At 33.5% G+C, this 72,089-nt stretch overlaps 6 protein-coding genes, 1 non-coding gene and 1 pseudogene across 12 annotated transcripts; 6 read left to right on the top strand and 2 right to left on the bottom strand.

Annotated features, from left to right (window-relative positions):
- The first annotated feature begins 17,459 nt into the window (after window positions 1-17,459).
- On the top strand, window positions 17,460-19,210 carry LOC115954297 (annotated as a pseudogene).
- A 4,705-nt stretch (window positions 19,211-23,915) lies between these two features.
- On the top strand, window positions 23,916-27,841 carry LOC115954296 (U1 small nuclear ribonucleoprotein C-like). The gene is made up of 6 exons (XM_031072214.1): window positions 23,916-24,094; window positions 25,000-25,070; window positions 26,214-26,255; window positions 26,325-26,592; window positions 27,253-27,525; window positions 27,832-27,841. Exons 2-5 carry the CDS (start codon window positions 25,020-25,022, stop codon window positions 27,510-27,512), a joined length of 621 nt encoding a protein of 206 aa, XP_030928074.1. The 5' UTR covers window positions 23,916-24,094; window positions 25,000-25,019; the 3' UTR covers window positions 27,513-27,525; window positions 27,832-27,841.
- A 1,266-nt stretch (window positions 27,842-29,107) lies between these two features.
- Window positions 29,108-31,060, bottom strand: LOC115954295 (F-box/kelch-repeat protein At1g57790-like). The gene is made up of 2 exons (XM_031072213.1): window positions 30,979-31,060; window positions 29,108-30,139 (listed from the first exon to the last, which is right to left on the bottom strand). Exon 2 carries the CDS (start codon window positions 30,031-30,033, stop codon window positions 29,122-29,124), a length of 912 nt encoding a protein of 303 aa, XP_030928073.1. The 5' UTR covers window positions 30,034-30,139; window positions 30,979-31,060; the 3' UTR covers window positions 29,108-29,121.
- A 6,566-nt stretch (window positions 31,061-37,626) lies between these two features.
- On the bottom strand, window positions 37,627-39,846 carry LOC115954294 (F-box protein At3g56470-like). The gene is made up of 2 exons (XM_031072212.1): window positions 39,774-39,846; window positions 37,627-38,709 (listed from the first exon to the last, which is right to left on the bottom strand). Exon 2 carries the CDS (start codon window positions 38,700-38,702, stop codon window positions 37,749-37,751), a length of 954 nt encoding a protein of 317 aa, XP_030928072.1. The 5' UTR covers window positions 38,703-38,709; window positions 39,774-39,846; the 3' UTR covers window positions 37,627-37,748.
- A 457-nt stretch (window positions 39,847-40,303) lies between these two features.
- Window positions 40,304-40,375, top strand: TRNAP-UGG. Its single transcript has one exon. It is a non-coding gene; the product is annotated as a tRNA-Pro (tRNA).
- A 138-nt stretch (window positions 40,376-40,513) lies between these two features.
- LOC115954293 lies at window positions 40,514-46,272 on the top strand. Of its 4 annotated transcripts, none has more exons than XM_031072210.1 (8): window positions 40,514-40,821; window positions 41,046-41,408; window positions 41,601-44,146; window positions 44,392-44,661; window positions 44,821-44,901; window positions 45,107-45,218; window positions 45,302-45,368; window positions 45,906-46,272. In XM_031072210.1, the coding sequence occupies exons 1-8, from the start codon at window positions 40,746-40,748 to the stop codon at window positions 45,940-45,942; spliced, it is 3,552 nt and encodes a 1,183-aa protein (XP_030928070.1). In that variant the 5' UTR covers window positions 40,514-40,745; the 3' UTR covers window positions 45,943-46,272. The 4 variants fall into 4 exon arrangements, 3 of the variants coding, with proteins under 3 accessions (XP_030928070.1, XP_030928071.1, XP_030928069.1); XM_031072211.1 differs by having other exon boundaries at window positions 41,043-41,408; window positions 41,610-44,146; XM_031072209.1 differs by having other exon boundaries at window positions 41,043-41,408.
- A 1,577-nt stretch (window positions 46,273-47,849) lies between these two features.
- On the top strand, window positions 47,850-50,645 carry LOC115954292 (secoisolariciresinol dehydrogenase-like). 2 transcript variants are annotated; one of them, XM_031072207.1, is made up of 3 exons: window positions 47,850-47,975; window positions 48,365-48,436; window positions 49,737-50,645. In XM_031072207.1, the coding sequence occupies exons 1-3, from the start codon at window positions 47,956-47,958 to the stop codon at window positions 50,539-50,541; spliced, it is 897 nt and encodes a 298-aa protein (XP_030928067.1). In that variant the 5' UTR covers window positions 47,850-47,955; the 3' UTR covers window positions 50,542-50,645. The 2 variants fall into 2 exon arrangements, with proteins under 2 accessions (XP_030928067.1, XP_030928068.1); XM_031072208.1 differs by having other exon boundaries at window positions 47,852-47,963.
- Window positions 50,646-56,474: 5,829 nt separating this feature from the next.
- Window positions 56,475-58,416, top strand: LOC115954291 (protein SOMBRERO-like). 2 transcript variants are annotated; one of them, XM_031072205.1, is made up of 2 exons: window positions 56,475-56,879; window positions 57,381-58,416. In XM_031072205.1, the coding sequence occupies exons 1-2, from the start codon at window positions 56,763-56,765 to the stop codon at window positions 58,179-58,181; spliced, it is 918 nt and encodes a 305-aa protein (XP_030928065.1). In that variant the 5' UTR covers window positions 56,475-56,762; the 3' UTR covers window positions 58,182-58,416. The 2 variants fall into 2 exon arrangements, with proteins under 2 accessions (XP_030928065.1, XP_030928066.1); XM_031072206.1 differs by lacking the exon at window positions 56,475-56,879 and adding an exon at window positions 56,960-57,026.
- Window positions 58,417-72,089: the final 13,673 nt, after the last annotated feature.

Here is a 72,089-nt window from a genome sequence, read left to right as displayed (position 1 = left end):
TAACCTTTATTGTAAAAATATTATGAAAATAGCACTAAAATGATCATATTTCTCGTTTATTTCAATTGGGTTTAAACAAAATTTAGAGTTGGAATGTTCAAAATTTTATTTTAGGAGTCAAAAAAAAAAAATTAAAACTTTATATATAATTTTTTTTTTTGGCTAGGCTAGGGGGTTCATTTGAACCCCCTGGGCTGGTTGTAGAGTCGCCCCTGAGTAAATATAAATTATTTTACAATCTATTGCAATAACAAACATGAAATTGCAACAAATATATTATTACAATAATCTAATACCAATTATTTTACAATTTATTATAATGAAAAAAATATGAAACAATTATCTATTACAATGAATATATTGTTGCAATAACTTGACCAAAATTATTTTTGTCAATTATTTGCAATCTATTGCAATAAAATTCGTGAAATTATAGTCTATTGATACAAAATATTTAAAGTAGTAAATTGTTTATTGCAATAGCAAATATAGTATTACATCAAAATTATCATTAAAATATTTAAAGTTTATTGCAACGAGATTTTTTTAACACAAACCTATTACCTCAAATTTTATTGCAACACTTTACATAAATTATTGCAATGACTTTGATGTTATTACAATAATTTTTTTGTTGTAATAAACATTTTTGTTGTAGTGTTAAACCATATTTCATATTAGGTCTCAGTGTAAGAAAATACTTGTACATCTCTAGAGTTTTGATAAAACTATACAAGTAGTAAAGAATAGCTTCACGGTTTGAATAGTCTTTATATAAAAACAACATTGTAGTTAGTTTTATTGAGAAAAAATTTTGTGCTTAATTCTTCTTTATTTCCCTTACAAAAGAATATTTTACATATTTTTATTTTAATTTAAATATCACTATCATATTGTGGGCCGTGGCAGGTTTTGCTAGATTGAGTATTAACTTCCCAAACTCAAATGAGAGAAGACTTGATGAACTCTGATTAACTAGGATATGATTATTAATTTTTGTAATTTGACTTGTTAACAAATCGCATATTGTAAAAATCCAGTTGCATAATATATAACACATGTTTTCGATTAAATTTATGCATTTTTAATAGCACTAGGAAAAAAAAAAAAAAAAACAAAAACAAACAAACAAACAAACATTGCCTTAATTTAATTTTAAATTTTTTTAGTATTGGATTGAAGGGAACAAGTGTTCTTATCTCAAAATGCTTTTAAATTTACATGAGTGAATAAACTTACTTCATACATATATATTTTCACTTCTTCAAGAAAATAGAAATGTTAAGATTGCAATAATTGATAGTGGTATAGATAGTAAATTTGATGCTTTCTTGTGTGATGAAAGAAAAATCAAAGAGTTCCATGATTGCAAGGATAAACTAAAGTTCCAAGACACGTAATTTCCCAATTGATTTTCTCTCTTGAGGAAATTATTATCATATTAATTATAATCATGTGTTAATGTGGCCTTATTTGTAAAGCTGAATATTTTTGTAAAAATGCACATTTTGACAAGCCTAGATCAACCTTACCCAAAGCTGTAGACGTTGTAGGTCGTGAAACCCAACCTACTGTAGTGGCAGCAGGGCAGGGAGAAGAATTGAAACAAAGCCCTGGGATACCTTTTCATTAACTGTGTAGCTCAAAATGCAGAAATTTATTCATATAAAATTGTATGGAGAAAGGAAGGAGGTGGAATTCATATAATTGGATGACATTGTTGATGCATTTTTGAAAGCAATAGAGGATAGGGTAGATGTAATTTCTGTATCCTTGCTATTAAGCCCAAGAAAGCTCCATATTATCTCAATGGAATTGTCGTTGGATCCTTTCTTGCTATGCAGCATAATATTTTAACTGTAGCTACTGCTGGCAATCATGATCCTGGTATTAAATTAGTTCAAAATGTTGCACCGTGGATTTTGACAGTTGGTGCTTCTTCTTCATCTAAATGTTTTAGAAACTACTATGCAAAAAGACGCATGTTTTAGAACTACTATGCAAGTAGACGCATTGACATTCTCGGTAATTATCTTTATGAGTTTGTTTACTTGCTTAATAGAATTAATATCTCTGATAATTTTATTTGTATACTATACAAGCTGAGTTCTCATACAATGTGCGGTTCAATTTATTATTAGTTTCTCCAATATTTCAATAAATTTTTATAAGAATCTTGTAGCTTAACTATTTGGCACTTATAGTATTAAAAGTTTTCAATAGAGAGATTCAGAATTCAAATCCCCCACCCCAACTACCGATGCATAAAAAAATATTTCAATAAACCTTGTAAAAAATTGTAATCTTTAGTTATTTTATAGCCAAAATCGAAAGACACTAAGAGTAGTGTAGTGATTTGATCATATTGTATATATGTGTTTACAACTTGAAAATTGCATGAAATAGTGGACCCCTCTTCAATGCCTCCCTTTTAATTTTTGAAAATAGTTATTTTTTTTAATGATAAATAATAAGTTAAACTCTAGGTTAAAAGCGCTAGTATAGTGTTACAAAACTGCCATTAAAGGCTATACTTGAAAAATATAAAAATTTTGCAGTTTAAAACTGCTAGTATAGGTTCAACTTATTGTGTTAGTTTTTAGTTTTTAAAAAGCATCAATATAGGGTTCCAAACTACTAGTATAAGATATTCCAACAGTTTCTAAAAAAGCGCCAGAACTGCCGGGACCTATACTAGTATTTTTCAAACTGCCGATGTAAGTCACCTAGGGCTATTGTACCAAGGAAGCATGGGTGTGCCATTTTGGTTGGTGCACTTGCGTTGGACTCGGCGGGACGCGGTTGCACGCGCGTCTCTTAATTAAATTTTTTTTCCTGACGTGGTTTGATTCAATTTGAAATGGTTCGAAATAGGACCCGATATGGTCTAAAATAATTATTAAAAGAAACCATTAATTTCAAACTTATCTTTAATTTAGTTTTAGTTTCAAACTTTCGATATCATATTCTAATTTATGAACATCATGTATTGGTTATGTATTCGCTTTATTATCTACTATTGCTTTGAAATTGATATATGTTTATCATTATATGAGAAAAAAATGCTTAACAATATATAGAAAATATAAATAAACAAATATTTAATAATTAATGAATAAACAAATCTCACTGTATTCGTGTCCTATTTTTTCAAAACTAGCCGTGTTGCTGCATTACATCCACACCCACACCCACACCCAAATCCGCACCCATGCTTTTTAGATAATCACACTCACTGGCCATCACTAAAGAGTGCTGACATTAAAAGCATTGGAATAACTCATTTGGGTTTATACCGATGGTTTTTAAAGCTATAGCGGCATTTTAAAAACGCGGTTATAGGTCCAATATTTTGTAGTGATCCTATACTTCCCAGTCACAAATACTTCCACAACAATTCAAAGTGGTTTTGAGGGTTGATCTGAGCGTTGGATTCCCGAAGTTGTTACTGTATGGTTAGAATAGATAGGCAAAGAGGGTGATATGCATTGCATTGTAAGGAACCCAGTCGTCATCTATATATAAAATAATAGGTGAAGCAGAGAGAAACTCAAATTGCAATTCCAAATTAGATCTTTAATTTTATGCCACGTGTCCAAATTATAATTTCAAATTTGAACTCCAATTATGTGACGTGTCTTTCCTCAATCCGTCTAAAATTAAGTGGGATCAAATTATGTTGTGCTCTTTTTTTTTTTTTGGGTGAATAAAACATTCTGCTTTTTACATCCGCGTATTTTCAGGTTCACCTCCCCTTCTACAATAATCAAAACCCAAAATCCTTCATCTCCTTCAATATACAGCTCCCCTTTTCTTCAATTAATGCTATGGAATTTCAAAAGAATATCTCGGTGTCCATGATGCATGTATTTCTATATCTTATATAGGTAGAGGTTCTCCATCCATTCCGATTGTGATTTTCTTCACAATTTTAAAGGTGCTGCTCTGCAAAATGAAAGGTTTGATTACTCCTATTCCTTCGTTTTTGTGAATAAGCAAATGAAAACACCCAAAAAAAGAAAAAAAGAAAAAACTAAATATCAGGAAATGTACATAAATTTAAAGGAAAAAAATCATATTCCCAAATAGAGAAAAAGATATATGAAAAAGGAAGAAAATATACCTGAGTCTTGAGACTAAGTAGCTGATCCGTCAGCATGAGAAGCCTCAACCGATGGTGAACAGTGAGGCGAAGCCGTGAGTGTGGTGATGAGGCGGAGCCACCTCTTCAAGCTTGCCCTCTGTCCAGTGGCGGAGCCACCTTTAAGCTTGCCCTCCCAAAAAAAAACTTCAAGCTTAATGTAATTTTAGCAACTTACCTAATTTGTAGATTCTGCACCACCATATAGTTGCAGACAACACCTCTAAATCTCCAGCATCCTTTTTTTTTTTTTTTTTTTTGAAGAGAAATCTCCAGCATCCTAACTCTTCTACCTTTTTTCTTCCAATTCTTCTTTCTTTATTTCTTCATCAGTTCTTCCGTCATTTTTATGAAGCACAGAGAGTGACTTTTTGATTTTACCAAACATCATTTATCAATTACCCATCCTACCTCCACCACGTGTATGGTTGTAAGTTGAAACTAGAAGTCTCAAAATTTAGAGTCCCTAAGTGGTCAGGTAATGGTATGGGCCATAAAAAGTAAACAGTAATTAATAATATATATATATATATATATATATATATATATAAACAACAAGCTTAACTTTATAACAACTAGACGGTTGTGAATCAAGTAGAATTTTTTATAACTTTAATTTTTTATTTATTTCCTTTAGTCATGTCTTATGTTTGTGGCAGTGTTTAGCCTGCCTCTTGTCCTATAGCCTAGGTGGATAGTGGCTCATGACCCTATTCTTATACTTTTGTACTCTTGCCACTTTTTAATATATCAATTCTCCCTTCTTCAGTCAAAAAAAAGGTAGAATTTTTGGTAGAATCATCAGGTAGAATTTCACATCTTTATTTTGTGTGCATTTTTTTTTTTTTACATGCGTTTCACGCCAATATTTTTACTGTTCATTTACTATTGCAATTACTGTTTATAAATACGCAATATTTGACTGATAAAGGGTCTTTAAACAGATTATTGTCTTAACAAAGGTCATCTATGTTTTTACAATTCATGTCCTTATTTTGTGTGATTTTTTCCCTCCAGATTGTCGTAAAATTGGAAAACTTTATTGCGAACGAACTGAGGCTTTTTAGCTACTACTTATTTTCTTATCAAAGGTCAGCTCTTTTTTATTGTTTATGTTATTATTATTGGTCAATTATTTGATAGGTTGTTCATATTCTATTTATTAGAGATATAAATCTAGATTAAATATGTGTTGTAGTGTAAAGTCTAAGGTCCCCGTTTGATAGAGTAGTTTAAAAACATATTTTCAATTTTTATATAACAATACATATATTTTCACATATTTTTTCACCAAGGTTCATCTTTCTATGTAAAATATATATACTGCTAAGTTTTGTTAATTGAGCCTTTTAAACATGAATAAACTTATGATTAATAATATATCCATTCCCGTGCGGTAGCATGGGGCTACATACTAGTTATTATAAAGCTGAACATTCCAGACTTGATGTTTTTGAAATTAGACACCTAGATAACTGAGAATAATAAACAAATTAAATTGCATTACATAATTTCCAAAAAAAAAAAAAGAAAAAGCCTAAATTGAACCATCATCCTAACCTAACCTTAATAACCCTAACAGATCAAACAATTAAGCACCTCCCAAACTCATAAATTTTCAAAACCATAATTCGTCACATATACTCAATGTGGGGCCCAATAATTCACGGACCAAGCCCATTTGTCCTTAGAGAGTCCAAAGGCCCGAGCCGAGGAGAACTATGGCCCAAGCTCTACAATGCAGAGCACCAAACATTTTTGTGGTGCAGCCGAGAACAACTCAGTCCTCGGCAGATCCAAAACCTCACCAAAAGAAAAAGGATAAAACCGGTATAGGGCCAAGTTTAAAAGAGAATCAAAGAATATCCGGGAAAGCTGCTCTCACTGCCATTCAATGAGCTGCCCCTGACAGAGCCGTACTCTTTAGCTTTATCGAACCATCCCCAACAATTCCGGGATTGGACTGATGGGACAAATGTCAGTTTTTGTAAAGATCGACCCTACACGTGGACGAAGGACAGCGAATGCAAGCTAGTATAAAAGAAGAAAGTAAGTAAATCTGAAGGGGAGTCCCATCCCACCTCCGAAAAAGAAAGACGACATAGGGGAGAACCTCTCAACAACACCGGACCTGACTGAAGAAAGTCCGTCGTTGGGTAACCGGGATAAAGCCTCAATGGTCCTCGGATCAACTTCGAGGAGTCCCATCCCATAGGGTGCGACGCCTTAGGGCTTAAATGTTCAAGCCCAACTCCTTTTTTCTACAATGAACTCCTCTAAAAACCATGACCGGGCATCGCCCCTTGACCAGCGGCTAGCTTTTCAAGCCCACTCTCTACAAATCATATTGTGAGGGATCTTTCGTGTGTGAGCCCAAAAATGTTAATGGGCCGCAAAGGAATCGTGTCCCTACACTCAAAATAATAATAATAATAATAATAATAAGTTCACCTCCATTGCACCTGATTGTCCCTCTTTCTCTCTCTATTTTCTCTCAGAGAAGAATAATGCTACATTTATAATTCACAAACTATTTTACCATATTTTTACAAATTGTTGATGTGTCCAAATTTTTATTAGTTTTCATCTAGACCCACCATTAACATCATTTTCATTTACCAATAATCATTCACCACATCAGCAATTTGTAAAAATTTTTGTAATAAAGTTTGTATCTCTAGAGAAATTAACATCTGCATGTGTTGCTCAATCTAACGGTCAAATATGGCAATTTATTTAATACCCTAGACCCATCCAAGTTAATTTAATTCAATTTGCTCTCTTTTCAAAGCCAACAACACTTTTAGTTTCATTGTTTTTAAGGAGTTTTGAGGTTGTCATGTTTCACAAAGATCACACTAGCTTACGAGTATGTCTAAAACACCAACCAGACACCAATCCAGTTTTGAAGAAATACCATATATATACTAAATAAACTTCTAACAAAGAACCCCTACATGCTCGGCATAGAAATATATATTAAAAAAAAGGCATAATTGGGTCTATTAGTTTTATAGATTTTGGTTTGCTGTACTTGTTGCAACCTTTTGATACTCTTGCGACATTAAATTCTTGATCTAGAAAGAAAAATTGTTATAAATTTAAGGACAGGTTTGACACCTCTAAAAAATTATTAAAAAAAAAAAAACCCATTTATAAGAAACAAAATTTTAAGTTTTTAACCCAAATATTGAAAGTCACTTTTATCTAGATTGTATTCGTCAGCGTAATCGTCATACTTTGGGTAGACATCTATATAATAGTCTTCATCTTCATCCAAAACTTCAGGGTTGTCTTCATTAGCATCTTCAACAAAATCTTGAACTACCCCAGAACATTCATCTTCTTCATCATCATCATCGTCATCATAATATCCATCTTCAACTTTTATTATGCAAAACTCATCCTTATCTCGTATTTAGGGGTGTGCAGCCAACTCACTGACCCGTCAAAACCGACCCGTTGGGTTGGGTTAGGTTATAAAATTTTTTTTTGATAGTGGGTCGGGTTGGGTTCAGGTCATAAAATTTTAAACCTGCCAAACCCGACCCGACCCACCCATATATTTAATATATATGATATAATTAATAATTTTTTTAAATAACCAGCTCTTCCTCCTATCCTATATAATAGCCAATATTAATGTATATTAGTTTGGGATAAAACTCTTTTTCGTTCCTACATTTTCACAAAATTCTCACTTTGGTCCCTAACCTTTTTTTTTTTTTCACCGCTTTTAGTCCATAAAATCAAAAAAGCAATCTCGTTTTTGTCCCTACTGTCAGTGCCCTAACAGCAAAATCCTAGGTGGTAGACAGAATAGCCTATTAGCTGACGTGGCGCTGATGTAGCATTGATGTGGCGATTAAAATATTATTAAAAAATATTATTTGGCATTTTTATATGCCACGACAGCATTTTAATTTTTTTTTTAAAGCCACGTCAGAAAATTTAAACTAAAATAAAAAAAATTAAAAAACAAAACTTAAATCTAATTAAATAACGTTTTAAAAAAAAAACTAATTAAAAAACAAACACAAACACAAAAATAAGCTGGGGCTTCCCAAATCTCAGATCAAATCAAATTCTCTTCTCCTCTCTCTCTCTTTACACTCTTACCCTCAGTAAATCCCCAAATTCACAACCCTAAACCCCTAAACCAAAACAAACAAAGAAGAAGAAGAAGAATGTTGAGCAGCACTGTAGCAACAGCAATCAAAACCAAAACCAAAGATCCTCTACAACAATGCCACACCATCCTCCACTCCCTCGCCTACCTCCCACGCACTGCCCAGCGTTGCCTTCGCCCTTACCAACTCATCCTTTGCCTTGGCTCCGTCGACTCCACCCTCAGTCTCCGCCTCCTCCACGTGGATGCCTCGAGAGCAGAAGAGATCGCCAATACGGTTATGGCTCTCTTCCTTGGGTTGTTGAGAAGGACTCATCTGCTCTCACGGCATGCTCTCTTCGCCGCGGGTTGGTTTGGGTCCGTTCAGCCGCTTTGTAGAGGAATGCGACGGTGCCGTGGCTTGGTTTTGGGGATTATTGGTAGATCTGCTTCGGCTAGGTCTTTGGCTACGAGAAGCTTAGCCTTCAAGATCAGCGTGCTCTATTTTGATGTTCACGGGTTTTTTTTTTTTTTTTTCAAATTTCCTATTATTCACTTCTCTTTTTCACTGTGATTTGTCTATGATTTTTGTGAGAGTTGGATTTGAGCACATTGTTGCTTATTTTTTTGGATTTCATGATTAGCATTTGAGTACTGAAGTGATGTGTGGGTATGAGTGAGTACATTTTGTTCAAGAGGATGTGGAGTTTTTTGATTTTATGGGTTTTTTGTGTGTTTGTTTCCTAAGAAAATTTCTGGGTTTATGGGTTTGCTAGAGATTGGGTTAGTTACTATGTTTATGGGTTTGTTTCTTGGATTTATTTTTTGTTTTTTTGGATTTGATGGAGATTGGGTTTGGTTGCTTCTTGGATTTGGGAAGAACATGAAGAAAATTTCCTGTTAGTATTTAATTTAATTTTTTCTTCTTGTTTTTGTTTGTGTTCTTCTGATATGGGTTTGAGTTCTTGGTTGCTGGGTTTGGTCTATGAAGAACACGAAGAACAAGTTGAAGAACAGGAAGAACAAGTTGAAGAATATGAATATTAAGAAAATAAAATTTTAATTAATTAGATTTAAGGTTTTTCTTTAAATTTAATTTAAAAAAAAATTCTGACATGGCTTAAAAAAAAAAAAATTAAAATGCTGACGTAGCATATAAAAATGCCAAATAATATTTTTTAATAATATTTTAATCGCCACATTAGTGCTAAATCAGTGCCACATCAGCTAATAGGCTATTCCATCTGCCACCTAAGATTTTGCCGTTAGGGCGTTGACGGTAGGGACAAAAACGAGATTGTTTTTTTGATTTTAGGGATTAAAAGCGGTGAAAAAAAAAGTTAGGGACCAAAGTGAGAATTGTGTGAAAATGTAAGGACGAAAAAAGGTTTTATCCCTATTAGTTTATATATTAATGTATAACTGAGTTGGAATATTAGTTCATATAATAATGTATATTTTGTTTATCAATTCAGATGGCAGGTGTGATATATATATATATATATATATATATTTTGCTCAATTTAATAATAATAATAATAAAAGAAATTGTTAAACCCATGGGTTCAACCTGATCCATGTGGATTGGGTTAGACTTATGTGATGGGTTAGGTTGAATTTTTTTTAACTCACAATGATAGGTTGGGTCAAAAAATCCCCTTAACCCAACCCATGCACACCCCTACTCGTATCTTACAAAGGACATACAGCTCTTCTGCAATTAATCCAAGCAACATCCAGTCAAAACAATATTATCACCATTATATTGGAAACAATCAAAATCTCAAGAATATATATATATATATATATATATATATATATACCCTAAGTAACATTTTTATTAAAAGTTGTACCGTTGACAAATAAAACCCACTTTAAAGCATAGCTATTATCCCGAGACAACAAAAAAAGAAGAAGAAGTTAGATTTATGAATTTGAATTATAAAAAACTTACAAAAGCCAAAGAATACTCCAACACGACTCTACCTTGTTGAATGAGAATATTAGGGAAGTGGTGAACTCACTTCATAATGTATCAACCGAATTATAGGAACTATTCAGCAAAAAAAAAAAAAACCGAATTATGGGAACTGTACAGCCCTCATTTTGTGGACTAACAATTGGTCGTTTTAGATCACTGAAATCTTGAGCAATCTTAACTAGATCAAGCCCACTATTTGCAAGATGATTTATAAGCTTAGGACAGGAGGTGCTAGAAGATGCATAATGCCTACCAACCTCTGGAGAAACAAATTAAATCAATATATCAAATAGGATGAAATAGAGTAGGACACAAAAATACACTATTAAAAAAATTTGAGTGACTCAAACTTATTATGGCACACACTACTACCAACCTTTTGGATCCAAAGGTTCTATGTATAGATAAAGCTGGAGCTTGTTGCATGTTCAAATCATGTCTGAAAGTAAAACATAAAGAAAAATGAAAATGAAAACAAAAACAAACAAACAATAAAAAGATTGTAGCTTCATTGAATTATTATTATTTGAAGAGGATTAGCTTTACATGCATGGATGACGCATAATATGAAACATTTAGTTTCCTTTGATATGATTCTGACACATCTGTCGCAATTGCTTCCTATTAATTAAGTCACATTTAAAAAAAAATCATCATATTAACATCGCGAAACATCCAGGCCAAATTATGTACAAAAGTAGGCAATCAAATTCAAAATAACATCAAAGAATTCAAATCAAAACCACAAAAAAAAAAAAAAAAAAAAACTAGAACAGAAGAATTAATATCACATAGATATGCTTAGTTGTAGTGGATTATAATAAACAAATTTACATGACATGATTTCAAAAAAAAAAAAAAAAAAAAAAAAACTAGAATAGAAAAATTATATAGTATGCACAAGGGGTGCTAAACCCCAGCATGGGAAAGCATAGGGCAAAAGAAGAGAACAACAAAAGAATAAAAACTAACGGATTTCAACACTTTTTTTTGAAGATGCAACACAACTAAACTCATCAGAAGATTCAAGACTTCATGTTTTTGAAACTAGACATGTCTAAAACAAGTTTACATCACATGATTCAAAAAAAAAAAAAAAAAAAGGCCTAAAACAGAACAATTATACTAACACTAACCCTAACCCTAACAGATCAGACAATTAATCACCTTTTAAAGTCATACAATTTTTATAACCCTAACTCAACAAAAATACCATAAGAATAGAACCAAACCAGCGTAATTTACTTTGCCCTGAATAAATTGATTTAAAAAAGAAGAAAGAATTATTTTATCTCCATTCCCCAATCTCTAAGAAGAACCAAACAGCTTGTCCAAAACAAAGATGTAGGTTTAGATCTGTTCGGACTAAGCACTGGATGAGAGTTGAGCTTGTGTTAACCATGGTTTGGGACAACAATGGACCTACCTTTTCACATCGTTTAGACTCACTTGGGGGCCCATAAAGAAAGCCTTTATTCTTCCTCATAAACCCAATTCGGCTTCGTATCCCCTATTACATATCTTCCTCACGTAACTGTGATTGATTCCCATTATTAGCAGCCCACCACCAGCACCACCACCGCCCTTCAGCCTTCCATTTCAGCATCTCCACCCACCCACTTGGGTCCCCATCTAACAATTCCATTTTCAAGATTCATATAGTAATTATTTTAATAATAAATTGCACATTACACAAGGTTTTTTTTTTTTTTTTTTTTTTTTGACTCTTAAATTTTCAAATTTTGATTTTAATTTGGACACTCTTTTTTTTTTTTCAACATGTTAAGATGGCATGGCTTAGTTGGGATAAAATTTGTACCCCAAAGGAGGAGGGTGGCTTAGGCTTTCGTGAAATAAGGATGGAGGCTTCGAACCAATACGTCATCTTTGGTTTATAGAGTTTTAAAGGCTAGATACTTTCCGGATAGTGATTTTCTTGGGGCAACACTGAGGTCTCGTCCATCCTATACATGAAGGAGCATTTTGGCGGCACAGAATATTGTTCGAAAAGGGTGTAAATGGCAAGTGGGTAATGGAGCTTCAATTGATATTTGGGTAGATAAATGGCTCAATGGGCCAGCCACATTCAGTGTGCTTACTAGACCGAATACCTTACTAGATCAATCCTCAGTTAGCCTACTCATTGACCCAATGACTGGTGGATGGCATGATGAACTAGTGAGACAGGTTTTTCTTCTGGTCGATGTTCATTCCATCCTGAGCATCCCTTTAAGTGTTCGCATGCCACGGGACAAGGTAGTATGGGCTTTCACCTCAAAGGGAACTTTACAATTCGTAAAGCGTACAAAATTGCAATGGCTAATTCTATGGCAACACGCATGGAGGGAACTTCGAATGGTGAGGATCACATAACATTTTGGAGGAGAATTTGGAGCTTAAATGTATCGAATAAAATTAAGTCCTTTGCCTGGAAGGTGTGCTGAAATATTATTCCCACAAAGGTGAAATTGTGTCATAGGCAAGTTATTGATGAAGATATGTGTGAAGCATGTGGGTTGGGTAAAGAAACTAGTGGGCATATTTTTTGGGAGTGTGATGCAGCTTGTGAAGTATGGGTCCAATCTGGCATTATCTTCAAAACACAAGGAGTTAGGTACAGTGAATTTGTTGATTTGGTTTGGTATCTCATTTTTATCCAGCATGTGGGGAATGACTTTTTAGAGATGTTATTTATGATTGCATGGAGTATGTGGCATAATCGAAATGCAGCTCGACATGGGAGCCCATGACAATTTGTGAATCTAGTAGTGTAGAGAGCTCGGGTGTTGCTAGATGAATTTCAAACAGCAAACCACTCTATATCCCAGCCAAAGGAAGACGTGCAGGAAATTTAGGTAGCTCCGATTGCACCTAGCTACAAGGTGAATGTGGATGGGGTGGTTTTTAGTCAATCTTGCCAAGTTGGGGTGGGTGTTGTGATTTGAGTATATGAAGGAGAGGTAATAGTAGCTTTAAGTAAACAAATTCACCAGCTGCTAGGACCTTTGGAGATCGAAGCAAAAGCTATGGAGGTTGGGGTTTCATTTGCTTGGGAGGTGGGTATAAGGGAAGTGATCTTTGAATGTGACTCCAAGATTGTATCTGATGCTCTTTTGGGGTTATGTACACCACCTATGACATGATTCTTACAAAAATGAGAATGCACAACTATTCTTTATGTTCAGCATCAGGTGACAAACTTTTAATGCACATTACACAGTGAGAACTGAAAATCACTAGACCAAATGATGGAAATCCCAACATAGGAGTTGAACCACAAGAATTTCTCAGCTTGCTTCATTTGTCTATTGTGACAGACTTCAAAAAAAGCGTCCCTCAAAAAAGAGATTTGGGTACCTTTTAGGGCACCTCTCTTTTTGGGTAAGTGGTATGGAGTCGCCTTTTTTTTTTTTTTAATAAAAAATAAGAAAAACTAAATACATACAAATACATGACTGAATTGTTCTCTTCATTGATTGAATAAAAGAAATTACATATCTTGGAAAACTGAAAAGTTACATAGCTTTGGGTCCTAGTTACAATCTACCAAAAATACATGGCTTTTGTCCTAGTTACATTCTACCAAAAAAAAAAAAAAAAAAGTAAAGACAAGATTAGATCTACTTAGCCAAAAACCTAAATCTGGAGGCTAGGTTACGAAATGGGAAGGTGTTAGGCACCCATTCCGCCCAGACAAAGTAAGTCTGGTCTTCTAGACTCTTGTGACCAATGTACCTTTTATACATGTCATGTATGATATGTTGAACATGTGATACAAAAATTAAATCACATAAATTTATTTATGAATGAAGTCTCTTCTTTTGTTTTTTTTTAAAAGTCAAATCTGTTTGGTTGCTAAAAAAAAAAAGGTTTTGATTTGTCAAAATACTAGATTTGTTTTGTAGTATTTAAAAAGATGGTATTTAATGACAAAAATTCAGATTTGTTTTGTAGTATTTTTTTAAAAAAATGATTTTTTAGTAGCAGAAAAATCAGATTTGTTTTTCTTATATGTTAAAAAAAAAAAATGAAAAGGATTTTTCTTTTAAGAAGAGAGTTTCACTCATAATATGAATTTATGCAATCATGAATTAAATAGACGAAAGCAAACACAATCATGTTTAATCTCTTTCTATACTTTAAAAATCTGCATAAAAAAATTAGATTTGTATCTATGAAAGATACAAATTAGTTTTTTATTTAAGAAAAATCTAGATCTGTATCCAATGAGGATGCAGATCCGTTTTTTTATTAAGAAAAATTCAGAACTACATCTAAGAAAGATGTAGATTTGTTTTTGTTTTAAAAAAAAAAAAATTCAGATCTACATCTAAGAAAGATGAATATCCGTTTTTTATTAAGAAAAATTTAGATCTACATCTAAGAAAGATGCAGATTTGTATTTTTCATTTTAAGAAAAATTTAGATCAAAGATGCAGATCTGTATTTTTTGTTTTTAGAAAAATGTAGATCTATATCTAAGAAAGATGCAGATCCGTTTTTTATTTTAAGAAAAATTTAGATCTACATCTAAGAAAGATGCAGATCCGTTTTTTATTAAGAAAAGTTCAAATCTACATATAAGAAAGATGCATATCCGTTTTTGTTTTAAGAAAAATTCAAATCACATTTAAGAAAGATGCAAATCCGTTTTTGATTAAGAAAAATTTAGATCTACATCTAAGAAAGATGTAGATTTGTTTTTTGTTTTGAGAAAAATAATTATTTATATGCAGATAATTGGAATTAAGAAAGAAATCCTAACAATTACATAAACAAAATCAAGATCTTGCTTTACCAAGACAATGATTAACTACTCATGTTATGGACAAAAGAAAACATGCATCATCATAAACATGAAACATAAAAGAGAGAGGGAGATTGAAATAACCTCTTGCATAAGTACTCCTTGTTCTTGAGAGGATGTTTTAGGGTTCAAAGAAACATATTTAGTTATTTTTGAAATCTAAAAACCCTAATTTAAGCAGCAACACTCAAAGAAGGGATCAGAAAATATGGGCAATTTGAGAGCCTAAAACATATGCCTCCCAGAGCGTAGAAAAAATGTGTTGAATTATAAGGTTCAGTCTCTATTTATAGAGGCCAAAAGACTCTAAAAAATAGGCAAAGACGATTATGGTTTGAATTCGGACGCATTCTTTTGCGTAAAGGTTGAAAAAGGTGTGCCTTATTGTCACCCAAAGGCCGTTGGGCCAAAGCCTATCACATGAAAATTCGGCCCTTTTAGAGTGTCGTTCGGCAATCTAAAAGTGCCGAATTGGCCCTATGGCTCTGAACACTCTTTTGTGTTTAGGTGCCGTTTGGACTCCTCTTCTAGGATTTTTTAGCCGGTCCTTGTACTTAGATGCATTTTCATCTTCTGTCTATGATTTTTTTTTTTAATATTTTTTCTGGATAATTCAATCTATTTAAGAATAATTATCTTGAAGATAAATACCCTAAAATAAATCTAGAGAAAGTTCAGATTATCCACAATTTTATTGTTATCTAATCATCCCTTTTATTGCCATGCATGCATCCCTATTTTAAACATTAATTATCAACTAATCACAAAATTATTTAATCAATTTTAATTGTTTAACCAATCAAAATTAATTTAAACTAATCATGTGTGGTCGACTCTAGCTAGACACAATGCATGTTGACCGTGCAAACTTAATCATGTGATATCTTTCGATCCGATGGTTCGATTTGAAAACCGAAATCACCGTTGTGACTATTAGAATCTGAATATCATTTTTGTGATATGCAATGAATGAACTGATGCATGTAATGCAAAGACAAATTGATGCATGTAATGCAAGAACAAATTGATGCATGTAATGCAATTACTCCCTCTGTCCCACTTTGTTTGTCCTCTATTCCATTTTGGAATGTCCCAAAATACTGTCCTATTTCTAAAAATAAAAGTCATTAATTTACTAATGTTCCTATTATACCCCTATTAATTTACTAATTCAATTTTTTGATAAATTTATTTAAGGGTAATTTTGAAAACTTATACATTTTTAAAAGATAGACAAAACAATAAATGATGTTCCCTTAAAAAGTTTGACTTTTCAAACAAGACAAACAAAGTGGGACGGAGGGAGTATGATTTTTGGGGTACATGGATTAGTCATTCAAGTCATTCTCCTTGATTAAATTATGGGTGCAAAATTAAATGTCTAAACTTGTAACAAGAGCAATATCACTAATGTCACCATCATAAATACAGGGTGTGGTACTTGGTGCATCAAACAGATGTACTTATCAAAAAAAACAAATTAAAGACATGGAGGATTTATGTAATTTTTTTCTATTATATTAAGGATATACAATAGAATCTATATTAGTTTTCAATAGTTACTAGAGTTGTTAAAAGAAAATAACAATGTGGGGAATTTCATTTAAAACTGCCTTAAGAGTCCCACCCATTGTAAGTTATAAGCAATATATATTTCAATTTCTTAAGATATTAGATATGTAAATAAACCAACCAAAAGATTAAGGCTAATGATTAGCCTCAGGAGCTTGAGTGTTGGCATTGAGACTATCATAGCCTCCACCTGTTGACGCCATTGGATTGGCTTGATACAATGGTGGTGTGACCATAGGTGGTGCACCGTTGGAAGAGGTGGGTGCTGCTGTGCTTCCAGGAACTGTTGTGGCTACACTACCTGGAGGCCTTGGAATAGGATTTAATAGTCAAGAGGCCGATTTAGAAACAACCTCAAACTTAAGATGTTGTAAATAGTATTTAAGGATTTTTAAATATCAAGGATACAATATTGCTTAGAGTCTGACTCTGGACCTTGGTGTGATGGCAAGTGTCCTCCATTCAAACAATACATTGAGGGTTCAAGTCTGGGAATTAGTTCCTTAAAAAGTTATTGGTATGATTGCTTACTAACCACCTCTCTCAGTTCAAGACCCCGCAGAAAGAGGAGCTTGTGCAATGGGTACGAAGTTTTTAAAGGGTAGAAGAACACATCACTGTCGTTCATTGCCTAGTTTATTTTTTATTTTTATGTTTTTAGTGTTTCTCTTATGTATTCTTTGTGTCATTGGATTTGTGTGTTTGTTTAATAAAATTTTATGTTATTCATAAAAAGTAACTATGAAAATTTGCATGGTTTACCGGTATCTATGTCCTTTGAAGTTTGAAATTGTTAATGCGCCTTCTCCTGTATATCATAGTTACAGCTCCTAGAAATTGACATAATGAATGTTTTTATATTGCTGATGATATCGTCTTTCTATCTCAGCCATCTGTGAGAAAGCAGCACAATGCAGGTTACAAACATAAGGTACTTCACATATCTCTGTCTCTCTCTCTCTTAATTATATTTATATGCTAATTATTTTAATAAATATAGGCAAATGTTAGGTCATACTATCAGCAATTTGAGGAGGCACAGACCTAAAACTTCATTGACCAAAGGATTAAGGAACATCTTGGGAAAATTGCAGCATTCCAACAGGTTGGTGCTGCTTACAATCAACATCTAATGGTTCAGAGGCCTCGCCTTCCTGTTCTACCTACACCTGTAATGCCGATGCCTGGTAGCACACAGTTACCTGGAAGTTCACCATTAATCCCAGGGATTAGGCCTCCTGTTTTGCCAAGACCCCTTGGTGCTCCAGGTAAATTAAAACTGTGTTAGCACATTTTGCATGTAGATTTTCATATTTTGAATTGTTTGGCTTCATCTGTGCCTGCTATCTTTCTTTGACTTGCATGTAGATTTTCATATTGTTTTGCATGTAGATTTGCTCACATTTTGCCACTGCTAGTTGATATTATTGTGCACATCTGTTTTCTTTCTTTTGTTATTTGCATGAACTAGTGAGCAAATCACTGAATTGGGATGCTATTGCTCCCTCCCATGAGCAAACCTTTTTAAACTGGTTAGGAATTGGTGCCACTATCCCAACCCGGATCCAGCCAGGATCTGTTGGTCATGTCCCCTTCCCAACTTTTTGCTGCTGTATGCTATCCATCTTTAATTAGGTTCCCAATATCTAGCAATCAAATGGTGGATAGACAAGAACATTGGCGGATTATTATGATATGTGTCTGCATGTTTACTACATTAAAATATTATCACTATGTTTCATCAATCAAATGATTCTACCCTAAACTCCTTTGTCAGACACATGGAATATAAATTTGATGCTAGTTCTCTTCTAGGTTTATATTTAATGTGTGATCTTGGTACACAATGTTTGATCCATGTGCAAGACATGCAATGCAAACTGTTTTTTGTCCGTAAGCATGTAGCAACGTGTTATGTTAAATAATTCTCTTGGGATTGGCCGGTTATATGCCTTCTCCAGCGATGGCACCTATGATGGCTCCACCTAGTGCTCCTTCCTTACCTGCTCAATTAAATCCTATTCCAAGGCCTCCTGGTAGTGTAGGCACAACAGTTCCTGGAAGCATAGCAGCACCCACCTCTTCCAACGATGCACCACTTATGGTCACACCACCATTGTATCAAGCCAATGCAGTGGCATCAACAGGTGGAGGCTGTGATAGTCTCAATGCCAACACTCAAGCTCCTGATGCTAATCATTAGCCTTGATCTTCTGGTTGGTTTATTTCCATATCTAATATCTTAAGAAATTAAAATATATATTGTTCTTAACTTACAAAGGGTGGGACTCTAAGGCAGTTTTAAATGAAATTTCCCACATTGTTATTTTCTTTTATCAACTCTAGTGACTATTGAAAACTAATATAGATTCTATCGTATATCCTTAATATAATTGAAGAAAATTACATAAATCCTCCATGTCTTTAATTTGTTTTATTTTATTTATTTATTTATTTATTTATAATTACATCTGTTTGATGCACCAAGTATCATACCCTGTATTTATGATGGTGACATTAGTGATAATGCTCTTGTCACAAGCAAATGAAGCAAGCCAAGAAATTCTTGTGGTTTAACTCCTATGTTGGGATTTCCATCATTTGGTCTAGTGATTTTCATTTCTCACTGTGTAATGTGCATTAAGAGCTTGTCACCTTATGCTGAACATAAAGAATAGTTATGCATTTTCATTTTTGTAAGAATCATGTCATAGATGCATATCTAGCAATATGGGGTATTTTGGTCATTTTTTAGGTTTTTGGGGTATTTTGGTAATTTTTTGGGTTTTAGGAGTATTTTGGTGATTTTTAGGTTTTGGGCATATTTTGATAATTTTTAGGTTCCGGGGGTATTTTGGTCATTTTTAGGTTTTGGGGGTATTTTGGTCATTTTTTAGAAATTTAGATTTTATGTTGTTTATTTAAATTTTAGATGGATTTTAGTGGGTTTATCCATTAAGACCCATATAATTAAATAACCTAATGCGTTTTTATCTATTTAATCCAAATATTCAAATGGGTTAGGTTAAGACTTATCCAAATTAGGTGGGTAATGGGTGGGTTTATAGATATGGATAAAAATTGTCACCCCTAGGCACACCAAAGTTTGTCTTACAAAGAGTCATTGAACTTCATATTTCCCACCAATCGAAGAACCACACCTCATTAGAGAGGATTTGAATGCCAAATTTCCATAAATCTAAGAAGTTCTTTGAACCCATAGATGATAGACAATATCGACGAATGCCAATCTACTAACACATGACTTCATGCTTTCCCTTTTCAACGAATAACCTTGATACCACCAAGTAGCAAATCGATCATAGGTGGTTAACCAAGCCATAAAGGCATGCTGAGACATAGCAAACTTTTGTCAAATGAAGTTGACCCTCTTAGCCTTCTAAATAGTAAATTCTAATGCCTTGCTTGAACAATAGGCAATTTTGTAAGAGAACTGATTGAAGGAGATGGAGCCAAGTCACTTGATCTATATTGCTTTAGTTTAACCTGGAAAAATTAAGTTCAAATGGGATTAGCGTCAAGGTCTATTTTATGGCAACCTATTACACACCATGTTCAATTGAAATTTTTATCAATTTTGGCAAAATATTGATGCTATTTTGGTTTCTATTTTACACTTTTCCATCTTCTACTAAATCAGTCCTTATATAGTATGTTAATTTATTTTCAACACTTAACGGCGTTTTTGAAAATCTAATGAAGCTTTTGTATGGCATTACATCTTTTCAAGTGTCTTTCTATTCACCTTCTCCAACCCTAAATTTGATATTGTTTTTTTTTTTTTTTTTTTTTCGGAAACCAATTTGATATTGTATTTTAAATCTTAGATTCTTAATTATATTAGAGCTTGCAACATTTCTTATATTAGATGTACTTTAAAGACATAGTCATTTATAAAAGTGGTTTCCCAACTATAAAAAGGTATACATATGACATAATACGTTATTATGTGTATATATATATATATATATATATATGAGAAATGCTAACAAATGCCTTTAGGGCATTAGTTAATAATCCATTTAAAGAAAGTTTTTATGGAAAAAGAAAAAAAGTAATTAATATTTTAACAGTTTTTTTTTTTCATTTCCCATAAAAGTGATGTCAAAATTTTCCTAAAATAGATTATTAACCAATGGCCTAAGAGCACTCGTAAGTATGACCCTATCTATATATATATATACACACACACATTTCATAATATAATATGAAAGTTTTGCCTATACTAGAATGGTGCTGTTCTAATCTATTTAATGTAAAATACATATTTACAATAAAACAAAAATTAAAGAAAATTTTTATTTTTTTATTTATAAAGAAAAATGAAATAGAAATAGTTGTACTACATAATTAAACAAAAATTAGGACATCTTGTAGATTAGCAAATTTCGCATTCTTCACATTTTTTTTAAGAGAGTTTTAACCTATGATGTTCACTCCTGATGATAACTTTTTATTATCAAACCAAAATATCAATTATTCAACCATTAGAGACTTTACCAGTTGAGCTAATTGGAACCCACTGCATCTTCTGCATTAATAAAGAACTATATAAAAAAATTAGTTAAAAAAAAAACAAAAAACTATAGTATATAAGGGGTTGTTTGGTAAAAGTATTTAAAAATAGTTTTTTGTTTTACAATCCATAAAATGGTGGGTCCCACACTTGAATTTATTGTTTGGCTAATATTTTCTAAAAACAGTTTTCAAAAAACTGTATCCTATTTTCCTGATTTAAAACAGTATTTTGAAAACGGCTTAGCAGGTGTTTTCAGGATATAGAAAATATTTTTAATAACATAGTTGTAAATAAATTGAAAATAATGGACCTCACATATTTGTCCAAACTCTTTTATCTCTTAAATTTAGGAGTTTATCTTTATCACAAAAAGAATTCTCACATCTCAAATTTGAAACTTATCATTTGAAAAAAAAAAAATGATGAGCTCTATTCCCTTATCATTATCCACAAAAAAAGAGTAGTCTACAGATTCTACATGTTACTTTTTATAAATATTTTTTTAAAAATGGAAATGGTCTCCCAAACAATTATTTTTGTTTTTAATATTTTGAAAATTATTCTTAAAAGTAGGAGCCAAACACGTAAATATTTCATATTCAATTTTTTGAAAATTATTTTTATTTTTCAAAACCAAGTAACGAGTAACGACTATAACTATTTGAAAAGCTTTTTGGTTCTTCGTAATGCATTTTGAAGCCAAAGATTTGAACTTCAAATGAAACCCCTTCTTCCTTCTTCTCAAAACTCGATCTCACTACTACTCTCTACTCTCACTCTTAGATCTCAACTACACCTCCACTCTCCTAGCCTCAAGCCATTCTCTTCAATTTCCACTAACAAAGCCAATTGGAACTCAACCACCAATGTAATCATCACCAACCCAACTTTGTTAACCATGGAGTCATGCACCAACATGCTCCAACTTAAACAAATTCAAGCCCAAATGACCCGCACTGCCCTCATCACTTACACTTTCCTTATGAGCCCCGTCTTAACATTTTGCGCTTTAGCTAATTTTGGTGACATTCAATTTGCTCGTGTCCTTTTTTCTCAGATTGAAAGACCCAATACTTATATGTGGAACACTATGATCAGGGGCTACTGTAAAGCCAAAATTCCCACCATGGGGTTTTCATTTTTTCGTCAAATAGCTCGAGAATGCGTCGAAATGGACTGGCGGAGCTTCATTTTTTTGCTCAAGGCGTACGAGCAGTTTTGTATAGTTTTAGAGGGGCAATTGGTTCATTGCTGGGTTTGGAAGATGGGTTTTGATTTGGATTTGGTAATGCAAAATGGTTGGTCTATTTTTATGCTGAACGTGGGTATTTGGATTTTGCCCGTGAAGTGTTTGATCAAAGTTTTGTGAGAGATGTGGTTACTTGGACCCAGGGGCGGCCCAATATAATTTGGGGCCTAAGGTGAAAAATTTATGCGGGGCCTTTAATATGTAAATATTAGTTAAACAAAATTATTTAATAATAATCAAATTAAGGTTAATTTGATACATTAAATAAATAAATAATACCAATTGGACTAATGTTAATTTCATATAGAGAATTGAATATTATAGTTGAATTATAAATATTAATAAAAAGAAATAAAAATATATTGCGATTGAAAAAGATACTTTATTTTAGACATAAGACAATGCATAGTTAAATAAAATTGTAATCTAATTTTTAATTTTATATTTTGATTTTAAGAGAGAGAGAGAGAGAGATAGATATTATTTGGTGTATGGTTTTGTAGGATATTAATTTACAAAAATCAAAGTCTCAAACTATTAGGGGAAATTAATCTATAATTGATGATTTAACACATTTGCAACATCTTTTTGAAATATTTTAGGGTTTCAATTGAGTTAAGGTTCTATTGGACTTATACTTTGAGAGTTTTAATAGAAATGAAAAAGAAAAATGCGCTAATTAAAAGCACTATAAAATGTTCAAAATATAATGTGATATTGTCTCTCATTGATGAACTTCATCAATTTAACTAATGAATGTTTATATCACATTTTTTGTGATTAATAATATGGCTATTTGTAAGCCAATAGTAAAATTTGTACATCACTAATAAAAAAAAATGTACAGCCTTTAAAAAATATATATAATTTTATAAAAATTTGGACCTTTAACTATAAAAAGTGGGGCATTTTTTTCCAAGGATTTTTTTTTTTTTTTGGTGGGGCCTTAGGCCTAGGCCTAACTTGCCTAGGCCTTGAGCTGGCCCTGCTTGGACCTCAATGATTGATGGATATGTGGTGCATAATTGTTCAAAGGAGGCATTGAAATTGTTTAATTTGATGTTAATGAATGAGGTTGAGCTAAATGAGGTTACCATGATTGCTGTACTTTCAATGTGCTCGCTCAAAGGGGACTTAAATATGGGGAAAAGTATCTATGAGTATATAAAAAAGAGGAATGTGAATTATAGCCTGAATTTGCAAAACACTATATTGGATATGTATGTGAAATGTTGTTGCTTGGTTACAGTCAGGGAGATTTTAGATGACATGAAAACTAGGGATTTGTTTTCATGGACTATTATGAATCGGCCTTCAATTTGGTCTAGTTATTGGCAAAAACCGGAAATAGTTTAAAAACCGGAAAATTTTGAAAATCGGCCTGTTCAACCGGAGAATTTAAAACCGGCATGGTCGAACCGGTTACTGACGGGTTGGGATATTTTGTCCTTTTTCCCAGCCTAAACTACGTCGTTTTGGCAAGGAAGCTAAAAACTCCTAAACACTATCACGCTCTCATCTCACGCCTCAATCCTCATCTCAAGCTCTCTGCCTCCCTACCTCACTCTCACGGTCTCAAGCTCTCTACGTCTCTGCCTCACTCAACTCAAGCTCACTCTCTCTGAATATCCCTCACTCTCACGGTCTCACCTCATGCACGCCTCTGAAATTTTTTTTTTCCAATCTCAAGCCTAAGGTTCGGTTTTTATGTGAAATTCTATGGTTTTGTGGTTGATTTGTTATTGGGTTTGCTTTGCTTTTTATTTATTTTTGTGCTTAGAAATATTTTGTTGGTGTTTTAGTATTGTGCTTGGGAATTTTGTTGGGATCTGGTTGTTGTTTCCAGCATCAACGGATGAGTCCCCAAACACGATAATTGCTGGAACTTTGGCACCAGTTCTGGCAACTAGTATTAGAAGAAATAGGGTTAAAAGGAACCATTTGATATACAAAGTTTGTACTACTTGTCTGAAACAACCTTTAACATTGAAGTACAATAGGGCTGCTGTGATAAATAAACATCGGTTGGAAAATAAATGAGTCAGCTTGATTCAAAGTTTAGGGTAGATAGGTGGTTGGGAGTTTTAATTGCTATACAAACATGAAGATACTTACACTATGCTACTTGTCTTGTAGAGTGGAAAATTAAGTCTTATACCTATACGCCCTCAATTAACTGGTATAGATAATATATGGATTTTGGTGGTGTTTTAGTATTGTGCTTGGGAATTTTGAGTGCTGCTTCAATCTAAGATTGAAAAGTTTAATATTTTGGTTCTGGGTTTTACATTTTAAGGATAAAAATTTAGTGGTGGTTTATTATTGTGCTTAGAAATGTTGAGTGCTGCTTCAATCTAAGACCAACAGTTCGACTCTTATTAAAATTTTGGTTTTGGGGCTGATCTGTTTCTGGGTTTTGCTTTTAATTATTTATATAATTTAAATAAATAATAATTAAATTATTTATGACATTCGACCATTGGTCGGACCCCGGTTTGACCATAAAACCAGTAATTAGCTTATTTTTCGGTTCTTTCACCGTACTGGTTTTTAAAACCATGTTTGCTTTTCTCTCTCTCTCTCTCTCTCTCTGAACCTTAGGGTTTCAATTCAACACAGCCATGCCTCGCTACTACTGCGATTACTGTGACACCTACTTGACTCACGATTCTGTAAGTCTCTCTCTCTCTCTCTTAAATTGTTTGGTGCATTTGGATTATATGTATGTCTGTTTAAGGATTTATGTCAATATTGAACCAAATCATGCAAATGCGATGACTCCTCATATGTTTGGTATTGTTTGTTAATAAAAGTGTGGTTTTTCTTGTACATGATGTCTTTTACTAGGAGCTGATGGGTTTATCTTTGTGAACTTGATCGAGGTCTTAGATTGAAGTTGAACTGTTATTCTTATTATTATTTATACGTGGGAGCTCAATTTGGTGAGTCTTGTGTTGTGGGGATCTTCTGGGTTCTTATGATTTTCAGAATGCTAAAAATGCACTTTACACACTCTTTAAGTTTGTGATAGCTTTTAAGTCAGTGTCTCAAAGCTTGCAATTTTCACCCTCGAATATTATAATGACGTCAATGTGCTCCTACTGTTATGGTCTGTCACATTTTCGCCATTAACCTTCCTGAAAATGATGTCGTTTTTTGTGTGGGTTAATTACAAGATTCTAATGGATGTTGACAGAAAGGGCACATTGACATTATTGTAATACTCCAGAGTGTAAATTAAAAGTTTTCATAGTCAAGGGGCCGATTTAGAAACAACCTCAAACTTAAGATGTTGTAAATAGTATTTTAGGATTTTTAAATATCAAGGATACAATATTGCTTAGAGTCTGACTCTGGACCTTGGTGTGATGGCAAGTGTCCTCCATTCAAACAATACATTGAGGGTTCAAGTCTGGGAATTAGTTCCTTAAAAGTTGTTGGTATGACTGCTTACTAACCACCTCTCTCAGTTCAAGATCCCGCAGAAAAAGGAGCTTGTGCAATGGGTACAAAGTTTTTAAAGGGTAGAAGAACACTTCACTGTTGTTCATTGCCTTGTTTATTTTTTATTTTTATGTTTTTAGTGTTTCTCTTATGTATTCTCTGTGTCCTTGGATTTGTGTGTTTGTTTAATAATATTTTATGTTATTCATAAAAAGTGTTAACTATGAAAATCTGCATGGTTTACCGGTATCTATGTCCTTTGAAGTTTGAAATTGTTAATGTGCCTTCTCCTGCATATCATAGTTACAGCTCCTAGAAATTGACATAATGAATGTTTTTATATTGCTGATGATATCGTCTTTCTATCTCAGCCATCTGTGAGAAAGCAGCACAATGCAGGTTACAAACATAAGGTACTTCACATATCTCTCTCTCTCTCCCTCTTGATTATATTTATATGCTAATTTTTTTAATAAATACAGGCAAATGTTAGGTCATACTATCAGCAATTTGAGGAGGCACAAACCCAAAACTTCATTGACCAAAGGATTAAGGAACATCTTGGGCAAACTGCAGCATTCCAGCAGGTTGGTGCTGCTTACAATCAACATCTAATGGTTCAGAGGCCCCGCCTTCCTATTCTACCTACACCTGTAATGCCGATGCCTGGTAGCACACAGTTACCTGGAAGTTCACCATTAATCCCAGGGATTAGGCCTCCTGTTTTGCCAAGACCCCTTGGTGCTCCAAGTAAAATGAAACACATTTTGCATTTATCCTTGTGTTAGCACATTTTGCATGTAGATTTTCATATTTTGAATTGTTTGGCTTCATCCGTGCCTACTATCTTTCTTTGACTTGGTGCATTGCTTTTGCCACTGCTAGTTGGTATTATTGTGCACATCTGTTTTCTTTCTTTTGTTATTTGCGTAAACTAGTGAGGAAATCACTGAATTGGGATGCTATTGCTCTCTCCCATGATCAAACCTTTTTAAACTGGTTAGGACTGGGTGCCACTATCCCAGCCCTGATCCAGCCAGGATCTGTTGGTCATTTCCCCTTCCCAACTTTTTGCTGCTGTATGCTATCCATCTTTAATTAGGTTCCCAATATTTAGCAATCAAATGGTGGATAGACAAGAACATTGGCAGATTATTATGATTTGTGTCTGCATGTTTATTACATTAAAAAATTATCACTATGTTTCATCAATCAAATGGTTCTACCCTAAACTCCTTTGTCAGACACATGGAATATAAATTTGATGCTAGTTCTCTTCCAGGTTTATATTTAATGTGAGATCTTGGTACAAAATGTTTGATCCATGTGCAAGACATGCAATGCAAACTTTTCTTTGTCCATAAGCATGAAGCAACGTGTTATGTTAAATAATTCTCTTGGATTTGGCAGGTTATATGCCTTCTCTGGCAATGTCACCTATGATGGCTCCACCTGGTGCTCCTTCCTTACCTGCTCAATTAAATCCTATTCCAAGGCCTCCTGGTAGTGTAGCCACAACAGTTCCCGGAAGCACAGCAGCACCCACCTCTTCCAACGGTGCACCACCTATGGTCACACCACCATTGTATCAAGCCAATCCAGTGGCATCAACAGGTGGAGGCTATGATAGTCTCAATGCCAACACTCAAGCTCCTGAGGCTAATCATTAGCCTTGATCTTCTGGTTGGTTTATTTCCATAGCTAATATCTTAAGAAACTGAAATATATATTGTTTCTAACTTACAATAGGTGGGACTCTAAGGCAGTTTTAAATGAAATTCCCCACATTGTTATTTTCTTTTATCAACTCTTGTGACTATTGAAAACTAATATAGATTCTATTGTATATCCTTAATATAATTGAAGAAAATTACATAAATCCTCCATGTCTTTAATTTGTTTTTTTTTGATAAGTACATCTGTTTGATGCTCCAAGTATCATACCCTGTATTTATGATGGTGACATTAGTGATATTGCTCTTGTCACAGGCAAATGAAGCAAGCCAATAAATTTTTGTGGTTCAACTCCTATGTTGGGATTTCCATCATTTGGTCCAGTGATTTTCAGTTCTCACTATGTAATGTGCATTAAGAGCTTGTCACATGATGCTCTGAACATAAAGAATAGTTGTGCATTCTCATTTTTGTAAGAATCATGCCATAGATGCATATCTAGTTGTTGCTACTGGAAAAGCACCGTTTACAGAGTTATTATCTACTTTGACATGCTCTTATGCTGTAGCAGCAATTATTGCTTGAAATATGTATTCAGAAACCAATTCGCAAGCAAGTGCTGGTTGCAAGGAAAAGACATAATTTTAGGCCAATCCGTATTGTAATTTTGTTTGGGTTCTCGGTTTGTGGCTTCCTGCAACCCCATTTCTCTTCCCTTTTCTCACTAAGTAAAAAGATATTGTGTTCAAGGACCTCTTTTTGTTAGAATGGCACTGGGGCTTGAAGATAACTTGGCTCCAATAAGGTCCTTGCTCATCCCGTGGCTTGTTATCCTCATGCCAATTTTACAGCTTTATTTCCTATTAGTTTGTCACTCCTTGGATTGATTGGCACTGGTATTTTACCATCTGCCACATTTAAAATATACGAAATATTGGAAAGAGATCACTTGCCTCCTTTACACTCAATACTCGTTATTTGCTCGGACGTAATACTAGCAACTTGATTGATGCTTCTATACTCATATACATGTATATATGGGGTATGTCATTTTGAAGGTGTGAGTTGTGGACCAAAATGCATCTTCAATGCTACGCTGGCATTATATTTTTCTTGCTTTAATGTATTTTTCAAGAAATAAAGGCAAAGGAAAAAGAAATTTACAATGTAACTAGGTTGGGGCACTAATGCCCTGAACAGCAATGTTACACAAATCAATATATGCTTAATACTCTTGGGGCATATATATTGCAGGGTGTCCTTAAAAAAGCAATTACAAACTCCCAAATCCTGGCATAATGCTTACGCTATACTACACTACACTATATTGATTAGTAGACAACAATTTAGTGCTCTTTTTACCCAAAGAAACCAATTCGAAGTCAACTCTTTGCGTGAGAACAAAGTCACTGATCTCAGTGTTCCAAATAATACAATAGAAAGTATAACGAGTAAAACTTTGCTAAAAAATAAGAGCTATAAAAAATCAAGCCCTCAAAGTGACCAACTCTGATCTTGAGAGAGGTGAAATCTCAGTGTTTCTATAATACAAGAAAAAGTACGAGTAAAATTTTGCTAAAAAAAATAGCAGGAAGAAATCAGCCCTCAAAATGACCAGCTCTGATTTGGAGAGAGGTGAAAAAATCTTGGTTGGATCCATACCCCTTTGAGGTAACAGCTTTCAAATTCTTCAGCAGACTCAACTTCCTCATTACATATAATAATGTCAGTGCTATCATTCTGTACCACTGTTCCACAGATAGAAATTGAAACATCTTCACCCAGCCCCAATTTCTTCTTCATGTTTCTTCTCACAAAATGACTCTTACTACGAACATATGGGAGATGCTTTATGGTGGTTGAATTCTCATTCTTAAGTAGAGTGTGCTGTACACAGGTTTTGTCCTTGACAGAGAAGGTAATTAATTTGTTTATTTTGTCAAAAAAATAGAAATTTTGATTCCCATATATAGCACTACCTAATTCCCTTACATTATAAAATTGAATGAGTTCACACTTAGCCCATGCATTAGCTCCACGTTGAAGAACATACAGCGAGAATCCAGACATAATGTCACGATGCATGACAGCAACAATGCATTCAAGAGTGGTGGGAGGAGATGAAAATGCTGCAGCATGGTTAGAGAGTACCGAAAGGGGAAACGTAGGAATATCTATTTTTGCATGAGAGAATGGGCAGTAGAAGAACATTGGGCCTCCTTGAAATACAAGAATCCATCCTTGGTGTGATGCAATGCAAGTTGCTCCATCCAATTCTGGGATGCTAGTAGTGTACCTTCTTCCAGATTCATCATACAAATGGCATTGTGAGTTTTCACCATAGATTAGAAACCAGGGTTTACGATTGGCTGAGGCTTCAATCTTAGATAAAGCTGTGGATGCAGCAGCTCTCCAAGCCTTACATACACCATGAAAACTCAGAAGCTCAATTAGGCCTAATCGATCCACAATTAATGATAGAAGCTCTGCAGGAAGACCAGACCAAAGTCCTGTCATACCACTTTCTTTTCTTTTTTTTGAAGAGGTCACACTACTTTCTTCGACTCCGAGAATACCAAGTTGTCTTGCTGTTACTTTGCCATTGCTAGCGAAACTAGGTTCTCTGAGCATATAACATAACATTATAAGTGAGAAAAATAATAAGGCATTGCAGATGAAAATATTCAAATGAAAACAAACATGTGAGCACAATATTTAATTATTAGTAGTTTGTTCAAAGAGAGTTTTTCCCTTGCATAATTTTTGAGTAGTTATGGATGAAAGTAGGTGTCTTTGTGCTGATACTTCTAATTAAAGCCAATGCACTCAATACCTCAAGTTGATATCCGACTGCAATAGGGATGCAGGCTTTTTTTGAATGTTATATTACACAACACAACACATATCAATGTTTGTTTTGCTAGTTCAGCAACATCATAATATCATAACACTAGAGACAAGCTATAAAAAATTATAAAAATCAAATCTTTGAAATAAGATTATGTTACAGAATAGAACAGGTCTATATGCTTGTGAATGGTGCTTCTACAAAAACGTAATAATCCTTGTGTGATGTGATGTACAAACTATATATATTGCATGATCAACATCATTTGGGTCATAACAATCATAAACAATAATAATACGGGTAGACAATAAATTTGTTTACATATTGTGGTACAATCTCAGATAACTTCACATGTCATTTTACACAATGAAAAACTTATTGATCATTGTTGCTATACCCCATGAATAAAAATCCCATCTTTTCAATTTTCACTGTGAAGAAGAGAATGAAAGTTATAACAACAAAGCGATTAACTTTTTTACTTTTAATGAGAAAGTCCTATGTTACATGAACTTTAACAAGAAAATTCTTACCGAAAAAAAAAAAAAAAAAAACAAGAAAAAGAAAAAGAAAAAGAAAAGAAGTTGATCTAATGATCTTGATTCTTGTCTCACCTTTATGCTTTTGCAAAACAGAGTCCCATCTTAGAAAGTACAAGATAGACTCTGAAAAAGAACACCCAAAGAAACCATCAACGTTGAGGTTTGTTTTTCTGTATTTGTAGAGCAAAATCCAGAATTGTTGTTTGTTACCAATAGTATTATTTATACTACTATTTAAGGGCTCTCCTGTTTGGATACTTTTAGATGCCCAAAATATCCCCATTCTGCTCTCTTATACAATTTTTCAGCTAACAAGGAGAAATACGTAAAAACAAAACCCAAAGTTTTAAACCTCCCACTAATACACGTACTGATTCCTCTGTTTCACTTTCATCCCAGTAACACACATCTGCGAATTCCATGTTTTCCTCCCAAACCACAACTACCAAAATTTTTGAATTAAAAACTATCCTGGAAATTCAAACTCCCCCACTTCTTATTATCCAGTTATGAGTTTTCTGTCCTCTCTCCTTTTTCTTTGTTATCAATTTTTTGATTTTCAACCTGAATAGCAGCAGTTCAGTTCACCACTTCATGTACTAAACCTTACGCAAATCCTTGATCCCATCACCACCTCTCTCTATAGTGGTTGAAGAGTTTTTGTTGTGTAAAATGACTGATCAGGCTGGCTTCTCCACTGTAGCAGAGTACACAGTAAAGACGCAAGAGGACTTAAATTTGGTATCTTCATCTTATTATGCTTCTTCTTGGGCTATTCTTAGTTTGGAATTTTGGCTCAAATAATTGGGAATTATTGTATTTGGTGGGTGATTAGTTTTTGGGGTTTTATTGTTAAATTAAATAAATTTATGGTGATTACCTTAGTTTCTCATTTGGAGTTTTGATGCTAGACTTCATATGGGTGAAAGTGAAACAAAAGACTGGAAGTATTTGATGCCAGACTTCTTCGGTTGGTTCCTTTTGTCAGTTATGTCATTTTACACCCTTTATGAATTATGTCATTTTTATTTCAAGATACACTCATTAGATCTAATTGGTTGGTTAGATTTTGACACAAGCGTTGCCCCATGCTCAAAAATTATTGGCGTTTGTTCTTCTTCTTTTTCTTTTTTTCTTTTTTGATAAGCAGAAGGCGATAAATTCTCTATTATCATTTATCCATGTAATGAGTCTGATAACTATCATCCAATTTCAGACTAATCTTTTATGGCACAGACGAAGAAATAAGGAGAGAAGCGAAAATCAGTACAAGAGAAAGAAATTGGGATAATTTTCCCTGTCAATCTACGTCTTTTTTTGTGTTTAAAAAATATCCTAAAACATATATCTAAAAAGCAGTGACAAAACTTGAAGATGCCGAAATAAAAATATATCTCCATTCCACGTAAACATTTCCTACAAAATAGAATCACTCTTCCATTAATCTACTTCTTTAAAGTAATTATATATTTATTGTTTTTTATTTTAAAAAGAAAAAGAAAAAGAAAAACAAGTTAAACAACCCCAAGTTGCAATTGTTTTTTTCCCTATCAAAAACAAAAAACAAAAATAGATACTAGCTTCTAAGCACACGCTCACACACATAGCTCAGATAACTTTACGTCACTTGGGTTCCTTAATTAAAATATCCTTAGATTTATCTGGTTTGTAAAGCTTAAATAGTTGGGATAGACATGTAAAATTATCAATTTAAAAGGTCCTAAATTTTAGATAAATTTTAAAAAAACATTACCTACAAAATAGAAACACTACCACTAACCCACTTATTCTAACACACGTTTCTAATATTTTATTCCTAAAAAAAAAAAACCTCACGTTCAGTCCAAAAAAAAAAAAACATAACTAATGAAATACACTTAATTTAATAAACTTATCTTTATCTTTAAATCATAAGAAATGGTTTAAAATCTTAAATTGATAAAAATTAAAAACAAAAAACCTAATGAAAAAAAGCAACTTTGTATCAAAAAATTATCTACCATGTTTCTATTTTCTTTTTCTTTTTTAAAAAAACTATCCTACGTTTTGTTAAAAAAAAACTACCCCGGCCACCTTTTTTTTTTTTTTTTTTTTTTCAAATTAAAAAAAAAAAAAACCCTTAACATGTTTGAATTCCAATCCCACATTTTACTCCTAACAAATTGCTTGAATTCTACTCTCCCATGTTTTACTCCTAAGAAACTGCTTCACTATCAAATTTAAAATTTTAAACTTTTCTTTAACTTCTTTTGCTTATCCAGTTTACTTCTTTTTCTTATTCGGTTTTTATTTTCTATACTACTATTTAAGGGGTTTTTCCTGTTTAGACTAGAATTTTCTTTTGTTCCAAAATACCCCTACTGCCTAGATTTAAGTAGAGGCAAAATTTGGTAAAAGTGCTTCTTTAACTCCAACATAAAATATTATCTACAAAATATGACCACACTCCCATTACCCCCAAAGATTTTAGATAAATTTAAAAAAACATTACCTACAAAATAGGAACGCTCCCACTAACCCACTTATTCTAACACATGTTTCTAATATTTTATTCTTAAAAAAAAAAAAAAAAAAAAAAAAAAAAAAACCTCACTTTCAGTAAAAAAAAAAAAAAAAAAAACACACACAACTAATGAAATACCCTTAATTTAATAAACTTATCTTTATCTCTAAATCATAAGAAATGGTTTAAAATCTTAAATTGATAAAAATTAAAAACAAAAAACCTAATGAAAAAAGCCACGTTTATCAAAAAATTATCTACCACATTTTTATTTTGAAAAAAAAAAAAATTCCTACGTTTTGTAAAAAAAATACTACCCCGGCCACCCCATTTAAAAAAAAAATTAAAAAAAAAAAAAAAAAACCTTAACACGTTTGAATTTCACTCCCACATTTTACTCCTAACAAATTGCTTGAATTCTACTCTCCCATGTTTAACTCCTAAGGAATTGCTTTACTATCAAATTTAAAATTTTAAACTTCTCTTTAACTTCTTTTCCTTATTCAGTTTTTATTTTCTATACTACTATTTAAGGGACTTCTCCTGTTTGAACCAGATTTTTCTTTTGTTCCAAAATACCCCTACAGCTTAGGTATAAGTAGAGGCAAAATTTGGTAAACGTGCTTCTTTAACTTTTACGTAAAACATTATCTAAAAAATATGACCACACTCCCATTACACCCAAAGAAACCATCAACGATGAGGTTTGGTTTTCTATATTTGTAGAGCCAAATCCAGTATTATTGTTTGTTATCTATACTATTATTTAAGGGACTTCCTTTGTTTGGATTCCTCATTTTTTTTAGTTCAAAAATGCCCTTATACCCATATGTTTAAGTAGAGATAAAAGTACAGGACAATCTGGTAAAAATGCAACTCTAACTCCCACCAAAACATTGCCTAAAAAATATGATCACTTTCCTATTAATTTTCAAATTACTTTATCCACTTATAAATTATATTTTCAAAACAAAAATTATATGGTGTATATATATGGTGTTCAAAAGAAATCATTAAGTTTTCTGTACTACTTTTCTTGTCCGGAAAAATATAAAAACCCTATATATGTTGTCTAGTAAGGTTTTTAGAGTAGTGTATAACGATGTCATTTTGTTTCAAAAAAAAAAAATTACAATTTACTTACTTATGGTTTGGTGAAAATTTAAATTGCATAACTGTGGTTTGAAATTCGACACTTTTCCTACTTGAGGTTTGATCAAAATTTAAGTTGCCTACATGTGGTTTGAAATCCCATGAAGCAAATGTTCCCCTAGATTCTTTTTTATCATCTTGTATTTTTATGTATTTTTGTGTGTTTTTCAAGGAGAGAGACATAAAAGTGGAACAGAATTACATATTTAACCCAATTTTTAACATAGATGGGTTACGAAACTCTAATTGAGCTAATCTCAAATGAGTAAAGTATCAAATTTCAAACCACAGATAGGCAACTTAAATTTCGGCCCAACCATAAGTAAGTAAGTTGTAATTTCCAAAAAAAAAAAAAAAAAAAAAAGAGTTGTGGGCAATTGTTCCACTAGACCGAATGCCCTTTTTTTTTTTTTAACTATCATGATTAAAATAATTTTTATAGAAAAAATATCATAATATTCCTACAAAATATTTAGCCAAATCTTTCCACTGTGTTTCTCACTTCCCCACCAAACTGCAAAGCCTTAATATAATAATGATAATGATAAAAATCTCCCAAAACCCTCTTTTATTTCTCATCACTATCTCTTTCTTTTCTTTTTTCCAAAAATTTTAAAATATAACATGTTTTGTTGTGGTTTTCTCTAAGTAACGACAGTAAACCAAACAAATAACTTCCTTAAAGATTATATTTATATATTCATAGATTTTATATTTAGAAAGATTTTCACTTAAATTTCACTTTCACTTAAATTTAACCATACCGAAGTGGACTAAAATGCTACATTAATATGACTCAACAAAAGCATAATAATAATAAATACTATATTTAAGATTTTATTTATTACAAGTTTGAGATTTTTTTTAATAATAAATTTTTATTTAAATTAGGTGCTTTCAACCCAAACATGTCTTTTCTCATTATGTAAGTGCACAAAAATAGATACCAAAATGAACTGAAGTGATATGAATGAACCAAATTGGACCAAATGGAGATAATAGGACCGAATAAGAACGAATGGACCGAATAGGACTAAAGTGGATAGAATGGACTGAACGGAACCAAATATGACCGAAGTAGACCAAATAGAAACAATTCAGACTGAATAAGTCAGAATGGATCGAATAGAACCAAAATGGACCAAAGTGGAGTGAATGGCCCGAATAGGACTGAAGTAAATCAAAGTGGATAGAATGGACCAAATAGAACCAAAGTAGATATAATCGATTGAATAGGACTAAAGTAGACCGAATGGACCAAAGTGGACAAAATAACACCAATGTGGATGGAATTGGGCCAATGTGGACTAGATGAACCGAATTAGACTGAAGAGGACAGAATAGGACTAATGTGGACCAATTAGAGCTAATGTGGACTGATTAGAGCCAATGTGGACTAAATGGACCGAATTAGACTGAAGTAGGCTGAATAAGACCAAATGGGCCGAATTGGACCGAATAGAGCTTTAGTGGAAGAATGGACTAAATAGGACCAAATTGGACCGAAGAGGGTAGAATGGACCAAATAGAACCAATGTGGACCAAATAAGACTTTTGAATATTTACCATTTTTATTTCATTTTTAGGGTTCATCTATATCTATATATATATATATATATATATGGGTTGAGTTCAAATTACACCTGGTATAACTTTAAGCAATGTTACACCAATCAATATTTTTTAATTGAATGCAAATTTTGACAAATCTACTGTTAGATTACATTATCTTTGTATATTTTTCATGCTTGCAAATTTTCATAGTGATCAAAGATTAATAGTCATGTTATCAACCAATTGTTTAAATTCAATTTTTTTGTAATTTAAAATAATGCATAAAAGATGAGTTTATAGATCGAATAGTAAATAATATTCAAGTGACATGAAAATTGGCAAGAATGTTAAAAACATATAAAACATGTAATTCAACAATGAAATTTTCAAAATATGAATTCTATAACAAGTTATTGAGTGGTGTAACATTATTTAGAGTTACACCAGGTGTAACTTGAACCCAACCGTATATATATATATATATATATATATTAATAGGTAAAGCTGAGAGAAAATCCAATTAGGTTTTAAATTGGATTCCAATTGTTGTCTAATTTTGCGCCATGTATCCCATTTAAGGTTTTTTATTTTTTATTTTCTAGGTGAGTTAGTGAGGTGCAAAAGACGAATGGTCTAATATAAATAAATCATCAAAAATCAATAAAAAGAAAAAAGAAAAAAAAGAGTAAACTCATGTATATCCAAAAGAAATTAAAAAAATAAAAATAAAAGAGAGAGAGTATAATTTGAATCCATATATGTGTGTAATTGTAATTTTTTTTTAATTGTATTGTGCTTATGCACGGGTTATACACTAGTATTTCAAATTTCTAATGTCTATTTTAGTATTTTTCTTTGTATTTTTTAAACTCAAAACTAAAGATTTTAGACCAAATATAATAAAATTTCATACTTTTCAACCAAAAAATTAAAAACAAATAATAATAATTTTTGAGCTAAACTTGAAAAGAAAACTTACAAAAGGAATCAATTTTAGGCCAAATTAGTCTAAAATGGATTGAAGGGTGGACTGAAATTGATTGAGTGGACTGAATTGGACCAAAATAGACCTAATTGGACCAAATAGAAATTGTTTAATTTTTAGGGAGAACAAATTATCTTCAAAAAAAAATTAGAGAAAAAATTATACATTATATTACAATACAAAATAATTATTTATTCTCACACATCACATAGATATGTGACTAGTAATAATAATAATAATAATACATAGGCTAATCCATTTCTTTTGCTAGTTGAACAATTTCTATATTTGATAGTATGATACCAACACTGCAAGCATTCTTGATTTTAGTTGCAACAAGTTCTGAATTTATGCTTTTACATTTTTGACTTTTATGTCAAGTCAGTAGCTTTTAGGTCAAGTCAGTAGCCCTTGGCCTAGCAATAGAAGATTATAATATTTTCTTAAAAGGGAAAAAAAAAAAAAATTTAATAGATTACCACTTGGAATTGGAATTTTCTTACTAAGTTCACCAACATAAAAGATCTTAATAATTATGCAAGTAGCTATAAAGTCAAGTGCTTCCATAAAACACAGAAGAATGTGCCTAAACAAAAACTTGAAAAAGAGCAAGAGAGAGATAATCTGAAAAGGGATAAGTCCTCATGGTCACCAGCTCTGATTTGGAGAGACTTGGAAAAATCTTGGTTGGATCCACACCCCTTTAAGTTGGTAGCTTATGGAATCTTCAGCAGCTTCAATCCTCTCATTAAGTACGAGCTTGTCAATACGATCATGAACTAGTGTTCCACAAGTAGAAATGGAAACATTCTCTGGCAACCCCAATTCATTCTTCATGTTCATATGTATAAAATGTCTCATCCTACGACCAATTGGTAGATCATTGATACCCGGAAATTTATCTTTAGGACGAGGAATTATAACAAAGAAATTCCAGCTTTTGTCAATTGAAAAGGTAACTAGATTCTCTGAATTGTCAAAGAAGTAAAACTCTTCATCATGATAAGTAGCACCTTTGATTGTCTTTATGGCATCTCGCGGAAGATACCCTTTGTGATTAGTCCAAACCTTAGCCCCATGACAAAGCATATTCAACTCCAATGTGGTTTCACTACTACGATTAATAACAGCAACAAGACAATCTTGAGAAGTAGGAGGTGATGAAAACGCAGCAACGTGGTCAGTGACTTGCGAGTGAGGGAACCTTGGAAGGTCTATTTTAGCATGAGAGAAGGGACAAAAGAAGAACATGGATCCTTCTTGGAACATAAGAAGCCATCCTTTGTTTGATGCAAGGCAAGTTGCTCCATTCAATTCTGGGATATTAATGGTGTACTTTTTACCCGAGTTGCTCAACAAGGTGCACTCTGAATTCGAACCATACACCAGAAACCAAGGTTCATGATCTGGTAAGGACTCAATCTCAGCCGAAGCTGTGGCAGAAGCAGATTTCCAATCCTTGCAGACACCACGGAAACTGAGAAGCTCAATTAGGCCTAACCTATCTGCAATTGGTGATAACAGGTCAGAAGGAAGGTCAGACCATTTTCTCTCTGCCATTTGGCCATATGTAGTCCTGATAAGACCCGTTTCTATGGACATTCTATGCCTGCTAAATATGTTATAAGAACATAGAAAAAGATTACTGGAGAACTAGCAAGAAAGGAACTGATAAAACATGAAGAATTTTACATTCATACAGGCATACCCTGATCAATGTAGTGGAGTGTCCTAGAAGTAGTAAAGCTTCCTAATGCTTAAAAGGACACTAGTGGTGGAGCTACTCATATCATTGTGGTCATCATCATCATCATCACCATCATTAAAGAATTAAAGAAAGAACAAAGAAAAAAGAATAAGGGCATTTAATGAAATCAGAAAAACAAAGCCCATTCAACATGATGAATTATTCATTATATGTTATATGGTCTTATAGAAAATGTGTGTGTGTTTCTCAAATAAAAAAAATACTTAGTGTTGTCGAGTCATCCCACATCGGTGAGGTGTGATATTGAGAAGGGGCTTATCATTTGCTCTGCGACACTAACTGCCGCATGCAGTTTTGGTGTTGACGTGTGAGTGTATTCCCTTATCTCATCTCCCTTTCCCTTTATATCTGTGTGTTTCTTAAAAATTCTAACGACAACCAAACTAATTATCGTGTATTCCCTTATATTAATTATGATTGCTAATATTGTTTAGTAGAGAACGTGTCCAAAACAGGATTTAACCAAAGCCTAAGCATTGTTTACAAGATATATATATATATATATATATCAATTAATTAACCCCAAAAAAAAAAAAAAATCCTGTTTGAAGCTACACAAAACATTAACATACCAGATATTGTCAAGAACACAATTTTAAGAAGGGGGAATGAAGGATACTCAAGCATCAAAGCAACATATTACTAAAATTACAATCAGAATTGCCACTCTTTTTTTTCTTGATTGGTAAATTGCCACTCTTTTTTGTTTAGAAAAGAACCCAGAAATGTTGATGTCACTTATTGTATATGTATTCATGATTTTTGAGATGGGTGTGAAAATACAACTTTAAAATGTACACTTGTTGATCATAATCATGGATCATCTATGCATGACATGTTATGATAAACCTGTTACAATCGAGAGAAACAAAGACAAATCAACAAGAACACATGCATTATATTACCTTGGAGATTGGGGTGAAGAAACCCCCTCCTTAAGAGAACAGAGATCTAGATTTACAGAGTAAGGATCAGCCATCACAATGTTAATTTGTGATAAGTGCAAAAATACTAAACCACATAGTATTGTTTTATGTGTTGGGAAAGTCCAAACCAATATACCCGCACACACACACACACACACAAGAATTTTAGTTTCACTAGTTCACTAACAGCTGTCAGATTTTCCAAAGATCAATACTAGGTAGTTTTCACAATCTTTAACACATCTAATAACGTACTGATCAGTTATTATTTTTATGATTGAAAACATCTTTTTAAGAGACCATATCATATCCCATAACCTCACTTTTATTAACACCAATCAAATCAAAATACATTACGTGAGAATATATATAAAGCTAAATTAGACTCCAAATGCAATCGGATGTGAGAGTGAGACCCACTGGTTGTGGATTTTAATGAACCTGAAATGACCACCTCATTACTTCATTAATGTATAAATAATAATAAGAAATGAAGTACCAACAAAAGAGGGCATTTGGTCTAGTGGTATGATTCTCGCTTTGGGTGCGAGAGGTCCCGAGTTCGATTCTCGGAATGCCCCTCCGAAACCTTTCTTTTTTTGTTTCAACAAGTTTTTTACCTTTTTTTTTTTTAGCTCATAACGATGTCGTTTTGTTGTTACTTTTTTATGAATAAAATATAGAATAATATCACAAAAACAATTTCCCTCCCAAATCTTTTCCCACTGTCTTTTTTCAGTTCCCCTCCAAACCCCTAAAAATCTCCTAAACCCCTGTTTAATTTCCACTATTTCTCATCATGTTTTGTTGTGGTTTTCTTTTACTTTTGGGCTAATCAAGATTCAAGAGTGACCCAGATGCAAAAACACACTCTTTTTTGTTCTTCTATCCTATGATGGGTAAGGAAATTTAGCAGCAAAATAATGTATATATAGTTCATAAATTTTCCCAATGGCTGATGTTAGCGACTCTAGCAATACTCAGATTCTTGACTCTCAGCCTCAGCCCCCATCATCACCACCATCTGGTAAACTTTTTTTTTTTTTTCCTCTTTCTCTATTGATTTTTCAGCTCTTTGCTTTTGATCAAATGATTGAAAATGGGAAATTGTAAAATAACCATGTCTTAAACAGTAGAATAATTTTTTTTTTTTTTTTTTTAATAATAACGTGATTTTTGTGTGGTAAAGTAGACAAATATATGGTAGTGTTAGTTTGTGTAATGAGATGTTTCTTTTGGGTACAAAAGTAGGAAATGAAGCTAATGATGTGACAGAAGTTGGGTATGCTGTGGCTTATGAAGATACTGTTGTGCTTGATAGTCCATTAGCCGAAATCCAGTTGGAGAAACTTGTTTTTGATGATGAGGTTGTGGGTGATGGGATTGGGGGTGCAGTATGTGAGTATGAGGAAGAGGTGGTGCTTGACAGCGAGGATGAGGGAGTGCAGGGAAGTAAAGTGGTTAATGTTGTTAATGGCGTATTGGATGGTAAAGCCAATAGAAGATTGAAAGGGAATGTGATGGACTTGTGGAAGGGGCAGCTCAGTTCGCCTTGTAAGCGAGTGGACATGGCATTGGCATCAAATGTCTCCAACCAGGAACAATTTGGAGCAGGTTAGTGTCCACTAGTTTTATCTGAAATAGTATTTTTTTTTTCTTCGTGTTATTTATGGCTATTGTTGAGTCTTCATGTTGTGTTATAACTTATAAATGAACTTACATTTACATGTATATGCATTTCTTTAATCCTTCTGTGAGAAAAAAAAAGGGCAATTTTGTGAAAACTATTCTGTGGATTGTTTGAAGGGAATAAAGGATCTTCTATAAATTTTGAGAGCACTGGTAGGGGAAAAGATCTATCTCATCCACTTCCAAGTGATTACAACCTTGCTAGATTGAATTACATCAATTCTCAGGAACCTGGGGAGACAGCTGAAGCCAATGCACTCAGGTTTGTGGATCACTTCTTGTCATCTAACAATGTTGGCATGTCTCCAAGTGTTGGCCATGGAAAGACTTTTAGGGAGAAATCACTTCCTGTATTCAGTGCAAAAGGAACTCAAAGTTTGGCAAAGAGAATTAAACTTGGAACCGCAATTGTAAAAACAGGAGCCCTTGAATGGACTGATAGTGATCAGCATGGAGGTGATGAAATTGCTAGCAAAAGGATGGAGGCATCTATTGATTTTGGAGGTTGCAGGCAGAAATCAGTGACAAGTCATCAGGACACCAGGAATCTTCACATTAAACAAGGTAGCAGCTTAGTTCATGAGGGCAAAGAGAACAATGAGTTCCTAAATCTCAGTAAGGAAATGATGCATTCAACTTGTGCTGATTCAAGATCTGCCTTATTCTGCTCAAAAGAGATTAACAGGACATTACAAGTAATTGAAAATAACCCTGTTGAGGAATTACAGGATCGGTTAGATGCTAGCTTAAAAGGACAACAGTTGGAAGCTAGCGATATGGAAAGAGAAACATCTGACATGTTTGATATTGGTTTTAACACTCAAGTGGCTGCTGAAGCTATGGAAGCTCTAGCATATGGGCTCCCTGCAGGCGACAGTTATGGTAATGCTTATCAAAGTCCAGAAAACACCCTTGCTCATTCTACAAGAGGTGTAAATGAGAATGAAGCTCATTTTGGACATTCGTCCTTCCAAGAGACTGCTTGTTTTGATTTAGGAGACATAGCAAGAAAAACAATGCGAAGAAAGCGTTCTGCTAGAAGATTTAGTAGAGGAAGTTCAGGTTCATTTCAGAAGCAGTCTGTAAATCAGGAGTTAGATCTTGAGTTGGCAATAACAACAAAAGTGAGAAGAGGCAAGTCCTCTGATCAGAGACAGTTAAACAGTGGAAATTCTGGTGATGCAATTGAAAGTTTAGGCAGAGGATCTGTTAAGCCTAATAAGCAAAGAAAGGCAGAGGGATCTTCAGAAAGGAACAAACTTAAAGAGTTTAAGATTGATGTGCGTTCACCTCTGTCAGTTGAAAATATGTCACTTGGCAAAGTACAGTCCCAAGGAAAGTGTATGAATTTTTCTCTGATTGCCCACGAGAACAGGCAGTGGAAGTCAGGGGGTAATGTGATAAAGACTAAGAATCAATTAGATAATCCAGGAGATGTTATAATTCAATACAGAAGAAAGAAGAGCCGTGTAGTTGCTGATCCAGTTGAAGTTTTGAGAGCCAATGAAGGAAATTCCAAACTGGACTTCAATTCATCTAGGGAAGCTAGAAACAGCAAATTGAATCACAAAGATCAATTTGTTAAAAGAAAGGCAAAGGCATCTTCGGAAGGTACCAAACTTAAAGAGTTTGAGATTGATGTGTGTTCTTCTGTGTCAGTTGAAAATATCTCACTTTCCAATGGACAGTCCAGGAGGTGTATGAATCAATGTCCTGTTGCCCACCGAAACAGCCAAAGGATGTCAGAGGGTAAGTTGATAAGGACTAAGAATCTAGGAGAAAGGATAAATGATGGTGTTATAATTCAATACAGAAGAAAGAGGAGCCGTGTAGTAGTTGATCCAGTTGAAGTTTTGAGTGCTGATGGAGAATATTCCAAACTGGACTTCAGTTCATCTTGCGAAGCTAGAAACAGCAAATTGAATCAAGATGATCAGTCGATTCAAGAAGTCACTGCCATAAACAATTCCTTAAGATCAAATCCATGGAGATATCCAAGAGGGAAAAGAACATGTCGTAGTGTGCGAAGACATTCAAGTGGACCTAATAACATGCATGCCCCACTCACAACAGTAGATGGAAATGACAGAAATCTTCATTGTATTGAAAGTCAAAAAAGGTCAGAGGGCATTGAAAAAGTGAAGGGGAAAGCAAATTCACCAGTATATACTTGCACACATCGGCATTCTACAGAAACTGATGAACCAGGTTCTGTGGGTGCTATTTCAAACTGTGAATCAGATGCCATCAATACAAGAGTATTTCCTAGAGGTTTGTGCAGAGCCAGGGCATCTATGCAATCTAGAAGTCTAAATGGGAAAGATTCTACATCATCAACTGGTGGTGCAGGAAAGAACCATAAGTTGGAGGTGTTATCAAACAAGACTACTGAGCCATCTGGTTCAGAAAAAACTATTACATTTAGCTCCGCCAAGGGCATAAATGTGGCAACATCCAATTGTATATATTATGATTATCACAAAAAACCATGCAACAAAAACCTACCAAAATCATCCTTTTTGAAAGAGCTTTTAAGACTGGGTGTCCCTGAGTCAACACCTGAGATTACATGGAAAGACTCAAGAAGACGAAGAGATATGGCATTTGTTCGAGTCTTGTTTAGCCAGCATTTGGACAACAATATCATCAAGCAACAGAAAAAGGTAGATCTTGGAAGCTTTTCAATTAAAATGCTTTTTGTATTTACTTGTTCATGATTTTCTAAATCCCAAAATGTTAGCTAGTCTAACTTGGAGGTCTGGACTCTCTTGAAGTAGTTCATTTTATCAAATTTGGAGGTTTTGGTTCCCTTGAAGCAACTAACAAAAACAATGTCCATAACACTTGTACACTGCTTGTGAAATTACCATAATTCATGTCTTAACTTATATTTATTTTCTTCTGGCAGATCCTAGGACGACTGGGCATATCCGTTGCGTCATGTTGCAGGGATGCCACACATTTCATAGCTGACAAATTTGCACGTACAAGGAATATGTTGGAAGCCATTGCTCTTGGAAAACCAGTGGTGACACATTTATGGCTAGAGAGCTGTGGACAAGCAAGCTGCTTCATTGATGAGAAAAATTACATTCTGAGGGATACCAAAAAGGAAAAGGAAATTGGCTTTAGCATGCCTGTCTCACTAACTCGTGCAAGCCAACATCCACTTCTAAAGGTAGGCATTTGTCAATTGGCTCTAACCAGATAGAGCCCTGCTTGCAAATTGGTTATCTCTTGTCTTGTCAATTGAGCTGTTTTTACATGCTGATGTCTGTTACCTTACAAATTTTTTTTTGATAATCGTTACTTTACAATTGTCGCTTCTTCCCTATAGGGTCACAGAGTCCTCATTACCCCAAGTATAAAACCTGATAAAGAAATGATTACAAGCTTGGTCAAAGCAGTTCATGGCCAGGTATGTAATATGTCAATATGTGTAAATCCAAAGCTAGCATCTATTAGTTCATTGTTGGTAGCAATGTAGTGCCTGTCCTAATGTAGTTAAATTATATTATGATCTGTTTTCTGTTTTTTTCCCTGCATCTCACAGATGCAATGATATTCTATGTACTATTTACCTCTTTGATGTTTTACTGAGTTTCTGATAAATTGCTCCTCAGCCAGTGGAGAGAAGTCAAGTATTTCCAGCAAAGGATGAAAAGATCCTAGATGATCTTTTGATTCTTTCTTGTGAAGAAGATCATGCAATCTGTAGGCCTTTCCTTCAGAAACGTATACATCCATCATCCATCTTTTTCTATAAAACAAATAATAGAGTTGTTGTAAATGACATATAGTACCACCTGTTCTTGCAGGAGCAGCAGTTTACAGTTCAGAGCTTTTACTGAATGGAATAGTTATTCAGAAATTGGAATACGAAAGGTTGGTATTGGTATGACAACTATATTGTAATATTGAAGTGTGCATATGCAGGCTGGGGTTTGAGTTTGAATCTAGCATTCACAGGCTCTAGAAATCTGGTTCACACCAACTCATCATTAGCTAGTATCCACCTTGAAAATGTTTTTCATGCTTTTAAAAGCTTTTCAATGAACAAATGATTAACCAGGCACTTTTTTAAGTCCAAGTGGCGCTTAGCTGGTAGTATGGGGTTACAGCAACTCAATCCATGGAGTAGCATAAAGTGCTAAAGGTCTCACCAAATTACTTCAGAAATTTGATCTGTTGAAGATGAGTACTCCACTTAAGTTAATGGTAGACAACAGATAACTTTGGAGGCCAAATAAAGTATTAACCAGGGCCCTTAATTGCCCTAGTAAGAAAATACCAAGCAACTTTGATTTAATTAAACATGTATTGCATGTATGGGATTTATGCTATTCACGTCAGGCAAATGCAGTGAATATTTTCAGCCATTTGTTATTTTTCTAACTCTCCGTTTCATTTTGTTTATGACAGACATAAGCTGTTCACATTTCAAGAGGAATCTCTATAGCACATGATCAAGAAGCTACTTGCTATAATGGTAGCATTGCATTTTTGCAATTGCATTGATAATCTAAATCTTTCTAGCCCAAGATCAAGGAAAGATGATGATGTCTTTTTGTAAGCAATGTATTTAGCTTTCCCTTATTGGTTTTTGCGTTTGTGGGTGCTAGAATTCCTTGCAGTAGAATCAGCTTTCTGATGGAAAGGGAGGGGTTGGTCATTTTTGTTGTAAATTATATATCAGAAGTTCACCAGAGTTCTTTTGGTAATCATAGAAACTTTTGCATATTTGTTACATACAGAATTAAAAATGGAGAAAGCACAATGTTCTCGTACTTCTCTTGTATTCAATTTTCATTTAAGGAAGGAATTTAAGGAATGAATTGGATTTACTTATTAATATACAAATCAAATAAAAGTAATAAGAACTTATCAGTTTTATTTTTTCCATTGCCGCAGCCAAAAAAAAAAAAAAAAGCTGGAAAAAGCCAGGCAAGAAGATGAGTTTGATCAACACCTTCCCAAGAAGCCAGGGAAATTAAAGGAGCATATAACAAAAACGTTTCAACCCTAGCAGACCAGACCAGACCAATCACAAAACAAACAATAGTCATCACTACAGCTTATCATATACATACTTGTAAGCTGTAAGAGCTTGTTGGATAATACAACAACTACATGTCGTTTTTTAACTGAAAAATTGAATGGAGAAAAGAGATATGGCTAATGTTGATTATGCTATTGAGACCTTTTTTATTTATGAGGAATGCTAATGTTGATTATAACTACCCCTTTTCCTTTGCTGATTAACACTTTAATAGCTTAGCCAATAACTTAAAAAAAAAAAACCTAAAGACTAGTAATATTTATTATTATCAAAACCAGAAGATTAGTTTTTTCGTTTCAGTCCAAGCCTTGCTTAGAGTTGACCTCTGCTCCCTTTATGGTACATGTTCCTATCGACACTCCTTACAAAATGCAGTAAAAATACTAAAAAAGACATTTGAGGTTGGCAACTTGGAGACTGCCTTGTGAGAAATGGCAGTATGGAACTCCAATCAATTGATTGGAGTGCCATAAGTGAGTGCAATCACACTCTTTCACCACTCATGAAAAATCTTAGTTTTTGCAAGAGATGCCTTAAGTGAGTGCATATGCAATTTGCTAAGTACCCACGATTCTAGGTAAAAAATTAATGATGTAATTTTTTTTTTTGAGAAACAATTAATGATATAATTTGGATACACAGTATGCAGAGAAATTCCAGTGTATGAGAGACGCTACTTTCATAGCAGTTACTTGGCAAGTTGCTGTAGCAGAACATATATCTTTATTGAATCAACAAGCATTTTATTCAAACCAAAAGAGACCTGAATTGTATATCAGGTTACAAAGAACTAGCAGCAGGACTATAAAACTACAAAAACACAAGATTACAGGAATACAACCACTTTCTCATATCAGATCTCACATTTTAAAACAAGAAAACATACTAAAAAACAAAGCAGGACTTAAATGAGCAATCAGCAACCTTTAAATTTCCTTCTTTACTGAGTCCGGGAGATTCCTTATTAACCTTTCCAAAATTTGGAAGGAGAATGTTTTCCATCTCATTCAGATAGATTTCATTTATTGGTAAGTACGACCTTTTATACCTATTAAGCCTTGACTAGTCCCTAATCAACCTTAATCTAAGATAGTAGGTGTGCTGGTTGGTCAAAGCTCATCAGTGTGCTTGGCTTTGATAATTGATACTATTGTTGCACAAACAACATTACACTGGCTTTGGTTGACCTGCCAAAATTACCCCTCAAAAATTTTGGTTTTTAATATTTTGTCTTATGGTCCAATCCAAGAAGTTGCAACTTGGAAGGGTGTTTTTCTGTCCATCACATTTTGGTGGGACTGTGGCACGTTGCTATCTACTTTAAAGCTGTCTCTCTCTCTCTCTCTCTCAAACCTTGTACTTGTCTGGTGAGCCAAGCTGAAAGCTCAAAATACAATCTTTCTGCAAGAAAGTATGTTAAGGTATGGCCTAAGGTTGGTTTCTCTTTGTGTTTACTTTTTCTATGTTGATCCTTGGAAAGAAAGTACTTGAAGTTTCAGCTTTTGTTTCTTTCTCCTTCAACCGAATTTTTTTTGGGGTTTAAAGAGCTTAAGGGGCATCATCTTCTTCCTGGGCAATTAAAAACAAGGCAGATCTGATTTCAAGTCCCATTTTGACCCATGCCTTTTCTATGTGAATGGAGGACTCATTTCTCAAATATGGGTTACTGAAATGGCGTAATTGCTGGCCATTGCAAAATTGATCAATATGGGTGCACCCCATTTAAATTAGCCCTTTAATTAATGAAATTTAGTTTTGTTTGCTTTTTTTCATATATGCTGAAGTGAATATAGCTCATAATATGTTCCTATTGTTTTAACAGCAAAAATGTCTCCATTTCAAGAGCTTTGCTTGCTCAGAGCTTCTACAGGTTACTATCAACCCAGACTGGAAGGTGTGTCAAAGTTACCTATACTTTTACCATATAATTATATTCAAATTTACTTTTCTTACCTTGGATATTTCTTTCTTTCTTTCTTTCTTTTTGTTTTTGATATGACCACATTAGATGTGCATGCTGATCCAATAATAAGCTGTAAAATATTATCATATGCTAGGAATTTTCATGGATGGTGGTATAGTAATACCTATATTAGTTTTTTTTTTAGAATGATACAATAAAAGGTCTACCTATATTAGTTAAATGATACAATAAAAGGTCTACCTCTTTTTATTTATTTATTTATTTATTTTTTTATGTTTTATATTTGTTTGTTAGTGCCTAGAGTTGCCACATTACTGGGTATCTGCACAGACCTTTCCAAGATACAATTATAAAACACTTTCTTTAAAATATAAAACATTGTTATATGTTTTATATTTCTTTATTTATCATATATATATAACACTTTCTACAAAATGCTGTTGCTAGTAGTACTCACCAGTTTTTGGTCTAGCTGGAAGTATGTTTCAGCACCCCTTGTGTGATAGCGAAGGTTTTATAGTGTATACAAGTGATTATTTTAACTAATATCACATCATTATATACCTACTGGAACTAGCTTTTTGTTTTTTCCTGTTGTCCTGCACTTTTTCCGTATTCATTGTTTGTTGTGTTGAATAAAATAATGGTATTTCTGTAAGAAATTTGTCATCTGTGAATAGGGGTTGTTAGAGGCAGCCTTAATCAGGCAGTTGTGTATCCACTGCCATTCCTATAGTCAAAGATGCTTATTAGGCATAAACAATGGCTAGTCTAAAAGAAAAAAATGAGACATTTTGACCTGCAGGGATCAGGTTGTATCTAACCTCTACAACCTGTATAAAACCTAGAATCCACTAATGAAGAAGCTTAAATTCACAAGTGAAATTTTTTTTTTGATATTTGGTTTTTTTAACAAAATAATTATGAAAACACGCCTAAGGGCTAAGAGGCCTTACAACCATACTAATAATCTCTAGGCTTAGCTAAACAAAGAGATAAACAAGTACACACTTAAATCACATGAAAGTGAGCTTAATCTCATGTGATTGGCCAAGATTCTCATTGATTGAACTCTCTCAAAATACATGGGTCAACGTTCTTGCATCATTATGCTAACCAAACATTCTCAAAAAAATCCAGAATTTGTGAATGTGATCAAATGGTATATGTTGGACCATGAAAATTTCCAACTTTCTTTGATTAATGAATCCACCCAAGTTGGGATCGTTTTGGTTTGATGCTTGAAACCCTTTCTTATGTTATAACATAGCAAGCTAGAAGGCAAGGTAGCATTGATAACTGGAGGAGCAAGTGGCATAGGAAAGGCAACTGCAGCAAAATTTATCAACAATGGTGCTAAAGTTGTTATTGCTGATATCCAACATCAACTTGGCCAACACACTGCAAAAGAGCTTGGAACCAATGCTACTTTTGTTGCCTGTGATGTCACTAAAGAGTCTGACATATCCAATGCTGTTGATTTTACCATCTCTAAGTACAACCAACTTGATATCATGTACAACAATGCAGGGGTGCCTTGCAAAACTCCCCCAAGCATTGTGGACCTTGATCTAGCAGTTTTTGATAAAATCATGGACATCAACGTGCGGGGAGTCATGGCTGGGATCAAACATGCATCACGTGTGATGATCCCACGTCAAACTGGATCAATTCTCTGCACAGCTAGTGTTACAGGACTTATGGGTGGGTTAGCACAGCACACATATTCTGTGTCCAAATCTGCTGTTATAGGCATTGTTAAGTCTGTGGCTGCAGAGCTATGCAAGTATGGAATCCGGGTGAATTGTATATCACCATTTGCCATTCCAACTAAGTTTGTAATGGATGAAATGAGTCTGGTTTTTCCTGGTGTAGATGATCGACGGCTTGTGGAAATGGTTACTAATGCTGGTGTTTTGGAGGGAACTAGTTGTGAACCCAATGATGTAGCTAATGCTGCGCTCTATCTTGTTTCTGATGATGCCAAGTATGTTAGTGGGCATAATTTGGTATTAGATGGAGGCTTTACATCTTTTAAGCATTTGGGGTTTCCTGCACCAGATGAAGTGCAGTAAAAATTAGAACAGAGAAACTAGAAACAGAAATTTGCAAGTATAAGGAGCACAAATGAATGTATTCACATCCATTACTTTTAATTGACTCTAGTTTACATGTCCAAGCATTCTACCTCTAGAGAGAATTCAAGCATGGATTGTTTCAAGTTGACTCTGCATTAAAGCTAATCTTTCATGGTGTATGCAAAAACCAACCTCATCCCCTTAAGTAACATTGTTTAGAGTGATGCATATAGAGAGTTGAGTTCAAGTTGGTGACCTGCTTAGTTTCAAAAAGCAATATATATGGCTTAAGCAATAAAATACATGTACTGTTCATTCAAAACTAACTGTGCTAAACAAACTATAGGATTAGTCCTGTCTTGCACAATCATGAGAAGAAATTCATGGAACACAGCTGAACTTCGATCAAACAAATAGTACTCCAAAAAAAAAAAGTGACACAATTTGGAGCTCCTGGTAATTCTAACAAACACATGGCCAAAAAATCTTTCTTTTATTATTTGGTCTCAACCTATCCTATCTATAATCTTTAGAGCCTTGTCCTTGCATGCAACTTCATCAGAGTGGGGGGCCTTTGGATTGACAAGCTGATGACGGTGTTCGAGCTCCAAGTAGGACAACCTCAAACAAACCATGTGAGCTAAGCTAGAGTGCATCTTCACAGATTTATTTCTTCAATAACGCAGAAGAAGTGACAAAGTAGTATATATATTAACAAATTTGTTCTTGGCTTGATCGGTTAGAAGTATCAAAATTGTTCTAGAACAAGCTTGCGCATGAAATCTTCTGGAGCTGAAAAGCAGTTCAAACAAAATAAAGATTAATGCTCCTGCTGTTAGAATTTAACCAAAAGAAATGAATCTTGCACGTGAACAAATTCAACAATAGTACATTGAAGAATAAAAAGGTTAAACCTATGGAGAATGATTCTCTCCATTTGCTTTGACATTAAGAGAGCCTATTTCATGATGAAGATTTAGTTTACATGCATCTCAGGTTTACATGGTACCATATCATTTAAATTTTTTCATTCTACCAAATAAGAAATGATATCTTATTTTAAATGACTTGGTACCTTATTCACCTTTAGATTTGTGAAATACCATGTCTTCAACCTTAAAATGGCTGTCTCCATTTCAAAGTAAATGGATCGGTAAAAATTACTAAAAAAAAATAAAGCCCCTTTTGTTAAATTAATAAATCAATGGTTTGACATAAGAGGAGGATTGATACCTAAGCCACCGGTGAACAGTCTGAATTGGCCTAGGGCCTGTTTGATAAACATCTCCACTCCACTCACTACGATGGCCCTAACCTCTGTAGCCTCTTGTAAGAGCCGTGTATTTCTAGGTGTATAAACTGCATAAAAAACCAGCTTATATGCTCTCAAGGTCTCTTAAAGAAGCATGACAAGAGGCAATACATTGTTCAATGTGTTCTTCTAAGTTATTACCTATTTGCTCAGAGAGAGTGAGAGAGAAAACCTTTGAGACAAGAGTTTGATTAGTATTTGGTTCCATTCCAACAGCAGAAGCATTGGCAAGGATCATTCCCTCCTGAGGGTAGAATCTTTTTAAGCATTCATATGGTAGAGCTTCCCCTGAAACTGCATCTGCAAGCACCTTTGCTTTCTCTTTTCAAAAGAGAAATGTCAAGATTAGAGACAAGAAAGCTGATCTCCAATTGTAATACTAAAAAGGAGAGAACAATATTGCCTTATTACCATAATTCCGATTGAATATGACAACCTAAGCACCTCTACTTTTAGCACCAAAAGCAAGTGCTCTTCCTGCACCTCCTGCTCCAACCAATACAAATGTTTTCCCAGCTATAGGAGACTTGATATAACAGTCTATTCTTTTACCTATACTATCATTATACATAGTCGTCCATCAAGTAATCATCCATTTCAAGTTGCTGGTAATTCTGTTTAAAAACATCAAATTATTAATGGTATTGCAAAACAAACAAGTAGAGGTCATGAAACCTGTAACAAACAAAGCAATCAAGTACTCCATTCTCCCCAAAACAATATATATTTATATTCCTGGCCTGAGTAGTACTCAACTTTAAATGATATACAAAGAATTAGAAAGATACATACAACCATCATCTAAATAATCAAGAAAGTAACACTACAATTATCACAGTAGCTCTTAATGCATCCTCTATTGCAGTGATAGAAGCCTCACAATCTGTGTTATAACCGATCAACTTCCATCAATAGGCCTCCTGACTATAGTATTTATAGCTCCTATAGATTGATTGAGAAAGCATACCACAAATTAGAAGCTTATATAAACATGATCCTACAATTAACATAGCAATAAAAAAAAAGTAGTGTGCCTTGAAGCTGAAACCCTGAAGTATCGTTATTGATGTCTGATATCTAGGCCTCCATAGAAGATTTGTTAATGTCAATTTCTGGATTTTAATAATCCCAATTACTCAGTTGAGTTGTATATATCTAACACACCTTCATTCCAAGTCTTGTGCCATTGTCTGGTGCTCAAGACAGACTTGGATTAGTGGAATTACAGTAATGTAACAAAGGATCATAAGTGATTTACTTATTTGACATTAATAATTTTCATTATATATGGCCTGATATATAGCAAATATATGTAGGATTGTTGTTAAAGGAACAACGTCAACAAACCTATAGCAATGATTTTAAAGTTTTTTCCTCTTGTTCAGGTAGCAGTTCAAAAAAAGTGTTTATATTACCAAGTTTACTGACCTTAGCCAGTGGATGGACTTCATCACAATACCTAACTACAGCTTCTTTGTGTGGGATTCCAACACTACAAGTTTCATCGAATAAAGGGGAAAAAACCTTACATTAGGGAAAAAAGCATTGGCATTGTACCAAACAAGCACAGTTTATATATTTGGCCAGTGCAAAAGTGTGCACCATGATATTTGAGAAAGCAAATGCCTAATGAAACAGTTGATACCCACAAACTAAAGAGAATATTGAGCCTGTTATGAATGGAGAACAGGTAGTGTACGTAAATCATAGAAGTATCTGATACTCTAGGTGATAACATTACTTAGAACAAGTTTTTTGAAGGAGTAGCAAAAGAACCTTACAAAACAAGCAATGGGATGCTCCTCTTCTTTTTCTTTTATGAAAGAGTGGCTGCATACCTGAAACCTGCGAAGCCAGTGCTTGTATAGGTTCTAAAGAATTCCTTGAGATCATCGACCAACATGGGAATGTAAATTCCATTATATCCTATGTATCTAAAGGCAAGGCTATGCAGAATAGGACCCTTGCTATGACCTACTGGATTTGAAATGAGTCCAAAAACTTTTGTATCTGCATTCAAGTATTCAAGTTTGTAAACATGTTTAAGGCTGACTAAAGTTGGCAACCCAGGTACTGATTTTCCTTCCAGAGATCCATACACTAAAAATCCACCAAATTTAGGACCCAATAGTAGGTCTTCCTAAGCATCACACTTAAGGTTCCTTGGCATCACACCTTGGAGAAGTTTGCATCACACAAGTAAAGTTTAAAATAAGCTGCTGAATTTTATTAATAAAAAATATTCTGAAATAACATAGCTATAAAAGAGCCTTTATATAGGGGCTATAGTTATCCTTTTCCTAGTAAGACTTGGACTCTAAATAACCTATTCCTAGAATGAATAGAAATACTAATAATAATTAAATAAAAGATTTAATAATACGTAAATATAAAATAAGACTCATGAACCTTTGGTACGGTAAGGACAGCCCTTTCCAGATTTCTAGAAATTACCAAATTGCCCTTATTCTAATAGAACTTAATTAAAATTGATCCAGCAATTTCTCAACCTAAAAGACTCAACACTAATAATTAAAATGACCTATCATAGGTGCTAAGAAGGTCTGACATCAAAACTAGACCACAATTCTTGAATCTTTGTATATTTTATCTTCTTTTTCCTTGAGCTCTTCCTTGTCCTCATCATTTTCTATGATCAATGTAAATTTAGTTTCAAATTAATAAAATGATGAATTTTTCAATTATGGTTTTCTTATTTTTTTCAATAATTAAATAAGTGGTGACTTCATTGTAAAACCCTTAATATAAAAAGGAAAATATAATCAGTTGAACCTCCATTTTAAGAGGTAAATAACATAACTCCACCCATTCACGTGGATTTAGCCCAATACCTAAACGGGCCGGGAGTGTGGTCTCTCACAATTAACCAATAAAACACAAACATTAGTGTTGTTGTTGGTATCTTTTTTAATGACAATAAAATTCAATATATTCATGTGTTTGAATTTAGGGTACATTTGGTACACTGAATGAGAATTACAATATGAATTGTAATCTTTATTATTAGGAATAAAATGTGTTGTAATGTAATAACTAAACATATTCATTAGTTTGGTTGTGAGTTATAACATTAGAATGAAACTTAACATTTATTTTAGGAAATCTCTTACTCATACAATTATATTTCCTTAAAATTTGTTATTTTTAAATTTAAGAGAGATATGTGTTATTTTTTATGATTTTTTATTTTTATAATTGTTAGATGTATATGGAAAGTTTGTTTACTTGGAAATATATTAAGTTTTAAAATTATTGCACTTACTAAGAAATAGCTAATACAACCTTTTAAAGATGAATAATAATTCCTCATTTTGAAAAATAGCTATTCATAAGGAATGATTATTCATTATAATAAAAATATAACCAAACTAAAGAATAACTAAATTATAGGAATAACTATTACATTACAACGTCTATTACAGTCTACTAAACATGCCCTTAATAAGGAAACCAATATTGAACCTCATAAGTTTCAAATCCTATGCTATCTATTAAAAGAGAAGAAAAAAAATAACTTTATTAGAGCATCCACAGCAGTGGAGCTAAAAATTTAGCTATTTGGCACCATAAAAAGTTATTTTATCTATTTTACCTACACACATGCTGTAACAGTGGATCTATTTTAGCTTTCAACACAATAAAATAATATAAACATCACAATAAAATAAGATATCTACTACAATAAAATAATATATCCACTACATACAACCATCACAGCCACACACACAACCGGGCAGGAAATAAAAAGGTTTTTTTTTTTTTTTTTTAAGCTCTAAGCTATAGTGCACATCCATAGATAGATGTGCAGTAGCAATGAAACTAAAAAAAATAGGTTTAGTTACACTGCTATATGGGTTTTTTTTTTTTTTTTTTTTTTTTTTTTTTTTTTTTTTTGGTAGAACTAAAATAAAGTCTATATCAGTTTTTAGCTCCATGCCTACAAGTGCTCTAGTTTCATTAAAGAAATGAATCTCTCTCTTCTATGGGTTTTTTTTTTTTTTTTTTTTTTTGTGTTTTGGAGAACTAAATATAGCCCCTAGTATAGTTTTTAGCTCCATTTGCTACAGTGCTCTTATTTCATAGAAGAAACTCTCTCTCTCTCGTTGGGGTTTTTTTTTTTTTTTTTTTTTTTCTTTTTGTGTTTTGGTAGAACTAAAATAGCTATATAGTTTTTTAGCTCCATTGCTACAAGTGCTCTAGTTTCATAGAAGAACTCTCTCTCTCTCTCTCTCTCTCTCTCCATAATACAATAGAGTTAGCGACTTATGTTGCATAATTGTTGACATAAATTTCTCTTCTCATTGTGCTTTGTATTTTGCATGAATATAGTTGATTCTTTATTTTCTCGACAGAGATATAGAGATAAAGTGGACAAATTTCATTGCAAAGATGGCAATATTTGACATGACCAATGTACATGAATTCAATGCATATATGTTCTTGCATATTAGTGTTTAATATAAATAGGTTCATGTTTACTTGCTAGTTTCTTTTTTGGGTGGGAGAGGAGGTCATGTCAGCATGAAATGAAACAATCCTCTTATTTCCTTGAGATTTGGGTGAGAATCATTGCCACACGAGATGGGCCTGAAGGCCCATTATTTTGTGCTTCATAGGTTGGGCCCAAAAGCACAATGATATGGGCCCATATCAGGCAAGGATTGTTATTATTATTATTTTATGGAAGCTACCGCACACCAAATGGGCTTATAAGTCCATAATCTCTCGCTTCACAAATTGGATCCAAAGCCTAAGCCTTTTCACTAGATGGATCAAGTGACTTCACTCTGTCAAAGGCTCGTAGCCCAAACAACTATTGTTGTGGTGATGGTGATACTTGTTACTATAAATACTTTTCTCCCGGCCCAATTCAATCTATATCTCTATGAAACTGAAACAAAGAAAGAGTGGCGGGCGAAATCAAAGAATTGTGAAGAAGAGTGAGAGTTTCCCTGAAAGTTTTTGTCTCAATCTGCTTCGGTATTCACGTAGAAGAGTGAGTGTATGTACTCTCTACTCTTTCTATTCGCTTCAGTTTTTTGTTTTTGTGAAAGGTTTTTTGTTTTTGTGAAAGTTATATTTATGTTCTGTATTGTGTTTGTGGGTGCTTTTTTTGGTTGGCAACACTATGAATTTGAAGGACTAGAGAGTATGTAATGCTTTTTTAATTTCTGGGTCTTCCTCTGTTTGTCTAATTAAGATATATGTATGTGTGTGTGTGTATATATATATATATAGAGAGAGAGTATGTAATGCTTTTTTAATTTCTGGGTCTTCCTCTGTTTGTCTAATTAAGATATATGTATGTGTGTGTGTGTGTGTATATATATATATATATATATATATATATATATAAGGTAGTTCTTGCTCTTGAATGATTCATTCTTTAAATTATTTCAAGAATGAAATGAATTTGGAATTTGGGTCTTGTGGTGCAAAGTACTAATTCTTTTATATATAGTGCTTTTCAAGATTTCTCATTGGACTTATTTTTCTGGTGCAGCCAAATCGTGATTTTCAATTCGTTTTCTTGTTTGGCAAGATCATTGATTTAAAAGCGATGAAGGTGTATTTCCCTCCTTATTCTTCATTAATGCTGCCCTGTGTTAAGTTTTGCCCAAACGAGGATGAGCTGATCTACTACTATCTTCACCCGAAGGTTATTGACGAGCCATTGTCTTTAGGAGGTGTTGAAGTTGTACATGTACCGGAATTTGATGTGTTTAGGGTGAAAGAACCTGACAAAATTTGGGATATGATTTGGGGTGAGGATTCAGCACCGGACCGTGTATATTTCTTCACTACTGCATCGGCTGCACAGTCATTGTTGGAAACATGTTGGAGATATGAAGCCTCTGAGGTGATCTATGATGAAAATACTGGCTACCCTATTGCCATCAAGCGGCAGTTCTATTACGAGAACCATGATTCGCCTCAAGATGGTTACTGGATCATGAACGAGTACAGCCTTGACGTTGAGGGTTCTATGCTTCTGTTACCTTCCTCCTCCTATGTAGCCTGTGAACTGTGTAAGAATAATCTAGATGAGATTGACCAAAACGAGACTACTGCCTTTTTTGATGAGTACGAATACAAGACTACCACTTATTTTGATGAGTTCCGAAATGAGATTACTATTTCATTTGATGAGGACCAAAACGAGACTACTACCTATTTTAACGAGTACCAAAATGAGGCTACTGCTTCATTTGATGAGGACAAAAACGAGACTAATTCTAAGAAGAAGAAGTTGCCAGTACAGCTGCAACAATGTCACCCAAGAAAGAAGCAGAATTGTAATTGAACCCAAGCACAAGGGCAGAGTGACATTGAACTTGAACCGACCCAAGATCAAGAGCAATTTGGTATTGAGGAATTTTAGAACTGATATGTTTGATGATTTTTTTTGTAGAATTTTAGGACTCTAATCATGATCCCTTGTTGCTCTTTCCAACTGTACCACCTTTTTGGAAAACTTCTGTGCTTATTGACTAGTTTTAATACTTTTACTTTATGTTCTAACAATTTCAAAATTTCAGTACTGGGTTCTTTATTTTATTGTGTTGAGTTTACATAGTTATTTGCATTATTGTTATTTCCCATCTTCTATGACATTCTTCCATTTGCATTTCCCACAAATTTGGTGAGTATATAGGTTCAATAAGAAAATCAATGTCTATCTACCCCGAGTTTTATACACTTGTAGGATTACAAGGAAACTCCTTAAACTTGAAATGATAGGGCATGGACCCCTTCAAGCTACATACACTGCTATGTTCAATACAGCTCCTATTTTATTCACTTTGATTTTTGTTCTGTGGTTGGTTGAATAGGGTTCAAGGTTGGGGGCTCCTGGACAAGTGCTGCTTGGTATTGTGTTGGGGGGGTGGTGGGGGTGGGGGCAATGAGATTTGCCATATTTGTATCATGAAATAAACTGCTTGCTTAAGAAAGAAAATGAGGAGGTAGAATGCCCTGTCTCTTTGGAGAAGCAGATATGCAATGGTTTCTTTTTGTGTGATTTTCATTTAAATGGTTTCGGTGCATATAAAATTTTTAGATATAGGTTTTTGTTCCATTCGAACTCCCTATATGCAGACAAGAGGAAGATAATTCTGGAAAATCATTTTCAAATGTTCTTTCATTTCTAGTGTTTGTGAAACATCTGGTCTGTGTGGGGACACCATACATTTGTACCACGAATTAATGTGCTTCTTAAATGTCAGTTGGACTGTCTTCCTTTCTAATTTATCATTACTCACCTATGTGGAGAGATGGTCACCTAGAATCAATGTTTTTCTTTAGAAAGTCATTGTTTCCCTTGTTTTACTTTTTGTATTAAAAAAACAGGACATCAAAATAAAGCCAGTTTGAATGCCCCTCATTTAACAACTTATGGCAGAGATTTTGAATTTCACAAATATATTACAAAGTGTGACGATGATTACTTTGCCAGTTACCAGTGATGGACACCTCAATGATTACTAGTCTTTCTGAATGCAATTGAAAAGAACAAAGTTTGCTAGCTGTGGATATACACTAATGTATTTCTTTTAACCTAAGCTAGTTTATTTTCTTTCAAAAGGATGCATCACGATCATGGTGGTGCCCGTTAACAACTTTTTTGACTTTTTTATGATGACTTTTTGTCTTTTTTTGCATCTTTATGTCTTTTTTTATTTTTTTTTATATATAAGTATTTTTATGTCTTTTTCTTTTATTTATCTCATTTTTTTTGTTACATAGGACCTACATTAAGGAAACCTTAACAAGCACTTGTTTATTTCCCTTTTTAAATACCCATAAAGTAAGATTTGTTTAAATGTTATGTGAAATTGAAGATTAGGTTTATAGACATTAAGGATTTTTAGAATGTTGCAAAAGTTGGTTTGATAAAATTTCTCTTTAATGACACTGGGATTTTGTATTGTGACTTGTTTTATGACTGCCAATTTTGTATATTGGTAGTGAAATCGCTGAGTGAGATGTCTATACTTCATAAAGTATAAGAAAAGTTAGATGAAGCTACTCATTCCCTACTGGCAGGTTGTAGGCGGAAATATTTTTGGATATACTTATTTTCTTCAGGCAGGTTATTTTTGAAGTTATTGGAAGTTTTCGTTAGTAATTCTGATTGTATTTACCTGTTGTGTTTGTGTATATATGATTTTGAATTATGTATTTCTTCCCTGGCATAAGAGGTGCTGGTTATTTTTTCTGGTAAATTCTATACTTGGAAACTTCCCTTATATGAGCATTGTACTTTTGAGTTTTACCCTAATTTTTTTTTTGTGGAACTATTGTCTTATACATTGGTTGCCAGTATCTTTTACATCCCCTAGGGCATCCATGCTGCCACATTTTCCTTGTCTTGTTTTTCTTTTCTTTTTTGTTTTTCCCCTGTTATTCATCAAGGGTTTACTAAAGAGTTTTATTTATTTATCTGAATTTAAGTTAACCATTCTATCAGGGGCGGAGCCAGAAATTTTGGTTTGGGGAGGTCAAGTTGTGATGCTAATATATTAGTTAAGACAAACCTCTACACACACACACATGTATATAAATTAATTTACTAAGAGAATTTATCATTTTCTAAATTTTAATGAGTATATAAAAGTCATGTATTTCTTTTATTAGACATATACAAAAATTTATCATTTTCTACATAGTTTAATTTGTTAAACCTCTTAAATTATATGATTTTAATATAATTTCTCTTTCTTTTAAGAGCACCATTGAAATAACTCAAAATTGGGAGGGGGGGGGCAACTTCAATTTTTACATGCTACATTTTTTAAAATGTAAATAATATACATATTATAAATTAATTTTTTAAAATTTTGGGGGGGCCTTGGCCGACCTTTGTGTGTGGCTCCGCCACTGCATTCTATGATGATTACTCTTAATCATTCTAATTGTTTTATTGTAAAAAACTTTACTAGTTAAAAGAGTTTTTATTTTATTTTATTTTAATTAATTTATTTTAGCTTCATGATGATTACTTTTTACCATTAGGCCAAAACATTAATTGGTTTTTGGTGATTGGCGGGATCGGAATTGAGTTATCTTATTTAATGACAATAAACTTCACATATTTAACTTGAACTAACTGGAAAGTACATGCTTCAAGGACTCTTTGTTTTTGCATGTTTATTTGAATAATAATCATTCCGTGACAGTAATGAAAGGATAAATAAATTAGTACCCTCCCCTGCCAGTATTGCCCAAATTCTACAGCAGAGAAGAATAATGTGACTGTATGCTTTCAAACGTTATAACTTTTACGGTGCCCATAGAACAAGCAATTTCTGTGCACTTTACCTACTTTAGAACTCAATCAATGGTTATTACTGAAGATGACAGCAAAAAGGAGACTGATAGTAGTTAAATTCAAGAGCATGATCAATATTATAAGAGATGCTATATCCACAATATTTTTATAACATTTTCACAACAAATTACAAATGGTTAACTGTTATTGGTTCAAATTTAAACCTAACACTAAGATAACTTTTTTATCCCAACAATAATAACCAGTAAGTCAGTAACAACCAACCGCTTAGGGTTTGTTGTAAAAATGTTATGGACATATTATTTCTCTAATATTATTGATCTTTTCGCACGATTTTCGGAAACTTACATACTTTATTCCTAATTTGATTAGAGCTCAAGATGCTCAATCTTAATGGGGAATGAGGTGTTGTTATATTTTTCGTTTTATTCCTAAAAATATATAACATTTTATAAAACTTATTAGAAATATTACTACCTCTCCACTTGTTATGTCATAAAATGGTTTTAGAAAATTGGTCATTTTTCGAAAAGCATATTCTAAAAAATTGTCTCATTTTTTTTGTGTGTTTGGTATTAACCTTGAAAATTAGCTAAAAATGATTTTTGGTATTTGGTGTGCACAAAAACAAAAAAATCACTAATTTCTTGTATAATTCAAAACATGTATAACATGTATATTGTGTAAATTAACTACATAGTCAATATAAACTAGTACATGACCAAGAGTCTTGTAATTCAATTGGTTGACATCCTGTGATGTTTCTAATAGAGATATTCATAATTCAATCCCTTTTAATTGTATCTCTCAAATTATCAAATATGGGTAATTTTATGGTACCCCCCAAAAAAAGAGGGGGTGTACGATACCCATTAATAGGTAACCTGCTATACCAGGTTAATTTTTTCTCACATTTGGCGGTTTCATCCTCACATTATGCAATTCCAACATCACACATAACAGTTATTTTGTCACATTTGGTGGTTCATTTACTTTTTTTTTTCCACATTTGACGGTTTTATCCTCACATTGTGCAATTCCAACATCACATGTGACAGTTCTTTTGTCACATTGGGTGGTTCCTTTACTTTTTTTCTCACACTTGACGGTTTCATCTTCACATTATGCAGTTCCAACATCACATGTGACAGTTCTTTTCTCATATTTGATGATTCCCATACTTTTTTCTCACATTTGACGGTTCTATCCTAACATTGTACAGTTTCAATATCACATATGACAGTTCTTTTCTCACATTTGGTGGTTCTCTTATTTTTTTTTTCTCACATTTGACAGTTCCATTCTCACATTATGCAGTTCCAACATCACATGTGACAGTTCTTTTCTCACATTGGATGGTTCCCTTACTTTTTTCTCACACTTGACGGTTCCATTCTCACATTATGCAGTTCCAACATCACATGTGACAGTTCTTTTCTCACATTTAGTGGTTCTCTTACTCTTTTTTCTCACATTTGATGATTCCATCTTCACATTGTGCAGTTCCAACATCACATGTAACAGTTATTTTCTCACATTTGATGGTTCCCTTACCTTTTTGTCATATTTGACGGTTCTATCTTCACATTGTGCAGTTCTAAGACCACATTTGACAACTCTTTTCTCACATTTGGTGGTTCCCTTATTTTTTTTTCTCACATTTGACGATTTCATTATCACATTGTGTAGTTCCAATATCACATTTGACAGTTCTTTAGTCACATATAGTGGTTCCTTTATTATTTTTTTTCTCAAATTTGATGGTTCCATTGTTATATTAAGCATTACCAACATCGCATCTATTCTATATATTTTTGTCACATGTGATAGTTTTTTTGTCACATTGGGTGGTTTCCTTCTTTTTTTTTTTTTTTTTTTTTTTTTTTTTTTTCACATTTGATGGTTCAATCCTCACATTGTGCAGTTCCAACATCACATGTGACAGTTTTTTCTCAGATTAAGTGATTCCCCTTTTTTTTTCCTCACATTTGATGATTCAATCCTCACATTGTGTAGTTCCAATATCACATGTGACAATTCTTTTCTCACATTTGGTGGTTCCCTTACTTTTTTCCTCACATTTGACGGTTCTATCATCACATTGTATAGTTCCAATATCACATGTGACAATTGTTTTGTCACATTTGGTGGTTCCCTTACTTTTTTCTCACATTTGACGATTTCATCCTCATATTATGCAGTTCCAATATCACATTTGACAATTCTTTTGTCACATTCAATGGTTCTCTTATTTGTTTCTCACATTTGACAGTTTCATTCTCACATTGTGCAGTTCCAACATCACATTTGATAGTTATTTTGTTACATTTAGTGGTTCCTTTATTTGTTTCTCAAATTTGATGGTTCCATTATTACATTGTGTAGTTCCAATATCAAATTTGACAATTTTTTTGTTATTTTTTCTCAAATTTGATGGTTCCATTGTCACATTAAGTAGTACCAACATCGCATCTGACTCTATTTTTGTCACATTCAGTGGTACTTTATTTTTTATTCTCAAATTTAACAGTTTCATTATTACATTGGGCAGTATCAACATTACTTTTGACCGTACTTTTGTCACATTCGACGGTACCCTATTTTTTTGTTACAATTGACAGTTCAATCCTCACATTAAGCAGTACTAATATCACATCTGACCATAATTTTACATTTGGGCCCATCATTGAAGTCACTTTTTTACTTACTAATAACCGCTTATCACAATAGTAATTTTTTTAAAGTTATTAAAAAATTTAGATCTAAAATCTAAAACCAAAAAAATAAAAAAGCATCCCAAGAAGTTAGCCCAACCACAATAATTACTCTTGTTCAAAAAAAAAAAAAAAAAAAAAAATCAGTTGGAATTATCTTGGTTTCTTCCATAAATATTTGAATATACCAATTAACTTCCTACATATCTCCCTTGGTAGCTTCCATCACATTTAGGGGCACACCTCCCTATAAAATAACATAGTTAAGGTCACTTTCTTAATGTTTATATTTTTATTATTTATATATACTATAAAACTGAAGATGTATAACCTTACGTGCTCTCTAATTGTTCTTATGCAACATCTGCAACTTAATCATAGTTGTGTGTTTATTGTGGTGTCTAAGGTTGTAAATAGGGTGACTATACAATTAGCAAGTTATGCAAAAAATCCAATACAAAGATTGTTGATAATTTTAAAATTTTCAGTAAACACTTGAATTGAAACTACAAATTCAGTATGAAATAGTCATCAATCAAGGCTACTACATCGGGTTTTAGATTTTTTAGGCATTTTTATTAGATCCACGTGTGCAGAAGTGTCAAATGATTGTGTCCGATACGGGTATAACTACCCCAACTAAAGTGTCTATGCAATTTTGTTTCATAAAATTATTATTACATTTAGACCCATCTAAAACAAAATAAACATCCCAAAATTTTTTCCACAATAACAAAAATTACCAATAGAAAAGCTAAAAACAATTAAGCACAATTGACCAATTTTACCAAAAATGAACAACCCAGTCCTTTTTTAAAAAATTATCAAAATAATCTTGTCATTGAGAGTTTAGCATATCGACCATAATTATAAGTGTGAGCCTCATTTGAGTCAGCAGAGCCTCCACTAGCTAAGTCTAAAGGCCCTGCTTGGGAGGAGGGAATGGAATGGAATGAAAAGAATATTTTTAGAATACTCTTCCCTCCCTCTTGTTTAGGAGTTTCAACAGAGGGAATGGAAAATTCATTCCCTTGCTTGCGAGTTTAGGTAGAAGAGAATGGAATGGTTAGGAGGGAATATTCATTCCCTCTTAAGCCCTCAAAATCTCAAATTTTTGTTCCCCAAAATTGAGAGGAATAGGAGGGAATGAATTTAAGTTTAGTGAAAATTTTATTAAAATTCCCAAAATACCCCTATATATTCAACTATTTATTTTAAAATAAGGGTCTAATAGTAATATTATTATAAAATGATTCCATTCCATTCCCTCCATATTGCTCCCAAACAAGATTACTTACATTCAATTCATTTTCATTCTTTTCCATTCCTTTATTTTAAAACATCCAATCAAGGTTACTTAATTCCATTTCATTTCATTCCATTCTTTTTCATTCCTTTCCTTTACTTAAATCCATTCAATTCCATTCAATTTCATTTCATTCCTTTAATGATCATTCCACTCTATTCCTTTATAAACTCCCAAGTGGAGCCTAAAAGAGCAATAGCAATGAAATGTTTTCGTTATTGAAGACTTATCGATGCCACAAAGCACTTCTCTCTCTCTCTCTTAGGTTTTCACAAAATGTATACAAACTATTCATTCTAAAGCCATTTGGTATTTGTTCCTATAAAATATTGGAATGTGTAATTTGAACATAATTGGTTGTTGTTAAAAGGTCAATTTTCATCTCTATACTTTGTTCATTCATTGAAAGACCTAAAATAGTGAAATTAGCATCTCGAGTTTCTAAAACTCGAGATCAAACTAAAACTCGGGTTTTTAAAACTTGTTTTTGGGGTTTTTCATATTATGACATGGTCAGAGTATTCCACATGGATATCGAATTTATAAAACTCGATTTATGTTTAACGTTTTTTTAAAAAACTCCCTTCTAAAACCGAGTTTCAGAAACACGTTTTTGATCGCTTAAAACCTATTTGCACTCTCAGACACTCCACACTCTCACTCTCAGACACTGCGCGCTCTCAAACTCACTCACTCATTCTTAACTTTCAAAATCACTCACTCTCACACCCAAATCAGCTACCCTGTTCTCTCAGTCTCCACGGCTCTCTTCTGCTTTGTTTATGGTCTTCGTTCTTCATCTCGCTTGCATGTTTGAAATGCACTTTCCCCTTGGTTCTTAATGGGCATTTGTAACAAGATTGTTGGTTTGCTCCATTTTTATCTGCAATACCCACCATGGAAATCATCAACAATTGCTAGGTTTTGGGTGTTTGGAAGCAGAAGAAACACTTTTTCTTAGATGCTGTTTTTTTCTAAACGAAGGAGGGCCATATCATCATTGGCATTTTCCTTTTGATCTCTATAATGGATTGATTTTTTTTCCCTCTCTTCCATAACTTTGTTTCTTTTATGTGTATTATTAGTTGCCTAATAAGTGCTCTTAACTCAATGCATAGAAAAAAAAAGAAAAGATTTAATTGGAGAAAAACTAAGAAAGTCATGTGAAAAATTATCTCATCTATATATACAATAGGGATAGCTAAGATTTGACACTCTTCGAGAATTCTGAAATTAATTGTTGTTGGCGTTACTTGTGCAATTTATATGAACATTATTGAATCTATAGTCTTTAAAATATGACTGATCAGCATCAACTAATTAATCATGGTTGTTGACAGCATAATTGACCTTCCAAATTGGAAATATTAGCAAACTCCAATTAGATATTGATATGAAACATCACCTCAGTATGGAAAGCAACATCCAATTCTTGCTCCTCGTCACTGTTAGGGGCAGGTTGGGCAGAGGATATTTGTAAAAATCTGGTTGCCATGCCCGTGTGGAAGAGCTGTACTAGGCTCCTAGCAATTCATAGTGGTCCAGCCCCTTTTTACGAAATTCCTTGCACATAGGGTTCAACTAGAAAGAGAAAAGATGTGGTATACATGAGATTAGAGACACTGGTATATATAGGATTGTTTACATGAAGAATTTACAGAATGAATGGCGTGAAAATTAATTAAATGTATAACACTCACCGCCGCTGCATGTGCCCATGCCGCGTCACTACCTGTGACGGTGTTGGTAACAGGATCCCATCCCATTTCGGTTCTACCAATTAGTTGGGCAAACGTACGATATCTCCCCTTTAACTATTGCAATTTTTGGGTTAATTGCAGTTGGCGATAGCGTTTTTAGGTTCGTCGGTTAAACTCATCTATGACAAATGGCCAATTGTTTTTCTTGAATTGCCCATTAGGCATGTTCCCTTTCGCTTCTTCTTCCAACAAAATATCAATGAATTGCTTTTCTACTGGTGCAGGCCATAACTTCAAATCATCAACATTGGATGGGTCTGCCATCTAATAGGACATACGCACTTAAGCCATAAATATCCACTAACATGGATAGTAGGCATGATAGACTGTACATGGTTGCGTAGTAAATTCAGGTTTCTGTTTTCCTAATTAGTTTTATGATTTCTCAACTTGAACCTAACCCTATGGTCTAACCCAGTAACTGCACAATGGTAAAATGGTTGTTTGAAAAGAAATTTGTACCAAACAAGTTGTAGCAAAGTGATACATCTAGAGCAACATAGAGTCAAGATAACTCAAAGCAGTTGTTACAGGTATATTTTGAAGACATTCTTTTGCAGACATTGCAAACCGTACAATGCTATATGATTTTAATGTTGCTATGTTTTTTTTGCCCAAAACTAATGCTATTTCTCACTTTCCTATGCCATTTTAAGGGTACCTAAGAGGCTCATTCTCTTCGAGTATGGAAAATGCTGTTAGTCCCAAGTTAGCGGCCTGGGGAGAGTTTGAGTTCCAAAAGGCATTCCTAATCCTAAGTTACATTGGGGGAGTAAGTTTTCCATGTTTTTTTTTTTTTTTTTTTTGGCCTCCTGCATAATAAGCTCTGAATATAAACATAAATGAATATAAATATAAACACACATGCACATACATATAAATATATACATACACACACATAAACATACACATACACATACACATACACACTTATACACCTACACATACACATACACATACATTTTTAGTTCTCGTCTTAGGCCCCAAAATGTCTAGGGCCGCCCTTGCATTTATGTCCACACTTGGACCACAGTACTGAGCTCGATTTTGTTTCTAAATATTGAAGTGCCGGTTTGAGCATGAGATCAATTCAGTGGCTGAGATTAAAGTAATTGCCTCTCGAGCTGTGCCAAAAAATAAAAAAGCTGAAACCTTCAGGTTCTCATCTGCTCGTACGAATCGTGTCAGATGTGAAGGCATCTATGATCTGAATACCTATCAGATTTGCTTAAAGAAAAGAAGAGCAGCTTTGTGTTCATGTATGTTTATGTATATGTGTGTTTATGTTTATATTAATGTTTATAAATATAAACATACATAAAGATGCATAAACATAAATGAATATAAACATAAACACACATGCACATACACATAAATATAAACATACACATACACACCCATAAACAAACACATACACATACACATACATAAACATCCACACATACATAAATATAAATGAACATAAACATAAACATACACATACACATACACACTCATAAACATACACATACACATACACACACACTCATACACATACACATGCATAAACATCCACACATACATAAACATACATAAATATAAACATACATGCACATACACATAAACATACATACACACTCATACACATACTCATACACATACACATACATTTTTAGTTTTCGCCTTAGGTCCCAAAATGTCTATGGGCGTCCCTGCATTTATGCCCCCCTTGGACCACAGTACTAAGCTCGGCTTTGTTTCTAAATATTGAAGTGCCGGTTTGAGCATGAGATCAATTCAGTGGCTGAGATTAAAGTAATTGCCTCCCGAGCAGTGCTAAAAAATAAAAAAGCCGACACCTTCAGGTTCTCATCTGCTTGTGCAAATCGTGTCAGATGTGAAGACATCTATTCTCTGAATGCTTATCAGATTTGCTTATAGAAAAGAAGAGCAGCTTTGTGTTCATGTATGTTTATGTATATGTGTGTTTATATTTATATTAATATTTATAAATATAAACATACATAAACATGCATAAATATAAATGAGTATAAATATAAACACACATGTACATACACATACACATTTATGCCTGAGTGGAAAGTCTAGAGCCGCTTTAGGTGGTAACCATACAGGCACCGCCTCTTGACCCCCCTGAATATAGAATAGCGCCGCTCCTGCTTGGAAAGTGTATAGACCCACAACTGAGACAAAATTGACTTCTGAAAGACTTCTATTGTAGGAAAGTAGGAGCTCATTAATTGAGTCTTTGGCAAAATTGCCTTTAATGTTTATAAATATAAACATACATAAACATACACACATACATAAACATGCATAGACATAAATTAACATAAACATAAACACACATACATATACACATAAACATAAACACACACATACACATACATAAACATAAACATAAATATATACACTCATACACATACACATACATATATACACTCATACACATATACATACATAAACATAAATGAATATAAATATAAACACACATGCACATACACATACATAAACATAAATTAACATAAACATAAACACACATGCATATACATGCATATACACATAAACATAAACATACACATACACATACACATACACATACACATACATAAACATAAATCAACATAAACATAAACACACATGCACATACACATACACACACACACACATAAACATATACATACACATACTTTTTTAGTTTTCGCCTTAGGCCCCAAAATGTCTAGGACCGCCCTTGCATTTATGTCCCCACTTGGACCACAGTACTGAGCTCGACTTTGTTTCTAAATATTGAAGTGCCGGTTTTAGCATGAGATGGCTGAGATTAAAGTAATTGCCTCTCGAGCCGTGCCAAAAAATAAAATAACTGAAACCTTCAGGTTCTCATCTGCTCGTGCGAATCGTGTCAGATGTGAAGGCATCTATGACCTGAATGCCTATCAGATTTGCTTATAGAAAAGAAGAGCAGCTTGTGTTCATGTATGTTTATGTATATGTGTGTTTATGTTTATATTAATATTTATAAATATAAACATACATAAATATAAATGAGCATAAATATAAACACACATGTATATACACATACACATTTATGCCTGAGTGGAAAGTTTAAAACCGCTTTAGGTGGTAACCATACAGGCACCGCCTCTTGACCCCCCTGAATATAGAATAGCGCCGCCCTTGCTTGGAAAGTGTATTGACCCACAACTGAGACAAAATTGACTTCTGAAAGACTTCTATTGTAGGAAAGTAGAAGCTCATTAATTGAGTCTTTGGCAAAATTGCTTTTAATGTTTATAAATATAAACATACATAAACATACACACATACATAAACATGTATAGACATAAATTAACATAAACATAAACACACATATACATACACATACACATAAACATAAACAAACACATACACATACATAAACATAAATATATATACTCATACACATACACATACATATACACACTCATACACATATACATACATAAACATAAACATAAACATAAATATATATACTCATACACATGCACATACACATAAACATACACATACACATACACACACATAAACATATACATACACATACACATACATTTTTAGTTCTCGCCTTAGGCCCCAAAATGTCTAGGACCGCTCTTGCATTTATGTCCCCACTTGGACCACAGTACCGATCTCGGTTTTGTTTCTAAATATTGAAGTGCCGGTTTGAGCATGAGATTAATTCAGTGGCTGAGATTAAAGTAATTGCCTCTCGAGCCGTGACAAAAAATAAAAAAGCTGAAACCTTCAGGTTCTCATCTGCTCGTGCGAATCGTGTTAGATGTGAAGGCATCTATGACCTGAATGCCTATCAGATTTGCTTATAGAAAAGAAGAGCAGCTTTGTGTTCATGTATGTTTATGTATATGTGTGTTTATGTTTATATTAATATTTATAAATATAAAGATACATAAACATGCATAAACATAAATGAACATAAACATAAACACACATGCACATACACATAAATATAAAAATAAACATACACATACACACCCATAAACATACACATACACACTCATACACATACACATACATAAACATCCACACATACATAAATATAAATGAACATAAACATAAACACACATACACATACACACTTATACACATACATATACACATACACATACATTTTTAGTTTTCGCCTTAGGCCCCAAAATGTCTATGGCCACCTTTGCATTTATGCCCCCACTTGGACCACAGTACTGAGCTCGGCTTTATTTCTAAATATTGAAGTGCCGGTTTGAGCATGAGATCAATTTAGTGGCTAAAATTAAAGTAATTACCTCCCGAGCCATGCCAAAAAATAAAAAAGCTGAAACCTTTAGGTTCTCATCTGCTCGTGCGAATCGTGTTAGATGTGAAGGCATCTATGACCTGAATGCCTATCAGATTTGCTTATAGAAAAGAAGAGCAGCTTTGTGTTCATGTATGTTTATGTATATGTGTGTTTATGTTTATATTAATATTTATAAATATAAAGATACATAAACATGCATAAACATAAATGAACATAAACATAAACACACATGCACATACACATAAATATAAAAATAAACATACACATACACACCCATAAACATACACATACACACTCATACACATACACATACATAAACATCCACACATACATAAATATAAATGAACATAAACATAAACACACATACACATACACACTTATACACATACATATACACATACACATACATTTTTAGTTTTCGCCTTAGGCCCCAAAATGTCTATGGCCACCTTTGCATTTATGCCCCCACTTGGACCACAGTACTGAGCTCGGCTTTATTTCTAAATATTGAAGTGCCGGTTTGAGCATGAGATCAATTTAGTGGCTAAAATTAAAGTAATTACCTCCCGAGCCATGCCAAAAAATAAAAAAGCTGAAACCTTTAGGTTCTCATCTGCTCGTGCGAATCGTGTTAGATGTGAAGGCATCTATGACCTGAATGCCTATCAGATTTGCTTATAGAAAAGAAGAACAACTTTATCTCAAATTTGTATACCTTAACAGTGTAATATAGCAATAGCTGCATTAATTAATGAGTTGTGTTAACAGACACCTTTAATTAATGAGTTGTATTAACAGGCA

This window comes from Quercus lobata, chromosome 7 (genome assembly GCF_001633185.2).
Source record: "Quercus lobata isolate SW786 chromosome 7, ValleyOak3.0 Primary Assembly, whole genome shotgun sequence".
NCBI classification, from domain to species: Eukaryota; Viridiplantae; Streptophyta; class Magnoliopsida; order Fagales; family Fagaceae; genus Quercus; species Quercus lobata.
The sequence above is the reverse complement of the archived record's forward strand: the minus strand, read 5'-3'. Positions and strand labels throughout refer to the sequence as shown.

Bases quoted from the DNA above. Each gene is read 5' to 3' on its own strand.
- LOC115954296 (XM_031072214.1), top strand. From the start codon at position 25,020: ATGCCTCGCTACTACTGCGATTACTGTGACACCTACTTGACTCACGAT. The intron at 25,071-26,213 runs GTAAGTCTCTCT...TTTCTATCTCAG, and splicing joins CCTACTTGACTCACGATTCT to CCATCTGTGAGAAAGCAGCA. The intron at 26,256-26,324 runs GTACTTCACATA...TAATAAATACAG, and splicing joins ATGCAGGTTACAAACATAAG to GCAAATGTTAGGTCATACTA.
- LOC115954295 (XM_031072213.1), bottom strand. From the start codon at position 30,033: ATGACAGGACTTTGGTCTGGTCTTCCTGCAGAGCTTCTATCATTAATT.
- LOC115954294 (XM_031072212.1), bottom strand. From the start codon at position 38,702: ATGTCCATAGAAACGGGTCTTATCAGGACTACATATGGCCAAATGGCA.
- LOC115954293 (XM_031072209.1), top strand. From the start codon at position 40,746: ATGGCTGATGTTAGCGACTCTAGCAATACTCAGATTCTTGACTCTCAG. The intron at 41,409-41,600 runs GTTAGTGTCCAC...GATTGTTTGAAG, and splicing joins CCAGGAACAATTTGGAGCAG to GGAATAAAGGATCTTCTATA. The intron at 45,369-45,905 runs GTTGGTATTGGT...TGTTTATGACAG, and splicing joins CAGAAATTGGAATACGAAAG to ACATAAGCTGTTCACATTTC.
- LOC115954292 (XM_031072207.1), top strand. From the start codon at position 47,956: ATGTTAAGGTATGGCCTAAG. The intron at 47,976-48,364 runs GTTGGTTTCTCT...TTGTTTTAACAG, and splicing joins ATGTTAAGGTATGGCCTAAG to CAAAAATGTCTCCATTTCAA. The intron at 48,437-49,736 runs GTGTGTCAAAGT...GTTATAACATAG, and splicing joins CTATCAACCCAGACTGGAAG to CAAGCTAGAAGGCAAGGTAG.
- LOC115954291 (XM_031072205.1), top strand. From the start codon at position 56,763: ATGAAACTGAAACAAAGAAAGAGTGGCGGGCGAAATCAAAGAATTGTG. The intron at 56,880-57,380 runs GTATGTACTCTC...TTTCTGGTGCAG, and splicing joins ATTCACGTAGAAGAGTGAGT to CCAAATCGTGATTTTCAATT.